This window comes from Wyeomyia smithii, chromosome 3 (assembly GCF_029784165.1).
Source record: "Wyeomyia smithii strain HCP4-BCI-WySm-NY-G18 chromosome 3, ASM2978416v1, whole genome shotgun sequence".
Lineage (NCBI taxonomy): Eukaryota > Metazoa > Arthropoda > Insecta > Diptera > Culicidae > Wyeomyia > Wyeomyia smithii.
Genome location: NC_073696.1, coordinates 163,147,227 through 163,219,315, shown reverse-complemented (window position 1 = coordinate 163,219,315; position 72,089 = coordinate 163,147,227). Strand labels below are relative to the sequence as shown.

The following is a 72,089-nucleotide window of genomic DNA, read 5'->3' as shown; positions in this document are numbered from 1 at the left end:
GCCCAGACGGTTAACAAGCTGAGCGCCCAATGCATAAGGAAACATTTTCTCCGACGATGTAAAAAGTTTGGCTTACACCCCACACACATACAAAACACCTTCCGCTGTATAAACGGATTATTGGAGGATGCCAGTCCATACAGAGGGAAGCTGGAGAAGGCGATGGACCGTTTCAAACGCACGATCCTGAACGTCGAAATCAGCGATAGTTTCCACAAAATCAAAACGCTAGAGAAAACGAAAGCTACCCTCACGAGCAAAATCACGCAAGTATCCCCCTCTAACACATACACACATTTCTTCGAGCGCCAGGAAACATTCTTTCAAAGAAAATGTCGATCGTTGCAGATTACGACAAGCCGCAAATTTCAACGTCTCTACAAAAGAGTTGAAATTGAAAAAGCAAACAAACTCAAAGTGAACGTTTCTTGGGATAAAAACATCACAGATGTTGTTATTTCCCAAGAAACGATGGTTCTTTTGGGCTATGGTCCCAAGTTCGCCTTGCGTTGGAAAATAATCAAGAAATTCCATATTTCAAGATTATCGCGGACTTGGAATCAATTCTACAGTCCGAACGAGATGAGAGTTTGCAAATGGTTTGTCGCAATCAGTACATCAACATAATTCAAAATCATATGAACAGGCTAACGAACGGTGGTCATACATCACCACCAGACACTATCAATCGTTTTATGATCGAAGCATTTCATGTCAGCAAAAAGTTCATCCGAGAAAATCCAGACTTATGTATTGTAACCGCGGATAAGGGTAATAAAACAGTTATAATGAAGAGAGAAGATTCGACCAAAAAATGATTGATCAACCCACCAAGAATCGGCTAACTACATACAACGCGACTTGCCCTAAAATTTATGGACTACCTAAGATTCATAAAGACGGCAATCCACTGAGGGTCATACTGTCATGCATAAACTGCCCAACATATGATCTCTCAAAATACCTTGCTAGCATTCTGCATCATTCGATAGACCACGAGAAATATAACGTACGCAACTCATATGAGTTCTGTCCCAGTAAGAATTGTCGGGCCGATGTCGGACCAATTCGCGTCCGATTCTCCGATAGATCGGTCCAACAACGGGTCGACATTTCGCTCAACATCGGTTCGATGTCGTGCTCAAATGCAACAAAAATGTCGGACCAGGGTTCATTCGCTCCTAGGGGTTCATTCGTCTTCGTGCGTCGCGGGCGAGAGGGAAGTTTAGTTGTGTTTGTTTTGAAGCAAGTCCGGTGCGGCTGGCATGCGGACTTGGTCAAAACAAACACAACCAAACTTCTCCTGCCGCAAAGAGATCACGATGGCGGGGTGTGCGATTCAATCTTCATTGTATACGACGCAGCAACGGCGATGTGCAGGTTGCTTTATTTTGATTATTTTGATAGCGCAGTGTTGGATTAGAGCGCTTCATTTATTTTAGGATGGTGCATGATTAATTATTTTAATCCACTATATAAAAATGGATTAACGTAACGCAGATTTTATTGATGTTATTTCCGCCGTTACCGAGGTGCACAATAAGCACCATCATTTTAAATCGTTTAAAATCAAGAAAGTAAGCGGTGACATGTTCGTTTTATTGCAAGAAAATATTCGTTGAGTTCAAAACAATATATTTGTGAAACATTTAGGGCTTCTAAATTATAAAAATTGTGATATCAGTCGCATAATGTAAAACGTGGTGGCGGGGCTGTGCAATTTATACCTAGTGGTATGCGACACAGCAGCGGCGGTGTACAGATTGCTTTGTTTTGATTATTTTGATAGCGCAGTATTGAATTAGAGGGCTTCATTCATACGATGCTTCATGATTAATCTACTATATTAAAATGGAATTACGTGATGCAGATCTTATTGATATCATTCCCGCCATTTTTGAGGTGCAATGGTAATGGTAATTATTTTAAATCGTTCTAAGTCATAAAAGTAAGCTGTGACGTGTACGTTCTATTGCAAGAAAATATTCGTAGAGTTCGAAACAATATATTTGTAAAACATTTAGGGTTTCTTAATAATAAAAATTGTTTTATTATTCACATAACGTAAAACGTGGTGACGGGGCTATGCGATTCAAACCTCGTTATGTGCGATGCAGCAACGGCGATGTAGCTTTGTTTGTTTTGATTATACAGGTTGCTTTGTTTTGATTATTTTGATAGCGCAATATTGGATTAGAGCGCTTCATTTATTGGATGGTGCATGATTAATTATTTTTATCCACTATATAAAAATGGATTTACGTAACGCAGATTTTATTGATATTATTCCCGCCGTTACTGAGGTGCACAATAAGCACCATCATTTTAATTTGTTTCAAATCAAAAAAAGTAAGCTGTTACATGTACGTTTTGTTACAAGAAAATATTCGTAGAGTTTGAAGAATATATTTGTGAAACATGTAGGGTTTCTTAAGAATGAAAACTGTGATATCATTCACATAATGTAAAACGTGGCGGCGGGGCTGCGCGAATTATACCTACTGGGGTGCGACGCAACAACGACGATGTGCAGGTTGTTTTGTTTCGATTATTTTGATAGCGCAGTATTGGATTAGAGCACTTCATTTATAGGATGGCGCATGATTAATTATTTTTATCTACTATATAAAAAAGAAATTTCGTAACGCCGAGCTTATTGATACTATTCCCGCCGTTTCTAAGGTACAAAATAAGCACCATGATTTTAAATCGTCCTTATCAAGAAAGTAAGCACTGGCATGTATGTCGAGGCAATATATTTGTGAAACAGTTACGGTTTTGTGATAATAAAAATTGTGATTTTTTTTCTTCATCTAAATGATAAAAATTGTGATATCATTCACATATCACAAACATGAATAAAACCTGACTTTTTTCCGTTCAACCTTCAACGTTCACCATATAATTCGAAATTCAAAGCGATGGCATGTGGTTGATATTCAGACGAGGCATTCGAGGAGAAATTATAGGTATTTGATTACTAAAGATATAATTCACAAGACTTCGAAAAACATGAAAAACCGTGACTTTTCATGCTTGATTTACCTCTAAATCAAAGTCTGAAGCGATGATTTGTGTTTTTTTTTTCTATAATAAAATGTTTGTTATTGTTTCGGATAGACATGTGTGGGAAAGTTATGGTTTTTTTTTACTAAAAACTGAGTTTATAATGCAAAATCATGTCTTTTTATGCTCCATTTTTTCTTTAAATCGTAGTTCTTTTTTTTCTACATTAAAATGTTCGGAAAAATATTTGAGGAGAAATATGTTTCACGCATATTTCAAGCAGTTTTGTGAATAATGACTTTTAATGCTCAAACTTCGTCTAAATCAAAATTAAAAGCGATGATATGTTTTTTTTTTCAAAAAAAATGTTTGATGATGTTTAGAAGAGACATTTGAGGAGAAACAACAGGTACCTGATAACTACAAATTGAGATATTATTCACTACATAAAACGTTCATAATGATGATATTTTTTGCGTGATTCGCCTCTAACTCGAATTTCAAAGCAATGACATAAAGTGATTTCTTACATTAAAATGTTCGGTAATGCTTAGCAATGAAATTTAAGGATATATGACAAATGAAGAAAATATGGAAATATATTGCAAATAACTCAATCTGATAAATAAAAATGAGATATTATTCATAAAATTACGAAGACATGTAAAATCATGAAAGTTAGTAGCCCCAAAATTGATAAATTTTAATCACATTAAATCGTTGATTCAAATGTGCACGCGAAGTGATGTTTTTGAATATCCATATTCTAAGCACCGATCTTATTTTTCCGCGTTTCGAACTTATGCGGTTTTTTACGCTAAACGGTGCACTAGATGCGACATTATGCGCATTGTGCATAAGCTAAAAAAATCTAATGTCGCACGCAAAACTTTTTTTTTAACTTTCTGCTGGAACGGTATAATATATGACAAATATATGTGTGCCGCCAATCTCAGACACGAAGCTATTTTCATCAAATACGTAACTACAAACATTGTAACAATCGTGATTGATCTTGCAGATTGTTAGACCTAAACTTAAAAATAAAAAAAAAACAACCCTAAATGGTCATCTTATATCAACTCCAGCTGCCATATTTAATTTTGTGATGGTAATTTCCGGTTTTTGGCGAACAGCCCAAGGTAGTCAAATACCATCCAATCTTAGTGTTTTCAGAAACAGGATGATGCCCAGAGGCCAGAAATTATTCACAACAGCCCAACAGATTTTGTATTTAAAATGACGATTGGAGTATCAGAGGTGAAACGTAATATTTCTGAAGTGAAGTGCGGCAGAGAAATATGAAAAAAAATGATTCGTATAACCGTTATGTGCTTGACGGAGTACCCGGGTACCTTTTAAAGTTTCATAAAACGGAATTTCATAGTTCACTGCAATCAAAGCTCATTAAAAGGGAACTTTTGATAACATTAATTTTTATGTAATAACAATATGCCTAACGGGGTACCCGCGTACCCATAGATTGTAATTCTTGTAACATTGACAATTATCTTCCGATTTCGACACTTTTAGCATCAAAAGATTCAGTTACTTCTCTGCATTGAAATCAGATTCAGCGGTGCCTCGGAAGAATTTTCTCATTGCCGAAAATCTGGGTTTTCGGAGATATGTTGCAAAACTGAAGAATTTAATGAATTTTCGAGCAGAATCTTACAACTATTGGTCCGAAGTTTATAAAACTACTTCCATAGGCCATTTTTATGGTGTTATAGTGATATGCCTTCGAAATGGCCCTTACGGAACAGATTCCACCGGGGCTTCTAGTGGACATACAAAACAATTGGATAACACAATGTCACATACTATCCATTATGAATATTTTCAAAACCGGTATTATATCTAGAGACTGTCAAACGAACCCCGACGCCATTTTGCATTCCAAAATGGCCACTTCCGCTATATGGAAGAGAAACAAATTGACCGAATACGATCGAATATAGATAATTCCGAAATCGGGATGGTGCCTATAGACCGGAAATCAACTCCAGACGCAATTTAGAAAACCGAGATGGTGACTTCCGGTTTCTGGAAAACAGCCATAATTGACTGAATACCACCCTATATGAGTACTTTCGGAATCGAAATGATGTCCGGAGACCTGAAAACGACCTCAGCGGCCATTTAGAGTATCAAAATGGCGACCTCCGGTTTCTGTAAAAGATTAAAAAATGGCCGAATGCCAGCCAAGATGGGTATATCCGGAACGTGAGGCATCAATTGTAATTATTCCAATAATATTATCAAATATTCATAAAAATCCTCAGTTTCAAAACATATTACCGAAAAAAAAACGGATTTCCGAGAATGAGAATTTCTTTTCGGAGCACCGCTGACACTGATTCCAATGGAGATGGTAGAGTTGCTGAATCTTTGAGTACTAAAACTATTGAAATCAGATGAAAATTGTGAAAGTTACAAGAGTTTCAATTTATGGATACCCGGGTACCCGTCGGGCATTTAGGGTGTTTTTTGTCGAGCACATAACGGTTAATTTCAAATCTATCCCGAGCATCGCCGGAAGGGTTCAACTAGTAAATAATATCGAATCAATTATTATATTTAATAAAAAGTGTGTATCAATATTACAACGTCGCAGGTGTTTGAGTTCATGAATAATTAGACTTGTGTAGGTCATTCGCATTTCCAGGTGCGACAGCCGAAGTGATGACGTGCCTCTAATTTTTAATACAGCGCTATTTCGATCTTGTTCACACCAAACCGCCGTGTAATGTCCGGGACAGTGTTATGTAGTCGCCGTGCGAATGAAAAATATCGTTGCCGACGATATTTTTTGCTTCCCGGAGAGTGCACGGCAGCAACTTGCGAAGTTTTTACTAGGGTAATCGCTCTTATATTAATCTCATCACGCCTTTCTGATCAATTTATCGTCAAATTTTACCATATTTTCAACGTAAAACTTTCAACCACTTGACAAAATCGAGAAGCAAATAGATTTACTTTCAAAATTTGCAGAAATTTGACGGGAAATTGAACAAATGAGAGAAATAAGATTAATATAGGTGCACCTAGGTGCTGAGATGAATAATGGAACGATTACCCTATGTGGCAGTGAAATATTTTCGTTTTTTTATTGCATTTGCACCACGGCTTGGACACTGCCCGGAAGCAGTGGGAATAGCGCTTAATTCGCATATAACTTTATATATACAACCCAGAAGTGGACAGGTATGACAAGAGTGGATAGATAGAGTGGCGCAGAGTCTGAAGCAAGAACAACCAAACGAACCGGTAAACGCTGAACCAAACGAGCAAAATAAATAAACTTTACTACTACGCTAGACTTGTCGGAAAGGGTATTGTAATCATTAAACAAAAGTTCACAATAAATTGAGTTTTTACTCTTTTTGTTTATTTTGATCATTTTCACATTTAAAATACCGTAAACAGATTAAATTGAATTAAATTAAGATTTATTCTTTTTGTTTATTTATTGGAATCATTTCCTGTTAACCACAAGACATGTGTATGTACGCAGCTTTTCAATTGTGTTGGCTTGTTTGCCCGATCGATGTCGCAATCGCTGAATCGTTCGTATCTAAGAAGTAAAATAAAGTAAAAACATAAGCAACTGTTCTCATAACGGGAACATTAAATTTTTACCTTGGCATTCCCGCAGAGGCAAATCTACCAATCCCTTTGGAGCTTTCTGAACTTTCCAGTTGATTGTTGGACCATGCTGTGATGTTGTTCCAAGAGTTTCCACGGAGCTGCTTAGAGGCAACAATTCATCGTCGGTACCAGTTCCAGCAACAGTCGCAATAGTCCCAGCAGCTGCAGTAGTCTCAACGTCTTTTGTCTACCATCGACAATAATTTTACTATGGAAGACATTGTCAGTGACTTCTAAATTTATGAAAAATGCCTAAAAAATTGCTGTTAAGATGCATAACAATGAATGAAAATGACAAACACAGTGTTTTTATTGTTCTGAACAATGATATTTAATGTAAAATTGATGTATTCACAATGAAAAACATAAACTATGTACAATTATAGCAACTTTTAAGTTTTTTTAATGTTATTTTTTTTTCGGGTGCCTTTGTGCTGGTTCGTTTCACTTAAGTTCGGCATTGGGAAGCTTGAAGCACACCAGTTATAGGTCTCAGCTTCCTGTTGGCTGCGGCCACATACAGATCCTGCTCGTAATTAATATAAAGCATCCGCTTAACAAAGCGGACTTTGTAGCCTTGCGGCTATGCAGCTCCCCACTTCGAACTACCGATGCTCGTGGTACGCATTTTTTATATTTCAGTCAAATAGCCTAAATATTTTCGATAAAGATTTTATTTTTATCAAACTTATTATTCAATTAGTATGCTGTGCAGTATTTTGTTGAGTCATTGATAGAATATTGCATTTTTACAAGAGTAAAAAATTGTTTGCTCGATTTGATCAGTGAACCAACTTCAGCGTGATTCGAACCAGGATCATTCTTTCTCTGTCATCAGAAGTAAATCCATTGAAATCTAGAAACACTGAGATCAATCAAAGTGTATCATGAAAAAAACTGAAACTGGTTCGAATCAGGTTTAAAAACCCTGCATTTATTCATCTGCTTTGCGCGTCGGCTATGTTCTAGAACTGATGCACTTTTTGTTGTTTTCAATAGAAACCCCTAAACAAGGATTTGAATTTAAAGTTCTTAAGAGTTTATATATACTTGTGTGCTCGCGACCAAAAGTATTTTTTCTTTCTTTAGAGTTGAAAAGTTAATGAGTTTTCTTTTAAATAATGAGATCTTACCTTTCTTTTTCAAAAGAAAATATTAATAACTGGACTCACTGGGGTTCATGTACCAAAATATAATTTTTTCGACATTCCTCGCAATGAGCATGATACAGAAAGAACTACTTGTCAGAAACACGAAAAATCCTGTACGCTATACCTGAACGAAGGATTTTGCATCATTAACTTTAAATCGGTTCTACTGCTCAGACATCCTTTAAATCGGTTCTACTGCTCCAGACACCTCCCAGATGGTCTCGAGGTACGATGCTGGCCTAACAAACCAGTCGTCGTGGGTTCGAGTCTCGACTCGGGTGAGACTGTTAGTGTCAGTAGGATCGTAGCGCTAGCCCCGCAATTGTCCCGTACACGAACAGTTGGCTGCGAAGTCTGTGTATAATAAACAGAAGGTCGAGTTCCGATTCGGAATGTAGCACCCAGGCTTTGCTTTTTTTACTGCTCAGACCATTCTGGTTTTTAAAGAAAAAATAATCTAGTCTAAAACATCAAATATTTTTAATTGCAATTTTTTGAAATTCCGTATCCTTTTAAATAAGAGAAATAAAAAATATATTTCGATTTTTTCTCCTTAACATGAGAGTAACCCCTTTTAGTATAGATTAATTTATTATTGTAAAAATGATGAACGCATACTTAACTTTCCCTGATAGGTGACTGTATTTTTTTGTAAAGAGCAATTCCACAAGAACGGGTCCCCAATTGATTCGACCCTTTTTAATTTGGCTGAAAATTTGCATAGTTGTTTCTATGGGCAAAAGATGTAATTTTGTGCTATTGGTTTAACTTCCTGAAGCACGTCTCATTTTTGGGGAGCTATTTAAAAATGCTATTTTGGAAAGGTATTGGTAATTACAAATATTTTTAGAGCCGCTTAAAAGGTTTTTTGATAGGTATGATGTCTTTGGCAAATATTGTCTTTCCAAAAATATAACTATAATATTTTTTGTTTGAAAAATAAAGGAAGAGAAAAACAAAAAAAAAATATTTAAAAAACTCATTTTTTTAATACCGATTTTTTTTAATAAAAATACAATAAAATACCTAAACACTGAAATTTGTTCAATCGTGGAGAAATAATAAACAAATTAAAATGTTTTGGATTTTTTTTTAATTATTATATTTGGGAGGACCAAATTGTTATCTGCAACTGTGCAGAAGACACTATGCCAATCAAAGAAAACGTTTTAGCTTTAAAAATTGTTCGAATCACCAATAGAGCAGTCTAATTAGTTTCTGTTTTTCTGCTAACTATTTTTTGAAAGAAAAATTTTTTTTTCAGGGTATTTTCTTCGGAAAAAAAATATTATCTACAACTTTGCCGAAGACGACACTACGATCACGAAACTGAGCAATTTTTATTGGCAGTGGTGTTTTTTATAACTCAATTGTAACCCTATTCATACGATTGAAATGATTTAATGTTGAAAATGTTACTAAAAAAATTTGTTCTGCTCGGTGCAATAAGTGAAGTAACCCATAATTGTAGTGATGTTACGTTTTGCGGTGCACAATGGTGGGTCAGTCCATATTTTGGCTATTTTTATTACTTTTGCATGAAAATGGATCACGACCCAATAAAATAACTTATTATCAAGCTTTTACAACAATAAAATATCTTTTGTGATGGATTTTGATGGTTTTATAAACAAAATGATCTTAAAGGCCAAAAGTGACCCATGATTGTGTCTTTTGCTATGCAAGTACTATTTTTCTTCTTAACCGATTTACACACACACACACACACACACACACACACACACACACACACACACACACACACACACACACACACACACACACACACACACACACCATATATATATATATATATATATATATATATATATATATATATATATATATATATATATATATATATATATATATATATATATATATATATATATATATATATATATATATATATATATATATATATATATATATATATATATATATATATATATACCTGTCTATGGAATTGCCTGATGCTAACTCAGCGATCGCACGGAGGTACGATCGCGCTATGGAACACTAAAAATGATTAATTAACAAAAAATGTGTCGCTGCTCGGTGCGCTTCGGTGCAGTGACGATTCCGACGGTAACTTATATATTGTTAATACACTCCCAATATAACATGTTTCACTAGCTTTTCAAAAATGAGTTGTTTCAAAAAATTAAACCAAGCACAAAATGACGTCTTTTGCCCATAGAAACGTCTATTGAAATTGATTCCCGTCGATTGTTAAAACGTTTTTTAAGAAGACCGTATTTAAAAACTTTAGTATCCTAGAGTCGCGAGAGTTTCCAAAAAACGCGGTAATTTCAAAATCCGCGAGTAAATTCTGAAATTCGCGTAGAAAAATGTTATTTCGTAAAAAATTTTAATCATATCTGCTTAATTCTTTCGAAAAAATTAAAAAGAAGTGCTATTTCAAATACGAATGAATATGAAAAAACCCTTAGAAACATATCTCGTAAAATAACGACTTTTTTGGGAAATTCGAGTAAAATACGCGTTAATTCCAAAATTCGTTGTTTACCCACTTTTGAAGTATTTAGAAAAGTTTTGGAATTAATGATGATTCCGGACTCACCATGTTTGTTCCACGTGTCGGGTATTACCCGCGTGAAAAGCGATTTAAACGCCACGGGCATTCCAAGTAAAGTAAAATAAAATAAAAGAAATATTTATTTTATATCCGTTAAACACAAATTTGAATATATTTTCTATGATTCGATTATCCGGAAAAATCGATAATCCAGAATGATTTTTTTCTATGTTCCTGATAATCGAGTCCGGCCTGTAACGATGAACCACGACAGTCGAAAAGTTAAGAAACTTTATAAAACGCCGACAATTAAAAAAAAACATCAAGCTCATACTGGCATGATATTACCTGTAGCCAATTTTAAACATCATTTAAACTTAGCATGCCCTGGGCCTGTTGACAATTGCAGTTTTCTACAAGTGCTATTCTGCCCATAATTCAAAAATTGGCTAATACGTCATAGGCATCAAATCGAGAAAAACGCATTTTGAAGTTTTTCGTCGGTACAACATATTTTGACTGTCGATGACAACATTTTATTCAGTATATCACCCTTCATATATGCTGGAACTTTGCCCTTGAGTTGAAACAGAGAAATCTGCAGGAAAATTCCATCCGCCACGTATTTTTAACGCAGTAGCCGTTTTTTCAATTATAAACGTAAGGACAGTCGACAAACCGGTGTGCAATTTGGCTAATATCCGTACGATGTGAATTATATCGTGCTCGTTGGTGATGAAAATTGTTTGTAATTTAGTAGAACAACACGGAAGCACCAGTGAGGGCGAAAAGGACGACGAGACAATTGTTTCGTGCAATAATATAACAATACATATAACTAAAAAATATTATTATTCATGATAATCTCACAATCCACTTTTCTATTTTTTCACATCAAATAAAAAATGAAATCTGAATTTTCTCTTCAATATTACTTCTAACCGAAGAGCTAAATAGCATTTTTGAGAATGTAAAGATTTATGACAGAAGGAAACAGTCACGCGTTTTGATCATTGGGTTTCGCAGCACCGCAAATAAATTCTTGTTGCATCAAATATGTTGTTCGTAAATAGTCAAATTTGATGCAAGGGCTTACGATCGCTTACCTGTCGCCAGTAACCACCAGGCTACAACACACTTTCGAAAGTTAGATGAAACAAAGTACAGTAATAATACACTGGTTCGTGAACATGCCACAGGTAGAAACATATTGGATATTAGCCAACTTCTGAATTATTTTGGATATTAGCCAAAATTGTTTCACCTCTGCTGCCTTCCCAAATGCAGTTTTTGACAATCGGCTTCCGTAGGGACCTTGTTTAGGGTGTTAGCCGTCTTGAGAAACTGTTTTCCCGATTTTGGTGATATATATATATATATATATATATATATATATATATATATATATATATATATATATATATATATATATATATATATATATATATATATATATATATATATATATATATATATATATATATATATATATATATATATATATATATATATATATATATATATATATATATATATACTAAAGTCGCTTTTTACGCGGGGGATACGTGCCGCATAAATTCCGAAATCCGCATAAAAAAACCGCGTAAATTCCGGAATCCGCGTAAAAAAAACCATCGTTAATTTTGCATTCCGAGTGAAGGGAAACCGAAAACCGGGCAAAAAAAGCAGAAATTTTTTTTTTTGATGCACGACTGTGAACTGTTACTGAAGGATGCGTGAAAACCTATTTCGAATTACCTATTAGTATTTTCAAACCTTTCTTATGCCCATTTAGAACAATTTTCGCATTGGTTTCTACACTTACTACAAACAGTTTTTTGAAGCATTTTATTCCCCATAAACAGTTGCTGTATTATTTAATTTCAATTTTAATACATCTCAAAAGTCACGTTATATCGTGTTACGTTATATCAAGGTTGCCTTATAGCGAGGTATGACTGTATATATATATATATATATATATATATATATATATATATATATATATATATATATATATATATATATATATATATATATATATATATATATATATATATATATATATATATATATATATATATATATATATATATATATATATATATATATATATATATATATATATATATATATATATATATATTTATATGTAAATGAAAATGAAAACTATCTCGCTTTGAAACATTATAGAGTGCGTCTACTAAAATCAGTGTGCACTTTGTAAAAATGAAATCTTGCAAAAATGGTTGTTACTTTGCCAAACTTCGTTGTAGAATGAAAAATATGTGATTAGTTGATTGAATCTGCTATTTTTTTGTTTCACGTAGTTGACGGGGACTACTGACTCTCAAAAGGGATGATTTCTCAATCCTTAAAGCTTCAAGAAACTTAGACTTGATCGACTGAACTGGAAACTTTTTTGTCCAGTTTTTTTTTTGTCAAATAAATTTATTTTCTGTAAAATAATGTAATGTAAAATACAATATGTTAATATTAGTTTAACACAATACTGCCCATAATTCAGAAAACGGCTGATATGCCATTTTCACCAAAATCGGGGAAAACAGTTTCTCAAGACGGTTAACACCCTAAACAAGGTCCGTACGTAAGCCGATTGTCAAAAAATGCATTTGGGAAGGCAGCAGAGGTGAAACAATTTTGGCTTATATCCAAAATAATTCAGAAGTTGGCTAGTATCCAATATGTTTCTACCAGTGGCATGTTCACGAACCAGTGTATTATTACTGTACTTTGTTTCATCTAACTTTCGAAAGTGTGTTGTAGCCTGGTGGTTACTGGCGACAGGTAAGCGATCGTAAGGCCCTTGCATCAAATTTGACTATTTACGAACAACATATTTGATGCAACAAGAATTTATTTGCGGTGCTGCGAAACCCAATGATCAAAACGCGTGACTGTTTCCTTCTGTCATAAATCTTTACATTCTTAAAAATGCTATTTAGCTCTTTGATTAGAAGTAATATTGAAGAGAAAATTCAGATTTCATTTTATATTTGATGTGAAAAAATAGGAAAGTGGATTGTGAAATTATCATGAATAATAATATTTTCGTTATATGTATTGTTATATTATTGCACGAAACAATTGTCTTGTCGTCCTTTTCGCCCTCACTTGTGCTTCCGTGTTGTTCTACTAAATTACAAACAATTTTCATCACCAACGAGCACGATATAATTCACATCGTACGGATATCAGCCAAATTGCACACCGGTTTGTCGACTGTCCTCTCGTTTATAATTGAAAAAACGGCTACTGCGTTAAAAATACGTAGCGGATGGAATTTTCCTGCAGATTTCTCTGTTTCAACTCAAGGGCAAAGTTCCAGCATATATGAAGGGTGATATACTCAATAAAATGTTGTCATCGACAGTCAAAATATGTTGTACCGACGAAAAACTTTAAAATGCGTTTTTCTCGATTTGATGCCTATGACGTATTAGCCAATTTTTGAATTATGGGCAGAATAGCACTTGTAGAAAACTGCAATTGTCAACAGGCCCAGGGCATGCTAAGTTTAAATGATGTTTAAAATTGGCTACAGGTAATATCATGCCAGTATGAGCTTGATGTTTTTTTTTAATTGTCGGCGTTTTATAAAGTTTCTTAACTTTTCGACTGTCGTGGTTCATCGTTACAGGCCGGACTCGATTATCAGGAACATAGAAAAAAATCATTCTGGATTATCGATTTTTCCGGATAATCGAATCATAGAAAATATATTCAAATTTGTGTTTAACGGATATAAAATAAATATTTCTTTTTTTTTATTTTACTTCACTTGGAATGCCCGATGCACTGGCGTTTAAATCGCTTTTCACGCGGGTAATACCAGACACGTGGAACAAACATGGTGAGTCCGGAATCATCATTAATTCCAAAACTTTTCTAAATACTTCAAAAGTGGGTAAACAACGAATTTTGGAATTAACGCGTATTTTACTCGAATTTCCCAAAAAAGTCGTTATTTTACGAGATATGTTTCTAAGGGTTTTTTCATATTCATTCCTATATGAAATAGCACTTCTTATTAATTTTTTCGAAAGAATTAAGCAGATATGATTAAAATTTTTTACGAAATAACATTTTTCTACGCGAATTTCAGAATTTACTCGCGGATTTTGAAATTAACGCGTTTTTTGGAAACTCTCGCGACTCTTTAAAAAAATCTTTAAATCTTTAAATGCGGTCTACTTAAAAAACGTTTTAACAATCGACGGGAATCAATTTCAATAGACGTTTCTATGGGAAAAAGACGTCATTTTGTGCTTGGTTTAATTTTTTGAAACAACTAATTTTTGAAAAGCTAGTGAAACATGTTATATTGAGAGTGTATTAACAATATATAAGTTATCGTCGGAATCGTCACTGCACCGAAGCGCACCGAGCAGCGACACATTTTTTGTTAATTAATCATTTTTAGTGTTCATGTTTAGTGTAAATAATGGACTGACCCACCATTGTGCACCGCAAAACGTAACATCACTACAATTATGGGTTACTTCACTTATTGCACCGAGCAGAATAAATGTTTTTAGTAACATTTTCAACATTAAATCATTTCAATCGTATGAATAGGGTTACAATTGAGTTATAAAAAACATCACTGCCAATAAAAATTGCTCAGTTTCGTGATCGTAGTGTCGTCTTCGGCAAAGTTGTAGATAATATTTTTTTTCCGAAGAAAATACCCTGAAAAAAAAATTTTTCTTTCAAAAAATAGTTACCAGAAAAATTGAAAATAATCAGACTGCTCTATTGGTGATTCGAACAATTTTTAAAGCTAAAACGTTTTCTTTGATTGGCATAGTGTCTTCTGCACAGTTGCAGATAACAATTTGGTCCTTCCAAATATAATAATTAAAAAAAAAACCCAAAACATCTTAATTTGTTTTTTATTTCTCCACGATTGAACCAATTTCAGTGTTTAGGTATTTTATTGTATTTTTATAAAAAAAATCGGTATTAAAAAAATGAGTTTTTAAAATATTTTTTTTTGTTTTTCTCTTCCTTTTTTTTCAAACAAAAAATATTATAGTTATATTTTCGGAAAGACAATATTTGCCAAAGACATCATACCTATCAAAAAACCTTTTAAGCGGCTCTAAAAATATTTGTAATTACCAATACCTTTCCAAAATTGCATTTTTAAATAGCTCCCCAAAAATGAGACGTGCTTCAGGAAGTTAAACCAATAGCACAAAATTACATCTTTTGCCCATAGAAACAACTATGCAAATTTTCAGCCAAATTAAAAAGGGTCGAATCAATTGGGGACCCGTTCTTGTGGAATTGCTCTTTACAAAAAAATACAGTCACCTATCAGGGAAAGTTAAGTATGCGTTCATCATTTTTACAATAATAAATTAATCTATACTAAAAGGGGTTACTCTCATGTTAAGGAGAAAAAATCGAAATATATTTTTTATTTCTCTTATTTAAAAGGATACGGAATTTCAAAAAATTGCAATTAAAAAAAATTGATGTTTTAGACTAGATTATTTTTCCTTTAAAAATCAGAATGGTCTGAGCAGTAAAAAAAGCAAAGCCTTGGTGCTACATTCCGATTCGGAACTCGACCTTCTGTTTATTATACACAGACTTCGCAGCCAACTGTTTCGTGTACGGGACAATTGCGGGGCTAGCGCTACGATCCTACTGACACTAACAGTCTCACCCGAGTCGAGACTCGAACCTACGACGACTGGTTTGTTAGGCCAGCATCGTTCCTCGAGACCATCTGGGAGGTGTCTGGAGCAGTAGAACCGATTTAAAGGATGTCTGAGCAGTAGAACCGATTTAAAGTTAATGATGCAAAATCCTTCGTTCAGGTATAGCGTACAGGATTTTTCGTGTTTCCGACAAGTAGTTCTTTCTGTATCATGCTCATTGCGAGGAATGTCGAAAAAATTATATTTTGGTACATGAACTCCAGTGAGTCCAGTTATTAATATTTTCTTTTGAAAAAGAAAGGTAAGATCTCATTATTTAAAAGAAAACTCATTAACTTTTCAACTCTCAAGAAAGATAAAATACTTTTGATCGCGAGCACACAAGTATATATAAACTCTTAAGAACTTTAAATTCAAATCCTTGTTTAGGCGTTTCTATTGAAAACAACAAAAAATGCATCAGTTCTAGAACATAGCCGAGGCGCAAAGCAGATGAATAAATGCAGGGTTTTTAAACCTGATTCGAACCAGTTTCAGTTTTTTTCATGATACACTTTGATTGATCTCATTGATGACAGAGAAAGAATGATCCTGGTTCGAATCACGCTGAAGTTGGTTCACTGATCAAATCGAGCAAACCATTTTTTTACTCTTGTAAAAATGCAATATTCTATCAATGACTCAACAAAATACTGCATAGCATACTAATTGAATAATAAGTTTGATAAAAATAAATTCTTTATCGAAAATATTTAGGCTATTTGACTGAAATATAAAAAATGCGTACCACGAGCATCGGTAGTTCGAAGTGAGGAGCTGCATAGCCGCAAGACTACAAAGTCCGCTTTGTTAAGCGGATGCTTTATATTAATTACGAGCAGGATCTGTATGTGGCCGCAGTCAACAGGAAGCTGAGACCTATATCTGGTGTGCTTCAAGCTTCCCAATGCCGAACTTAAGTGAAACGAACCAGCACAAGGGCACCCGAAAAAAAAAATAACATAAAAAAACTTAAAAGTTGCTATAATTGTACATAGTTTATGTTTTTCATTGTGAATACATCAATTTTACATTAAATATCATTGTTCAGAACAATAAAAACACTGTGTTTGTCATTTTCATTCATTGTTATGCATCTTAACAGCAATTTTTCAGGCATTTTTTATAAATTTAGAAGTCACTGACAATGTCTTCCATAGTAAAATTATTGTCGATGGTAGACAAAAGACGTTGAGACTACTGCAGCTGCTAGGACTATTGCGACTGTTGCTGGAACTGGTACCGACGATGAATTGTTGCCTCTAAGCAGCTCCGTGGAAACTCTTGGAACAACATTACAGCATGGTTCAACAATCAACTGGAAAGTTCAGAAAGCTCCAAAGGGATTGGTAGATTTGCCTCTGCGGGAATGCCAAGGTAAAAATTTAATGTTCCCGTTATGAGAACAGTTGCTTATGTTTTTACTTTATTTTACTTCTTAGATACGAACGATTCAGCGATTGCGACATCGATCGGGCAAACAAGCCAACACAATTGAAAAGCTGCGTACATACACATGTCTTGTGGTTAACAGGAAATGATTCCAATAAATGAACAAAAAGAAGAAATCTTAATTTAATTCAATTTAATCTGTTTACGGTATGTTAGATGTGAAAATGATCAAAATGAACAAAAAGAGTAAAAACTCAATTTATTGTGAACTTTTGTTTAATGATTCCAATACCCTTTCCGACAAGTCTAGCGTAGTAGTAAAGTTTATTTATTTTGCTCGTTTGGTTCAGCGTTTACCGGTTCGTTCGGTTGTTCTTGCTTCAGACTCTGCGCCACTCTTGTCATACCTGTCCACTTCTGGGTTGTATATATAAAGTTATATGCGAATTAAGCGCTATTCCCACTGCTTCCGGGCAGTGTCCAAGCCGTGGTGCAAATGCAATAAAAGAACGAAAATATTTCACTGCCACATAGGGTAATCGTTCCATTATTCATCTCAGCACCTAGGTGCACCTATATTAATCTTATTTCTCTCATTTGTTAAATTTCCCGTCAAATTTCTGCAAATTTTGAAAGTAAATCTATTTGCTTCTCGATTTTGTCAAGTGGTTGAAAGTTTTACGTTGAAAATATGGTAAAATTTGACGATAAATTGATCAGAAAGGCGTGATGAGATTAATATAAGAGCGATTACCCTAGTAAAAACATCGCAAGTTGCTGCCGTGCACTCTCCGGGAAGCAAAAAATATCGTCGGCAACGATATTTTTCATTCGCACGGCGACAACATAACACTGTCCCGGACATTACACGGCGGTTTGGTGTGAACAAGATCGAAATAGCGCTGTATTAAAAATTAGAGGCACGTCATCACTTCGGCTGTCGCACCTGGAAATGCGAATGACCTACACAAGTCTAATTATTCATGAACTCAAACACCTGCGACGTTGTAATATTGATACACACTTTTTATTAAATATAATAATTGATTCGATATTATTTACTAGTTGAACCCTTCCGGCGATGCTCGGGATAGATTTGAAATTAACCGTTATGTGCTCGACAAAAAACACCCTAAATGCCCGACGGGTACCCGGGTATCCATAAATTGAAACTCTTGTAACTTTCACAATTTTCATCTGATTTCAATAGTTTTAGTACTCAAAGATTCAGCAACTCTACCATCTCCATTGGAATCAGTGTCAGCGGTGCTCCGAAAAGAAATTCTCATTCTCGGAAATCCGTTTTTTTTTCGGTAATATGTTTTGAAACTGAGGATTTTTATGAATATTTGATAATATTATTGGAATAATTACAATTGATGCCTCACGTTCCGGATATACCCATCTTGGCTGGCATTCGGCCATTTTTTAATCTTTTACAGAAACCGGAGGTCGCCATTTTGATACTCTAAATGGCCGCTGAGGTCGTTTTCAGGTCTCCGGACATCATTTCGATTCCGAAAGTACTCATATAGGGTGCTATTTAGTCAATTATGGCTGTTTTCCAGAAACCGGAAGTCACCATCTCGGTTTTCTAAATTGCGTCTGGAGTTGATTTCCGGTCTATAGGCACCATCCCGATTTCGGAATTATCTATATTCGATCGTATTCGGTCAATTTGTTTCTCTTCCAGATAGCGGAAGTGGTCATTTTGGAATGCAAAATGTCGTCGGGGTTCGTTTGACAGTCTCTAGATATAATACCGGTTTTGAAAATATTCATAATGGATAGTATGTGACATTGTGTTATCCAATTGTTTTGTATGTCCACTAGAAGCCCCGGTGGAATCTGTTCCGTAAGGGCCATTTCGAAGGAATATCACTATAACACCATAAAAATGGCCTATGGAAGTAGTTTTATAAGATTCTGCTCGAAAATTCATGAAATTCTTCAGTTTTGCAACATATCTCCGAAAACCCAGATTTTCGGCAATGAGAAAATTCTTTCGAGGCACCGCTGAATCTGATTTCAATGCAGAGAAGTAACTGAATCTTTTGATGCTAAAAGTGTCGAAATCGGAAGATAATTGTCAATGTTACAAGAATTACAATCTTTGGGTACGCGGGTACCCCGTTAGGCATATTGTTATTACATAAAAATTAATGTTATCAAAAGTTCCCTTTCAATGAGCTTTGATTGCAGTGAACTATGAAATTCCGTTTTATGAAACTTTAAAAGGTACCCGGGTACTCCGTCAAGCACATAACGGTTATACGAATCATTTTTTTTTTATATTTCTCTGCCGCACTTCACTTCAGAAATATTACGTTTCACCTCTGATACTCCAATCGTCATTTTAAATACAAAATCTATTGGGCTGTTGTGAATAATTTCTGGCCTCTGGGCATCATCCTGTTTCTGAAAACACTAAAATTGGATGGTATTTGACTACCTTGGGCTGTTCGCCAAAAACCGGAAATTACCATCACAAAATTAAATATGGCAGCTGGAGCTGATATAAGATGACCATTTAGGGTTGTTTTTTTTTTATTTTTAAGTTTAGGTCTAACAATCTGCAAGATAAATCACGATTGTTACAATGTTTGTAGTTACGTATTTGATGAAAATAGCTTCGTGTCTGAGATTGGCGGCACACATATATTTGTCATATATTATACCGTTCCAGCAGAAAATTAAAAAAAAATGTTTTGCGTGCGACATTAGATTTTTTTAGCTTATGCACAGTGCGCATAATGTCGCATCTAGTGCACCGTTTAGCGTAAAAAACCACATAAGTTCGAAACGCGGAAAAATAAGATCGGTGCTTAGAATATGGATATTCAAAACCATCACTTCGCGTGCACATTTGAATCAACGATTTAATGTGATTAAAATTTATCAATTTTTGGGCTACTAACTTTCATGATTTTACATGTCTTCGTAATTTTATGAATAATATCTCATTTTTATTTATCAGATTGAGTTATTTGCAATATATTTCCATATTCTCTTCATTTGTCATATATCCTTAAATTTCATTGCTAAGCATTACCGAACATTTCAATGTAAGAAATCACTTTATGTCATTGCTTTGAAATTCGAGTTAGATGCAAATCACGCAATAAATATCATCATTATGAATGTTTTATGTGGTGAATAATATCTCAATTTTTAGTTATCAGGTACCTGTTGTTTCTCCTCAAATGTCTCTTCTAAACATCATCAAACATTTTTTTTGAAAAAAAAAACATATCATCGCTTTTAATGTTGATTTAGATGAAGTTTGAGCATTAAAAGTCATTATTCACAAAACTGCTTGAAATATGCGTGAAACATATTTCTCCTCAAATATTTTTCCGAACATTTTAATGTAGAAAAAAAAGAACTACGATTTAAAGAAAAAATGGAGCATAAAAAGACATGATTTTGCATTATAAACTCAGTTTTTAGTAAAAAAAAAACCATAACTTTCCCACACATGTCTATCCGAAACAATAACAAACATTTTATTATAGAAAAAAAAAACACAAATCATCGCTTCAGACTTTGATTTAGAGGTAAATCAAGCATGAAAAGTCACGGTTTTTCATGTTTTTCGAAGTCTTGTGAATTATATCTTTAGTAATCAAATACCTATAATTTCTCCTCGAATGCCTCGTCTGAATATCAACCACATGCCATCGCTTTGAATTTCGAATTATATGGTGAACGTTGAAGGTTGAACGAAAAAAAGTCAGGTTTTATTCATGTTAAATGTTATGTGAATGATATCACAATTTTTATCATTTAGATGAAGAAAAAAAATCACAATTTTTATTATCACAAAACCGTAACTGTTTCACAAATATATTGCCTCGACCTCTACCAATATTTCCTTGCGATAAAACATACATGCCACTGCTTACTTTCTTGATAAGGACGATTTAAAATCATGGTGCTTATTGTGTACCTTAGAAACGGCGGGAATAGTATCAATAAGCTCGGCGTTACAAAATTTCATTTTTATATAGTAGATAAAAATAATTAATCATGCGCCATCCTATAAATGAAGTGCTCTAATCCAATACTGCGCTATCAAAATAATCAAAACAAAGCAACCTGCACATCGTCGTTGTTGCGTCGCACCCCAGTCGGTATAATTCGCACAGCCCCGCCGCCACGTTTTACATTATGTGAATGATATCACAGTTTTCATTCTCAAGAAACCCTACATGATTCACAAATATATTCTTCAAACTCTACGAATATTTTCTTGTAACAAAACGTACATGTAACAGCTTACTTTTTTTGATTTGAAACAATTTAAAATGATGGTGCTTATTGTGCACCTCAGTAACGGCGGGAATAATATCAATAAAATCTGCGTTACGTAAATCCATTTTTATATAGTGGATAAAAATAATTAATCATGCACCATCCTATAAATGAAGCGCTCTAATCCAATACTGCGCTATCGAAATAATCAAAATAAAGCAACCTGCACATCGCCGTTGTTGCATCGCACACAATGAGGTTTGAATCGCACAGCCCCGCCACCACGTTTTACGTTATGTGAATGATATCACAATTTTTATTATTAAGAAAACCCTAAATGTTTCACAAATATATTGCTTCGAACTCTACGAATATTTTCTTGTAATCAAATGTACATGTCACCGCTTACTTTCATGATTTAAAACGATTTAAAATGATGGTGCTTATTGTGCACCTCAGTGACGGCGGGAATAATATCAAACAATCAAAATTACTTTCAGTGTGCTAATCCGATTGGTTCCATTTTTTTTAATTAGCAAAATCTTAAAATATATATTTATTTTTGGATGATCAAGGGATTTTTTCAATTTGTTTCTTGAAATCTTTGAAATTATTTACTCGATCATCGGTTATTTTTGTATGCGAAAGTTGCTTGAAATTGAGAATTGAAATTGTTGTCTAACAACTTGTTTCAAGAAAATCATTTTTACGTTTCAGTCGCTTTTTACACGGCGGATACGCGGCGCGTAGAACAAAATGGGAAATCTTTTCTTCTAAACATTCCAAAAGTGGGCAAGCAACAAACGCGTTTTTCACTTGAATTTCCCAGAAAAATTTAAATGGTTTTCGGTAATTTTCTCTGATATTCGAGTTCATTCGCAGAATGAAATAACACTGCTTTTTAATTTTCAAACATGATTAAAAACTTTTTACAAGTAAATTTTTTTTACGTGGATTTCAGAATTCACTCGGTATTTTTACGTGGATTTTAAACTTAACGCGTTTTTTGGAAGCTAGCCTTTCATGGCAAACGACTTTAGGATATTAGAATTTTTAAGAGCGGTTTTCTTGAAACAGCATTTTTACAGTCGACTGGAATATTGATTCCAGTTTTTGTTTTTTAGGGCTATTACATACCAAAAACGCGTATGTGGGACTTTTGCCAAATTTTTCAAAAAACAAATTAAATGTTCGTTGTTTTTTAAAAACAAAAACGGAAGTGTTTAGGAAACTCTGTCGTAAAAGCGTAGAATACTCTTTTAGAAAAAAAATGTTCTTGGCCCAGGTGAGCTCAGGTTATGTTGTTCGCTGTTTGACTCGTCATTTTTAAACAATAGTTAGTTAATCTAAAGAGTTCTTAATCTAAGAGACTTCCACAAAAAATGTCCCAGTTTCAAACTTTGCATAGATGTTTCTATGGGCAAAAGACGCATTGGTTTAATTTTTTGAAACACGACTCTTATTTGAGAAGCTATTGAAAAATGCTATATTGAAAAAGTATTGATGGTTATGAATACAGTGATCACCCGATTATATCTCACCCTGTTGATTTTTGGCGTGATAAAATAGGGAAAGTGATAAAATCGGGAAATTTTTAAAATTTATTTCTTTTATTGAAGGTGTTAAATCAATAACTAAATACGTGAAATCAGCGATTATAATTTTTTTTGGAAAATTTATCTGTACAAACATATGAAAAAAGCTACAGTTGTTTTTTCATAAATCGATATATCTGAATAATGACTAAAGATAGAGAAAAGTTATCAAGGGATGAATTTGAGAAAACTGTTTAAGCTTTAAAAAAAAATATTTTAAAAATTCAATTTGAGATCCTGTACTGGAAAAAAAATTTCAAAAACAAAAAGTGACAATAAAAAATCGATCATCACAATTTTTTTTAAACATTTTTTAGATAGATAATTCAGTTGCCTGAAACTTTTCTGAACAAACCTTAAAAAATAAAAAACCTAAAAAAAACGATGTAGAGGTGCAAATATATTACAATTAAGTTTTTTTATTGTTCATGTTTCTGTTTGAATTGGTAAAATCAATTGCTTGCTTTTTTGTAGCGCAGTACCATAAGCAAAATATTAGATGTTCTCACAACACTAAGCTTTGCCGAAGACAGCATGCTGATATCTCTCACATATTGCAACCAGAAAAATCTTAAAATGTAAATAACGATTTTCAATGCCTTCTCATAGAAAACTTTATGTTGCTTGCAATTTGTAAGAGATAGAAAAATGATGTCTTCCGTAAAGTTTCTTGTTTTGAGATCACCTAATACTTTGCCTAAGACACCAAGCGTCTATCTTTATCTAATGAAAAAGTAAATATTCTATCTCACTTTTAGGAGGATTGATCTTCCAGCTTTCTACATCAAAAGATGCGTTTTCAAATATTTTGAAACTTCTTCGAACATATTATACGGTTAAAATAAACATTTGTATCACTATTCAATTATTCGCACGATAACAGCAAAATGTAACATTGTGCATTGGTTGAATTTTTAATGTAAACTGCATCCAGAATGATACACAGAATTAAGGCTGTGCGAGATTTCGAATGATTTCGTATAATTTCGTAAAACTCGAAATTTCCCGAAATTTCGCGAAATTTCGGTTTCGCGAAATTGCCGAAAAATTTCGTTGAATTTCGCTAAATTCCACCTAAAATTTCGCGAAATTAAACTTCCAATTTCGACGATTACGAAATTTCGGACCAAATTTCCGATGCACATTATTATATTATTTTGGTTTGTGCTCATTGCGACTATAAATTAAATTGAATATATCTCAACAGATATCTGGTATACTAAGTCAGACATAGAAGAATAAACTCTCAGCCGGTAATTTTTGTTTTTAAAGACAAAACCGTAACATCATGCGGGAGATATTTTTTATTCACGCAGAGCATAAAATTCATGTCATCACTGAAGTCATATTCGAGGAATATGAAGCCGTCCAAATGCACTACAAGGTATCTAGTAATTTGTTTGTAGGAATAAATTTTACGCATCTTTTACGTACATCAAAATGTGGTTATATTTGCAGCCCACAAGGTTAAAGAGGTCACTTTTAGTCTTTCGTTTAGAAGGGCATAGCAGTTTCTGTCAAAACTAAAGCTCTGAAGCTCTATCTTACAGGCCAAATGTTCTATGCTACTCGACTTGTAAAAATTTTTAAGCGTTTTTTCGGATTTCTCTGTGTTAGAGGACTCCTCTTCGCACACCGTAGTGTATTTAAATGTGTTTTTTCAGATAGTTCATTGCTATCACTAGGCTGACGGGATATCATGCCTTATAGTGTGCAGACTTAGTGATCGATGTGTCAAGCAGAAAAAGTTGTAATTGCCTGAATTTTTAGTACTGTTTCAAAACACTCTGACTTCAAAGTCACCATAGGTTTCAAAATTGCCAGGTACCTTATCAAAAATAATTTAAACGTGTTACCAAAAAAGTATACTTTATCAATGAATGAATATAAAGTACATGGTTCGCTCTCGTTGAACACATAACTTAGAAATGTTACTCTTGTTTTAGGGGACACAAATTTTACAATGTCAAAAACAAGTTCAGATTATAGCATAAAAGTGATTCTGACTTTGCACTTGACGAATATACAAGGTAGAAGAAAAGAAAGGTTAGAAAGAACGAGAAATAAGAGAACCAAGATGATTACGAATAACTTAATTGAGTAAAGAGAAAACTATTTGTTTGTTGCATTACAACATTCCATTCTAACTGTTGATTGGTTGAAAGAAAAATAATTTAAGGTTTGTTCCAAAGAGGCCGTTCCCAAACCACGTAGTCATATATAGGGAGACGGGGAGGTTATCAAAAGACCACGAAAAATCACGTGGGGGGTGTGGGGGTTAACGAATAGACCACGTAGTCTTTTTTCTGACTTATAATTTTGTATTGCCACTAAGTCAAGACGAAGCTTTCGCAATTTTTTAATTAATAAATTTATTTGACACGACTAATTAATAGAGTTGTCAGCAATTAACTGTAATCAAATTTTTGAAACATATTTCAAATTTATCCGAACGAAGAATTTTTTTTTTTTTTTTGTTTTAAACAGGCTTTGCCTTATATGGCATTTTCTTCTTTAGAATAATAGTTCTATTTTGCAATGCGTCGGGATTTGTGTTAATTTTCCTGGAAGTATATTTCAATACTCAACGACCGGTAAAACAAATCAACGTTTTGGTCTTAAAAACAATATATAAGACCTGGATGTTCGTGAACTGAAGGAAGAAAAAAAGATGTTTATATTTTGTTCGACATTCAAAAACTTTGTAATTTATTAAAAAAAAACCTAAGTTACAAATCCGATATCTAAAAACCACTAAAAGTAAGGTTTTACTTATTATCAACTAAATATTTTTCTAGATGATTTCTAGATGAGTATACAATTTACCGTAACTATAAGCGAAAAATTTATCGTAGATGATCAAACTACTTAAACAATTTTTTTTTATTTTGATAATCAACAACAAATTAAAAATCATTTTGAATTTTCAACAGAAAAACATATTTTAAATTACTTTCAGGTAAGGAAATTATTATATTTGTTAAAGACAATGAAATATTATTAAAAATTTAACAACCATTATCTATTTGTTATTTTGGTTGTGAGAAAATGATATTACTGAAAATTCTATTTACAATTTGCGCAATAACTAATAATCAGTTTTCTTGAACCTTAATTTTTTTTATAAATTTTTCATACTTTATTGTACATATATTTGCAGAATAAGATCACAAAACAAAAGACCACGAAAAACCACGGGGGAGTAGGGGGGTATAAAAGGGATCAAAATATGACCACGTAGTTTAGGAATGGTCCCAAATGCATTTTATTATTTTTGGTCTCGCAGAAACTCACAGGGCATATTTTTTTAGGACAAAATTATTTTCTACAACCTTACCAGAGACACTAGTTATGCCAGTCAAACAAACCTATTTAGCTGGAAAAATAATTTTAATCTCCAATTGGACACTCTGTGGGTAATTAAAATATTTTTATAATCGAAACAGTTGGTTTGATTGGCATAGTGGCTTTGGCAAAGTTGTAGATAATAATATTGCCCTTCCAAAAATAAACATGTTGTAATTTTTTTTTTAAATATAACTTTTTTTTTGACTCCTTCATCGCTCCGATAATTTTTTTGTAATTTTTATACAAAAAAAAAAGATTTTTGCAAAATAAGCTTTAATTTTAATGTTTCTTTTACAATGTAAAAAAATTAATTTTTTAGAGTTTTTTTTTATCGGAAAGATAAAATTACTGTCTAAAACTTTTCCAGAGACGTCACACTGATCAAAAAACTTTTGGCTCTGAAAATATTTATAATCACAATAACCCTCCCAAAATAGCATTTTAAATAGCTTCTCAGCCTATAGAAACGTTTATGCAAAGTTTAGGCCAAATCTAAAATGACAAAAAATATTGAAACTGGGATATTTTTTGTGGAACTGCTCAGTTAAGAAGTAATTTTAAGTTATATTAAAAAATGTGCAAAAATATTGAAAACTTAAAAGTTTACAGAATAGTTAACTTAAATTTTGTTTTCCTCGAATTGATAAAAATGTCACTTAGTCTAGTCTGACTAAACGGTGTTAAAAAAAATCAATAACACTGGTCGACAAAAGCGACAATAAAGTTGCCCTCCAAAGGTTTTACAGCTTTTTAACCATTCCTGTGAATTTTGCTGCTTTTAGAGAATGCAGAAATGCATCAGAAGGCCGCCGAGGAATTGCTTATCGGATTCGTCGCTTCGAGCTCAAGGACAACACTTGGATTTTGAATGATGAAAGTGCTATGAAAGAAGGATTACTATTTTAAACATAGTTGCATTCAAACCAAAAGAATCAGTTCAGAAGTTTATTAAATTATTATTTACAAAGACATTTCGAGTTTGACCTTTATATCATTTGTATCTATCGAGGTACTATTACCTGCAATATAATCTGTATAAATGAATGCATCAAGATTTCAGTTTTTAACATTTTTGATTTTCTCGTCATTATCGGTTTATCGATATCGTTACTCTTCGTACTTCGTTAGCGTACGCTCCAACGTTACAAATCATTGTAATGCTATGTTTCAGAAACATTTATTTTATTTTTCGAAATTTCGCGAAATTTCGCGAAATTTAGAGCCCAATTTCGTTTCGTATCGAGAACTCGAAATCCACCTTGATTTCGTTTCGACTAATTTGGCGAAACCGAAATTAAGGGTTAATTTCGTTTCGTTTCGTTTCGACACCAGAAAAGCCAGTTTCGCACACCCCTACACAGAATTATGAAAAATATCTTAAATATTGAAGCGTGATAGAAAATCAGTTCACCCTGACATTTTTTTAAAGAAATGTTTTATGATGATAAAATCGGGTGAAAAATGTGATAAAATCGGGGGTAGATAAAATCGGTGGCAGCTAAAATCGGGTACAGATATAATCGGGTGATTACTGTATTTTAGAGACAAAATGGTTTGTTTGATTGGTGTGACGTCTTCGGCATACTTGTTGATAATAATTTTGTCTTTCAAAAAAAATATACTCTGGAATTTAAACATTAAAAGAACAATTCAAAATTAATTATGTGAAAAATTTTTTTTTAATAAAAAATAAAAAAGATTCCCTAAACATTGCGGACTGTCCGATCATGGAGGAATCAAGAGAAAAAAGTTGTACTGTTAAAAAAAAAACAATTTATTTTGTATTTTTTTTAAAGTTGCGTCCTTGAAAGATAGTCTGCGTCATTTTGACTGCTCGCTTTCTGCAATGTTGTCCATTTTTTTTGCTAACAGTGCGTTGGTCTTTTCTCATTATTTCTAAAACAATAAAGAAATATTAAAACTTGAATTCTGGGGTGACATTGCGCATTTCGTTTCGAGCAACTCGAATAAAACTAAATGATCGCTGGGGGCGTAATGTTTCGTTTTTCGTATTTTTCCGACTTTGCGGGTTAGATGGGCCGCAGGACAAATGACAATGACAGCTTATTTTAAGCTTAAAGCATAACTGGCAGTATGCGACCTACTCGAAAATAGCGAAAATCGTTCGAATCGAGCTGCGCAATGCCACCCCTGGTTTCTGTTATTTATCGGTGAGGTGACACTGTAATGACCATTCAATGATAATTTAAAGAAAAAAAACCTATTCAATTATTTAGAATTCAGGAGTCATTTCGACGTATGATTATCCTTTTTTTAAAAGTTAAATGAATGTATCAAAGATTATCCTTTTACGCATATCAAAATATGTTAATAAAATCCAGTAAAAATGATGAACACGAAATAGAGAAAAAACTAGAGTATCGGTAAGGAATTGCATCACATCGACAGAGGTCGCTCTTCGGCAGGTTTTGAATTAGAATGCTGAAAAAAACCGCTGCTGAAGTGTGAAAATCGGGAATTCGCCATGTGATGGAATGTTTACCTTTAAAAAAAAAGTCTAATAGTTTGCAGATAACAATTTTAAACTTGAAAAAAATCGTAATCATAATTGTTTTCGATACGTTTGGCATGTCCAAGTTCTGATCGACACCATTTTCAGGCTCTTGGTACCGCAGTGCCAATTCGTTGAATTAACCCCAATAGTAAGCTCGTTTTGCATCGTTTCAAAATTAATTTGAAATCTTTCAAAAGAGTGTCTGAAAACTGTGCTTCAAAACTTTTTGCTTTGTACTTTTTGTCGTTAGTAAACCGGTGATACACCAATGTTACATAATACCTATTCGAAATTGCTGGGTGCATCGAAGTAACTTGCACTTGGGCAACCTGAAATGATTATTTGAATTACCGCTTTTTGCATTTTTTAAAATAGATACAGGCCAATATCAGTGGAAGTAAAGTATGCGCTCACTATACATATGGCTTTTTACGGTACTAAATACATCTGCATTTATACACTTGTGTTATTTAAAAAAATCGAAAAACTTTTTATTGCATTTTATGAAAGGATATGTACCTTCAGATAAAGCAATAAATATATTCGGATTTTTTCGACTAGAGTATCTTTTCTCAAAATATCATAAACCTCTGAGCAGTAGCACCGATTTGGCTGCTGCGCGCCACACGCCACGAACGATTATCTCGATACTATTTTTTCCAATGTGGCTGTGATAAGCCTGAATTTTAGACAGGCTTGTTTTTAACATTAATAGCGTGCTCGGAACGAAGGAATTTCAATTTAAGGCCACATTTTTTTCCTACCGAAAATTTTTACTAAAATAACGAAACTTTTAAGAAAAACAATCACCATTTTTGTGAAAAAAATAAAGCATGCAAAATCCTCCATTCATGTACATCCAGGGGCGGATTAAGACGAAAGCGAAGCAGGCGGTCGCCTCCTCGTCAATCATATGAGGGCGCTTAATGTGGGAGCGAAAAGATTAAAAAAATCTAAATTCAAACCACAATAATAATTTGAATGTTCGGAAAGTTTAGTTGGTTGGGTGGTTTTCCAGGCTTGCTCATCAAGTCAATAAAAATATGAATTTGTACATTTGATTTTTTATTTTGAAACATCGATTATAAATCAAATTAAAATTCTAGTTTTTTGGAATACTTAAGAAATGGAAACATGCAAAAACCGTTGTATATTTGCTAAACTTGTTCCGTTTTAGAATAAACACCATGTCAATAGTAATGCTGTTTTTACTCTCACGTAGTTGACGGGGAGTCGTGATATTTAAAATGGATGATCTCCTGATCATGAGGGCTTCACGAAACTTAGACTTAATCGACTGAACTGGAAACTATGTTATAAAGTTTCTTTGTGTCAACTGAATTTGTTCATAATTCAAATATATAAATTTTTTTCATTATTTTTAACTGCTGAACTGATCTAGAAAGTAAAGAGTGGTTGGAGATTTTTTATATAAGTTTTACAAATAGCACTTGGGCAAAGCGACAATTGTCAACAGGACATACTAAGTTTTACTCAAGTTCAAAATTTATTACTGTTATTATCATGTTGGCATAAGCTTGTCGGTGTTCCAAGAACATTCCCAAAATTTTAGACTGTCGTGATTCATCATTATTGGATTTCTGTTTTGCTTGCTTATAAAGACTTGGTTTTTTTTTAAACAAATATTACATATTTTATATTTCCAGCCACAATATAATTGACAAAGTTAGAAAGACTTATTTAAAAAAGAAATTTACTGTGTTAATGCTAATATAAGTTATGAGGACTTATACAGTCAGGTTTTTTTACGCGGTGTTTTTATACGCGAATTTTTTTACCAGTTTTTTTACGCAGGTTTTTGAATTAACGCGGTTTTTTAGCCGGATTTTTTAATTAACGCGGTTTTTTTACGCGGATTTTCGAATTAACGCGGTTTTACTTACGCGGTTTTTTTACGAGGTTCGTATCTTTCGCGTAAAAAATTCTGACTGCATAAATTATATAAATTAAAGGACAAAAGATATATTGATAAAAGTTTTATTTATTAGCTTTCTAAACTGTAGCAAAGCTAAAAAATGGGGAAAAATCTATGTTTTGTTTTTCTTTCCCATGAAATTTATTGGATATCAGCTACCGAATTTATTCTGACGGTTTCTTTCACAATTGCAAACGTTCATAAAAATTAAAAAGAGTTTAAAATTAGAAAAATTTAAATCTACTTTGGTTACATATTTATTTTGGTTGAATGAATAAATGTTAATTTGTTTTGGACATCTTTGAAACTTTTTACTTGACCATCACTCATTTTTGTATGAAAATGTTTTTTTTTTTGCTTGGAATTGAGAATTAGTTTTGTTGTCTAACATATTGTGTTTGGAGATCTTATTTTTTCTAGTTCAAAACCACTTTTTGCGCGAGGGATACGTGGCGCATGGAACAAACATGAAAACTCCAGAATCAATGTTAATGTTAATTTCGAAACTGTTCTAAGTACTTGAAAAAGCAACTAAATAGCAGAGTCAATTTCACCTGTGAAATGAACGAAACGAAACAAAATTTAGGACAAAAAAGGTCAAATAAAATAAGTTATTTTCCAGAAATTTAATTTGGGAAATTTCGCCGACGTTCTCATCATCAAAACAATTTTTGGAATGGCCGACTTATTAAGAATTTGTTGTAGAAAAAATCACGCAAAAATTTGCGTAAAAAGCAATTTCAGTGTATTTCTGAACGAAAAACCAAGACAGTTTCAAACGGATTTTGTAAATATGAGCTCCTATTTTAAAACAGTTTATTAAATTGTTTAATGAATAGATAAAGGAAGAAAAATTAAATTGGACATATATATTTTTTTTTTTGAAATTTATGACAAAACAAAATTTCATTGTTCAAAAATTTCCCTACATTTACAAACTTTAATAAAAGCGGATGCCAAATAAAACAAAAATCATTTAACACTTCTGAATTCTTTAGAGAGAATACTACCGTTTCAATTTCAAAAACTCGATTGTTCTAGGACTAGGTGAGGTTAGGTTAAGATGCCCCGTCGATTTCAATCGTTATTTTTAAAACATCAACTTTGACACCATCTAAAGATAAACCACTTGCAAATAATCCTCAAAGGATGCATTTAACTGAATGACAATATAACTTGAGTACCGGTAGAAAATTGCATTACGTCAGCAGCGGTCGCTCTCCAGCAGGTTTTGCATTCGAATGCTGTTGAAAAGGAGCCGAAGAAAACCGCTGCTGAAGTATTCCAAAACCCTACATATTTTTTTACATTTTCGCAAAGAGCTGAATGTGACGTTTAAACTAACAGAGTTGTGATTGTTTATATTACAGCAGAAATTATTTTGGTTCAGAATAAAAGCATAGAAAAACAAACACATTTTTAGGAATGTTTGATACATGGATCGAAATTATTCACATTCATAGAAATGCAAATGTATAAACCTGCAAATCTGCTGCTTGTGATTTAAATCAAGTTGAATTTGATCGCTTTTCGAAATTTTTTGGATCGCGAAAGTTCAGATAGCTATGTTCTCTCTTCGGACCACACCCTTTGGAATCCAGGTCCGATGTCAAATACAACTATTGATATAAATTGAAAAATGAAGGGAGGTTCAGAAAATCTGAATCTGATGAAGGGAGGCGTTAAAAACAGTTTTCGCCTGCAGCTCAAATCACTCTTCGTCCGCCTCTGTGTACAGCGTAAAGGTACAACCTACAGGGTTTGTTTGTTTGTTTTTTTTTTTATTTTATGTTTTGTTTTTGTGTTTCTGATAAGTAGTTCTTTCTGTAACATGCTCACCGCGAGAGACGTTGGAATCATGTTTTTGGTACAATGACTGCTGTGACTAGTTTTTTTTTCGAAAGTTTTTGATCAAATGATATGCGTAAATAAATATGCATTTACTTTTCTAAAATATAATGTTTGTCTACACCAACAGAAATAATTTTTATCTATCGCGAGAACAAGTGCATAACCTTCTGAGACAGGAGCTGCGTGGCCGCAAGGTTTTAGAGTCTGCTTTGTCAAGCTTTGTCGGTCGATATCAAAAATGAATAAACATGGGTTTATTCTCAGGTTCCCCCATCACTTACTTTTTCTTTACGTTCAATTCTATAATACCTTTGTGTGAATTTCCCTTAACAAAAATATAACTTGATTTTAGTTGAAAAGTATTGCAGTTTTAGAAATATCTTGCATTCATTCCTAGGGTCCAATGAAAAACAATAAGAAAGGTGAGTACGATCAGCCAATCTACTTGTTTCGGGAAAAAACACGTTTAAAAGTACGTGGTCCCATAAGCTTTTTTACTGGTTATTGGAACAAAATGCTTTATGAGATGATAGTTTACGACATCAAATGTTCAAAATTTTGAGTTGTGTCATTAACCGACGATATAGTGGTATATTCACTTCTTCACAATGCACTTCGTTTGGAGATAAACACTCTGGCGATACGCTACAGTTTTCAAGGAATCATTTGAATTCTTGGAAAGCTGTGAATTGACTTTTACTCTTATCCAGCAAACAATTTTACTACCGGAAACACCCGACTTTGCAGTGTAAGTAAATAAGAAAATAATTGCAAGTGATGAATAAAATTTATTTTTTTGTCGTTATGAATAGCTTCATGTTAATTACGAGCGAGATCTGTACGCGGCCGTAGTCACAGGAAGCTGAGGTCTATACCGGGTGCGCTTGAAGCTTCCAATGCCGAACTTGAGTGAAACATACCAGCACGAGAGCATGAAAGAGGTTTGTTTTACTTTTTGTGTGTGTGTGTGTTTTTTTTTTGTTTTTTTTTTTTGACCAGAGTAAATCCTAATCCAGAGACTGCTGCTGCTGGACTACTGCTGCTGTTGGGACCACTGTTGCTGCTGGGACTATTGCTACTGATGCTGGGACTATTGCTACTGCTGCTGGGACTGCTGCCGAATTGTTGCCTCCAAGCAGTTCTGTGGAAACTCTAGGTACAACTATTACTACATGGTCCAACGATCAACTGTAAAGCTCAGAAATATTCAAAGGGATCGGTAAACTTGCTTCAGCGGGAGAACCTGGGTAAAAATTCAATGTTTCCGTTATGAGAACAATTGCTTATTTTTTCCCTTTATTCTACTTCTTAGACTGATTCGAAAAATTAAGCGATTGCGACATCGATCGGGCAAGCAAGCCTACACAATCGGAACGCTGCGTTCATACACATATCCTGTTGTTACCAGGAAATGATTTATTTAAAGAACAAACAAAATAAAATTCAATGTAATCTAATGTACGCTTTTCCAAATGATAGAATGATCAAAATAAACAAAAAGAATAAAAACTCAAATTATTGTAAACTTTTTTTTTAAATGATTACAATACCCTTGCTAACAAGTCTAGCGTAGTAGTCAAGTTTATTCACTTTGCTCGTGTACCGTCAGTGTTTGACGGTAGGTTTGGTTTCTCTTGCTCCAGTCATATATATAAAGTTTATGTACGAATTAGAATAACAGAGTTCAGCTATTCTCACTGCTTTCGGGCAGTGTCCAAGCTGTGACGCGAATGCAAAAAAAAAACGAAAATATTTCAATGCCACATAGTCACATCTTCGCAAGTTGCTGCCATGCACTCTCCGGAAAGCACAAAATATCGTCGGCAACGATATTTTTCATTCGCACGGCGACAACACGGCACTGTCCCGGACATTGCACAGCGGCTTGGTGTGAATTCGTTCGAAATAGCACTGTATTAATAATTAGAGCAGGGGCGACTCGTCCATAGGTGCAACCTGTGCATTGCACATGGGAACGCCTTGCAAAAAATATATCTAAATCGCAAATTTATATTAATATTTTATTGGTTTTTAGTTTCACTTTCAAATAGTAACAAATAGAATGACTTGCGTAATTATGCGAACATGATTGTGATTACTTCCTCAAACTGCGATTTTCAAAATTTGTAGTTGAACAGGTAGGTTCAAAAGCCATGAGTCGCCCCTGAATTAGAGACACCTCACCACTTCGGCTGTCGCACCTGAATATTAGACTGGGACATGGTAATATGGGAAAAAAGCGATGGTGTTATTTTTTCGCTCCCATGCACTTTTCGTGTTCCTTATGGGTCCTACAATAACTGTGTAACTTTTCAGATCGATCGGTGAAACGCCCGATTTGCGCCGGATTTTCAAAGCTTCCATACGATTTTATATGGGAAAAACCACTTTTTCAAAACTTTTTCTATAGAGATGTCCACTTGGCTCCTAAAAATACATCAATACATGATATTTATAGGAAATTTTCCTGGGGGGGAATTTTCCTGGGAAAAACTCTTCTGAAGACCGCAAAGCGCTACCTTGCTTGTGAAAAAAGATATTCACCCCCGACTAATTGAATATCTGACGGACGGCTCTCCATTGAATTTTACTAGCAATACTGCTGCAGCATGCTGCTGTTGCAAATTTAACCATGTGCTGAGAAATGATATCGCTTAAATTTATCATGGAGGCTTCCCCGAAGATACTATGAGCAAAAATCACACTTTAAAAATAATTTCCACGCAAAATTATTTCTCATACTTAAGCGAGTTTGCAATAGCAGCATGCTGTAGCAGTGTTGCTGGAATATTTCAAAGGTGAGCCGTCCGTCAGACATTCAATCAGTTTGGGGTGAATAGCTGTTTCTACAAGCATCGTAGCGCCTTACGGTCTTCAGAAGAGTTTTTTCCAGGAAAATTTCCTACAAATATCATGCATTGATATTTTTTTGAGAGCCAACTTTACATCTCTAGAGAATAAGTAAAAAGTGGATTTTCCCATATAAAATCGTAGGGAAACTTTAAAAATCGGACGCAAATCGGGCGTTTCACCGATCGATCTGAAAAGTTACACAGTTGTTATGGGACCCATTAGGAACACGAAAAGTGCATGGGAGCTAACAATTATTTTTCGCCCCACCCTACTGGATATGCGAATGACCTACGCAATTGAAACAAAGCGGAATTTTTTTTATAATACATAAATTGGAACTATGCTGTGATACACCCGAAACACGCGACCCAGTGAATCGTTGTAGGCTTTGCAGACAAAACAGTTAAGATTAAATGTGTGAAGATTTTCTTAGCTTTAAAATTTCAAATTTATTTAAAATATGAACATAAAACTATAAAATGTCTGTGCCGTTTTAAGAAAATTGCACACCCTGATTAGCTGAAGAATGAATAAATAATGAAAATAATGTTGTTTCTCCTTGTTCATGAGCTCAAAAACCTGCAACTTTGTGATATTGATACACTCTTTTTAATTATTCTAAAATAAAAAAATGGCAAACAATGTCAATTGATCAAACCTTCCGAACAATCAATTACTTCTTATACACTGGCGGTAGTTTAAACCCGATTCATTTAATAAAATCAATTATATCAAAATCAATCAATATTTCTCTGTCGCATTAACACAACTCACTTGAGAAATACTCATATTCAATTTTATTTTGCGATTAGGGCTGCTCTACAGAAACTGCTTTTGACAGTATTGAAATTATTGGCCAAATACCACTTTAGGCTATATTCCTGATACCGGAGTCGTCATTTTGGAGTTCGAAATTGCTGTTGGGAATGATTTCTGGCCTCTGGGCATAATCTTGTTTCTGAAAATACTAAGATTGGATTGTATTTGACCACCATGGGATGTTCGCCAGAAGCCGGAAAATACCGTCACATAATTAAATATGGCAGCTGGAGTTGATATGGGATGACCAGTTAGGGTTGTTTTTTATCATTCTTAAGTTTAGGTCTAATAATCTGCAAGATCAATCACGATTGCTACAATGTTTGTAGTTACGTATTTGATGGACATAGCATCATGTGTCTGAGATGTGAGGCACACATTTATTTGTCATATGTTATACCGTTCTAGCTGAAAATCAAAAACAATGACTTGCGACGTTAGATTTTTTTTACCTTATGCACAATGCGCATAATGTCGTATATAATGCACCGTTAAGCGTAAAAAGCGTGTAAAAACTGCATTTATTCAAAAATCCGCGTGAAAAAAATCGTGAAAAATGCGAAAAAAAACTGACTAGTGTGTAAAATATGGATATTTAAAAACATCACATTTGAATCAAACAATTTGATGTGATTAATATTTATCAATTTTGGGGCTACTAATTTTACATGTCTACGTAGTTTTATGAACAATTTCTCATTTTCTATTCATCAGAATAAATTATTTGCAATATATTTCCATATTTTCATCATTTGTCAGATATCCTCAAATTCCATTCCCAAGCATTACCGAACCTCTTAATTCAAAAAAGCACTTATCATCGCTTTGAATTTCATGTTTGAGCCGAATTACGCATTAAATATCATGATTATGAATGTTATATGTAGTGAATAATATCTAAGTTTTAGTAATCAGCTACCTGTTGTTTCTTCTCAAATGTCTTTTCTAAACAAGCACAATCATGTTTCACGTAGTTTTGTAAATAATATCTCAAGTTTTAATAGTCAGATACCTACTATTTCTCTTCAAGAATCTTTCAGAACATTTTAATGTAGAAAAAATCACATGTCATTGTGAATTATATCTTTAGTAAACAGATACCTATTATTTCTCCTCAAATGTCTCGTCTGAATATCGATATACAAAAACACATCCCATTGCTTTGAATTCCGAATTATAGCTGAAAGCTAAAGGTTGAATGAAAAAAAGTCAGGTTTTATGTATGTTTTACGTTATGTGAATGATATCACAATTTTTATTATTAGAAAACCCTAACTGTTTCATAAATTTATTGCTTCGACCTCTACGAATATTGCTTGCGATGAAACTTACATGTCATCGCTTACTTTTTTGATTTAGAACGATGTAAAATCTTGGTACTTATTGTGTACCTTAGAAACGGCGGGAACAGTATGAATAAGATCTGCGTTGCGTAATTCTATTTTTATATAGTAGATAAAAATAATTAATCATGGACCATCCTAAAAATGAAGCTCTCTAGTTCAATACTGCGCTATCAAAATAATCAAACCAAAGCAACCTGCACATCGCCGTTGCTGCGTCGCACACAATGAGGGTTGAATCGCACAGCCCCGCCTCCACGTTTTACGTTATGTGAATAATATCCCCATTTTTATTATTAAGAAACCCTGAATGTTTCACGAATATATTGCTTTAAACACTACGAATATTTTCTTGCAATAAAACGTACATGTAACCGCTTACTTTCTTTATTTAAAATGTTGGTTCTTATTGTGCACCTTAGTAACGGCGGGGATAATATCAATAAAATCTGCGTTACGTACATCCATTTTTATACAGTGGATAAAAATAATTAATCATGAACCATCCAATAAATGAAGCGCTCTAATCCAATACTACGCTATCAAAATAATCAAAACAAAGCAACTTGCACATCGTTGTTGCTGCATCGCACACAATGATGTTTGAATCGCACAGCCCCGCCACCACGTTTTACGTTATGTGAATGATATTAGTATTTTTATTATTAGGAAACCCTATATGTTTTACAAATATATTGCTTCGAACTCTACGAACATTTTTTGCAATAAAACGTACATGTCACAGCTTACTTTTATGGTTTAGAACGATTGCACCTCAGAAATGGCGGGAATGATATCAATGAGATCTGCGTTACGGAATTCTATTTCAACATAGTAGATAAAAATAATTAATCATGAATCATCGTATGAATGAAGCCCTCTAATTCAATACTGCGCTATCAAAATAATCAAAACAAAGCAATGTGTATACACCGCCCCTGCTGTTTCGCACACTACGCCACGTTTTACATTATGTGAGTGATATCAGAATTTTTATTGTTTAGAAACCCTAAATGTTTCAAAAATATATTGCTTAGAACTCTATGAATATTTACTTGCAATAAAACGTACATGTCACCGCTTACTTTCTTGATTTAGAACGATTTAAAACGACGGTGCTTATTGTGCACCTCTGAAACGGCGAAAATAACATCAATAAAATCTGCGTTACGTAAATCTATTTCTATATAGTGGATAAAAATAATTTATCATGAACCATCCTATAAATGAAGCGCTCTAATCCAATACTGCGCTATCAAAATAATCAAAATACAGCAACCTGTACATCGCCGTTGTTGCACACAATGAGGTTTGAATCGCACAGCCCCGCCACCACGTTTTACGTTATGAAAATGATATCACAATTTTCATTATTAAGAAACCCTAAATGTTTTGCAAATACATTGTTTCGAACTCTACGAATATTTTCTTGCAATAGAACGTACATGTCACAGCTTACTTTTATGATTTAGAACGATTTAAAATAATTACCATTACCATTGCACCTCAAAAATGGCGGGAATGATATCAGTAAGATCTGCGTTACGTAATTCCATTTTAATCTAGTAGATAAAAAAAATTAATAATGAATCATCGTATGAATGAAGCCCTCTAATTCAATAGTGCGCTATCAAAATAATCAAAACAAAGCAACCTGTACAAGTGTATACCGCCGCTGCTGCGTCGCACCCAACTAGGCATAAATTGCACAGCCCCGTCTCCACGTTTTACGTTATTTGAATGATATCACAATTTTAAGTATTTAAAAGCCCTAACTGTTTCACAAATATATTGCTTCGAACTCTACGAATATTTTCTTGTAATAAAATGTACATGTCACCGCTTACTTTCTTGATTTAAAACGATTTAAAATGATGGTGCTTATTGTGCACTTCAGTGACGGCGAGAATAATATCAATAAAATCTTCGTTACGTAAATCCATTTTTATATAGTGGATAAAAATAATTAATCATGCACCATCCTATAAATGAAGCGCTCTAATCCAATACTGCGCTATCGAAATAATCAAAATAAAGCAACCTGCACATCGCCGTTGTTGCATCGCACACAATGAGGTTTGAATCGCACAGCCCCGCCACCACGTTTTACGTTATGTGAATGATATCAGAATTTTTATTATTAAGAAAACCCCAAATGTTTCACAAATATATTGCTTCGAACTCTACGAATATTTTCTTGCAATAAAATGTACAAGTCACCGCTTACTTTCTTGATTTAAAACGATTTAAAATGATGGTGCTTATTGTGCACCTCAGTAACGGCGGGAATAATATCAATGAAATCTGCGTTACGTAAATCCATTTTTATATAGTGGATAAAAATAATTAATCATGCACCATCCTTAAATAAATGAAGCGCTCTAGTCCAATACCGCGCTATCAAAATAATCAAAACAGAACAACCTGCACACCGCCGCTGCTGCGTCGCATACAATGAGGTTTGAATCGCACACCCCGCCATCGTGATCTCGTTGCGGCAGGAGAAGTTTGGCCGATGTCGGACCAATTCGCGTCCGATTCTCCGATAGATCGGTCCAACAACGGGTCGACATTTAGCTCAACATCGGTCCGATGTCGTGCTCAAATGCAACAAAAATGTCGGACCAGGGTTCATTCGCTCCTAGGGGTTCATTCGTCTTCGTGCGTCGCGGGCGAGAGGGAAGTTTAGTTGTGTTTGTTTTGAAGCAAGTCCGGTGCGGCTGGCATGCGGACTTGGTCAAAACAAACACAACCAAACTTCTCCTGCCGCAACGAGATCACGATGGCGGGGTGTGCGATTCAAACCTCATTGTATGCGACGCAGCAACGGCGGTGTGCAGGTTGTTTTGTTTTGATTATTTTGATAGCGCGGTTTAGGATTAGAGCGCTTAATTTATAGGATGGTGCATGATCAATTATTTTAATCCACTATAAAAAAATGGATTTACGTAACGCAGATTTTATTGATATTATTCCCGCCGTTACTGAGGTGCACAATAAGCACCATCATTTTAAATCAAGAAAGTAAGCGGTGTCATGTACGTTTTATTGCAAGAAAATATTCGTAGAGTTCGAAGCAATATATTTTTGAAACATTTAGGGTTTCTTAATAATAAAAATTCTGATATCACTCACATAATGTAAAACGTGGCGGCGGAGCTGTGCAATTTATATCTAGTAGTGTGCGAAACAGCAGCGGCGGTGTACATATTGCTTTGTTTTGATTATTTTGATAGCGCAGTATTGAATTAGAGGGCTTCATTCATACGATGATTCATGATTAATTATTTTTATCTCCTATGTTGAAATGGAATTCCGAAACGCAGATCTTATTGATATCATTCCCGCCATTTCTGAGGTGCAATGGTAATGGTAATTATTTTAAATCGTTCTAAACCATAAAAGTAAGCGGTTACATGTACGTTTTATTGCAGAAAATATTCGTAGAGTTCGAAGCAATATATTTGTAAAACATTTAGAGTTTCTTAATAATAAAAATGGAAATATCATTCACATAACGTAAAACGTGGTGGCGGGGCTGTGCGATTCAAACTTCATTGTGTGCGATGCAACAACGGCGATGTGCAGTTTGTTTTCTTTTGATTATTTTGATAGCGCAGTATTAGATTAGAGCGCTTCATTTATAGGATGGTGCATGATTAATTATTTTTATCCACTATATAAAAATAGATTTACGTAACGCAGATTTTATTGATATTATTACCGCTGTTACTGAGGTGCACAATAAGCACCATAATTTTAAATCGTTTTAAATCAAGAAAGTAAGCGGTTACATGTACGTTTTATTGCAATAAAATATTCGTAGAGTTCGAAGCAATATGTTTGTGAAACATTTAGGGTTTCTTAATAATGAAAACTGTGAGATCCTTCACATAATGTAAAACATAAATGAAACCTGACTTTTTTTCGTTCAATCTTTAATATTCACCCTATAATTCGAAATTCAAAGCGATGGCATGTGTTTTTTTTTCATATTGATATTCAAACGAGACATTTGAGGAGAAATAATAGGGATTTCATTACTGAAGATATAATTCACAAGACTTCGAAAAACATGAAAAATCATGACTTTTCATGCTTGATTTACCTCTAAATCAAAATCTGAAGCGATGATATGTGTTTTATTTTTCTATAACAAAATGTTTGTTATTGTTTCGGATAGACATGTGTGGGAAAGTTATGGTATTTTCTTTTTTTTACTGAGCTTATCATGCAAAATCATGTCTTTTTATGCTCAATTTTCCTTACAATCAAAGTTCATAGAGATAAAGATGATATGTGTTTTTTTCTACATTAAAATGTTCGGAGGGATATTTGAGGAGAAATATGTTTCACGCATGTTTCACGTAGTCTTGTGATAAATGACTTTTAATGCTCGATCTACCTCTAAATCAAAATTCAAAGCGATGATATGTGATTTTTTTCAATAAGTGTCTGTTGATGTTTAGAAAAGACATTTGAAGAGAAACAACAGGTACCTGATTACTAAAAATTGAAATATTAGTCACTACATGAAACATTTATAATGATGAAATTCAATGCGTAATTTGCCTCTAACGCAAAATTCAAGGCGATGACTTTTGCTTTGAATTTCGCGTGCTTTTTTACATTAAAATGTTCGATTATGCTTAGGAATGGAATTTGAGGATATCTGGCAAATGAAGAAAATATGGAAATATGTTGCAAATATTGAATAAAGATTGAATAAATAAATAAAATATGAGTTTTTTTTCTTAAAACTGCGTAGACATGTAAAATCATGAATGTTAGTAGCCCCAAAATTGATAAATTTTAATCACATCAATACGTTTGATTCAAATGTGCGCGCGAAGTGATGTTTTTATGTTAATATATACGCACCGATCAGGTTTTTTTTCGCGATTCTTCACGAATTTTTTCACGCGGATTTTCGAATTCATGTGTTTTTTTTATAAGGTAAAAAAATCTAATGTCGCAAGTCATTGTTTTTGATTTTCAGCTGGATAATATGTGACAAATAAATGTGTGCCGCCAATGTCAGACACATGAAGCTAGTTTCATCAAATGCGTAACTACAAACATTGTAGCAATCGTGATTCATCTTACAGATTATTAGACCTAAACTTAAAAATACAACCCCAAATGGTCATCCCATATCAACTCCAGCTGCCATATTTAATTTTGTGATGGTAATTTCCGGATTCTGGCGAACATCCCAAGGTGGTCAAATACAATCCAATCTTAGGGTTTTCAGGAACAGGATTATGCCCAGAGGCCAGAAATCATTCCTAATAGTAATTTTGAACTCCAAGATGACGACTCCGGTGTCAAGAATATAGCCTAAAGTGGTATTTGACCAATAATTTCAATACCTTCAAAAGTGGAACCCCAGACGTCTTTTTGAAGTCCAAAATGGCGACTTCCAGTTTCAGTAGAACAGCCCTTATCGCAAAATAAAACTGAATATGAGTATTTCAGCTCTGTGCGTTTTAATAATGTGATAATAATGAAAATAGTGAAATGATGTTACATTTAAAATGACGATGGAACTATCAGAGGTGAAATGTGACGTAATATTTCTGACGTGAGTTGTGCTAATGGGACAGAGAAATATAAAAAGGTGATTCTTGTTTTTGAATCTATCCCGAGCATCGCCGGGAATGGTCAACTAATTATTAATGTTGATGTAATTGATTTTTTTTAATAAATCGGTTTTGAACTGATTATAACGCGTGTGTATTAGAAACAATTGATTGTTCTGAAAGTTCTTTTCATTCTAGAATAATTAAAAAGTGTGTATCAATATCACAAAGTTGCAGGTATTTGAGTTCATGAATAAGGAGAATAAAATGATTTTAATTTTTTATTCATTCTTCAGGTAATCAGGGCGTACAAGTTTTGTCATATCGGAGCCGAAATGATAAGGTTTAATGCTCAAATTTTAAATAAGTCAGTCGAGATCAAACAAATCAGGATTAAACAAGGAGGAACTGCGTAGCCGCAAGGTAGACCGGATGTCCGTGGGCTCGAATCTTATCTCAGATCTTGAATCTCAGGATCCACTACTTACCCTCCCCTTATGCTGGAATCTATGAAACCTTTGCGTGATTTCTTCTTAAAATAAATAAGTACCACTTATTAATAAAACTGGCCAGAAGGACGCACGACGAAACTTCTCCAGGGCAATTATAATTGGTGTTATCTGGCAGGTGGAACGAGGCTCGATATAGTAGAACAGTAAGCGTGTAACAGGAAGGATAAAATCACATAGGTTCACACAAGCACTGATAAAATAATAATGAGCATGCCAGTTCTCAGTAGCGGTATTGCTTATAATGTAAGTGCGGGATACAGTAGACAGCCGAGCATATCTCACAATAGACCAATGGTTCTGATCGCAGTTAGAAAGTCCATACAGGAAAAATAAAAAAAATTAACAAGAGCTAAAATAATCATGACAAATTGAACCTTGATTGTTTTGTCTGCAAAGTCTACAGCGAATCGCTGGACCTGCGATTTTCGGATGTATAGCAGCATAGTTCCAGTTCATAATTCATAAAAAAATTCCGCTCTTTTATAATTGTGTAGGTCATTCGCATACACAGGCGCGACCACCGAAGTGGTAAGGTGTCTCTAATTAATAATAAAGCTCTATTTCGAACGTATTTATACCAAAGCGCCGTGCAATGTCCGGGTAGTGCCATGTTGCCGCCGTGCGAATAAAAAATATCGTTGCCGACGATATTTTGTACTTCCCGGGGAGTGCACGGCAGAAACTTAGATGTTACTCTCAGGATGTGAATGTGTGTGAAATATTTTTGTTTGTTTTTTTTTTTTTGCATTCTCGCCATGGACCGGAAGCAGTGGAAGTAGCGCTTGACAGTATTATTGTTATTCGCATAATCTTGGAAAGATATAAATAACCGAAAGAGCAGTTTTAAAAATAGGCCTGAACCAGAGTGAATAGAGTGGCGCAGAGTCTGAAAAACGAAACGAACCGTCAAACGCTGAACCAAACGAGCAAAGTACATAAGCACTACTGTTGGCTAGAATTTTTGAAAATGGTTTTGTAATCATTAAAAAAAAAAGTTTACAATAAATTGAGCTTTTATTCATTTTTTTTTATTTTGATCTTTTTATCATGTACAAAATTACAAAATTGGACAATGTTTGTTTTGTATGGACTAGTAATATTTTCGAAATTTACTTCCCAAATTTCTAGTAGAGTTTAATGGAAACATATAATTATTTTTTTCTGATTTCTTTTAAATTACTTAATTGAATTGTTCCTGGTAAAGACAAAACACGTATACGAACGCAGCGTTTAAGTTGTGTAGGCTTGCTTGTCCGATCAATGTCGCAACTGCTGAACTATTGGTATCTGTCTAAGAAGTAAAATAAAGCAAAAACATAAGCATTTATTCTCATAACGAAAACATTTACCTTGGCTTTCCCTCTGAAGCAAGTCTACCGATCCCTTTGAACCTTTCTGAACCTGTAATAGTTTCCACGGAAATGCTTGGAGGAAACAATTTATGGTCGGCAGCAATGTCAGCAGCAGTATCGAAAGTGCCACCAACAACAGTAATCCCAGGAGCAACAGTAATCCCAGCAGCAGTTGTAGTCCAGAAGCAGCAGCAATGACAACGTCAGAAGCAGTCTCTGGATAAGGATTTACTCAATGTAACATACAAAAACACACAAGAAAAGACAAAAATAAGACAAACCTCTTCCATGCTGGTTTGTTTCACTTAAGTTCGGCATAGGAAACCTTGAGGTGCACCAGGTATAGGTCTCAGCTTCCCGTTTGCTGCGGCCAAGTACAAATCCAGCTCGTAATTCACATGAAGCTATTCAAAATAAAATAAAATCATTTTATCCATCACTCGCAATCATTTTCTAATTTACTTACACTGCAAAATCGGGTGTTTCCGGTAATAGAATAGTATGCCTGAAAACAGCAAAAGTCCATCCACAGTTTCCCCACAATCGGATTCTTTGGAAACCGCATCGTAACGCAAGAGGGTTTGAGCGACGTACACAAATTAAGTAACGCTAAAAAACCAGACTTTCGACCCCCCCCCCCCCCCTATGTAACGACAAGTAACGTTCAATATGACTTCTCCCCGCCCCAAAAATTACGTAACGCTAAATCCCCAAAAATTTTCGATTACGAAGGCAAATCACAGTCACGTAACTGTATCAACAACCCCCACTCCTACATACGTAACAATAAGTAACGCAAACTCAACCTCCTTTCCTCCCCTTCTTGCGTTACGTTATTTGTGTACGACGCCTTATCTCCAGAAAAGTGCATTCTGACCGAGTGTATATACCTCTATATCGTCCGATACAGAAACCTGAAAAGGTAGTTTAGAGTTGTGCCAGCATTTCCTTCAGCCGACGATACGTACCTTTCACCAAAATACTTGTGTAACCGTCAGAGCTATTCAGAAAATAATTTTTCTACTTCAAACGCCAATTTCTAATGCATAAAACTGCATCAAGTAAAGCACCCGTTAAGGAGCTCCGTAGCTGCAAAGATACAGAGTCCGCATTGACAAGCGGGTGGTCGTTGGTTCGAATCTTAGTAGAATAATGCCATTCGGTTGTCAAAGAATCTTAACTTGGGTTTATTTTAGGGCTCTCCACCACATACCCTTCCTTTAAACTGAATGTCTACAATCCCCTTCTGGCTTTCCTTTTAACAAAAATAAGTCTTTCTTCCAATAAAACTGAACTGATTTAACGTAGGATTGTTCTCTTCAGGAAATTGTATTTAGGCGATATTGGTATGATGAAGAGGCTCGGTATAGAGCATTGAGCTTGAAAAGGAAAGGTAAAACTCACACACAAGCACGGAAATAAATGATAAGCGTATCCCTTATTTCAATATGATACTGCGAATAATATTAAATACGAAGTACAGAAAACACCTAGGCATTACCACAATAAATCATATGTCTCTGGTCGCAGTGATAAGTCCACACAGGAAAAATAAAGAAGGCGTTCGTGTGTCAAATACAACCTTCCAATTTTTTTACCTTTTTTTGTACCACTGCGCCCAGTAGTTTTTTTAACTTTTGTCGCATTGTCCGAACGATTTATCTTTTTGCAGTGTTACGTATTACGTATTGAGAAGCGTGTCAGAGTTAGTAACCTACTTCCTTCGTAATCGACTTTACCATATCTTCCTGGAAGCTATCAGTCTAACAGCGTATAACGAGCTATAGTCTATGATATCGAAGCTTTAGACCAGTGATTATTAAGTCTGGAGAGAAGTCTGAGAATAAACCGATACTCAAAAGTACTTTTGCCAACGAGTGACTTGGTTTCACTAAGATTCGAACTTATCACCACTCGCTTGTCAAATCGGACCCTGTAACCTTGCGGCTACGAAGCTTTACTTTACCCTTTAATTGATCACCTAGGTGACCGGTGATCTCCAAACCGAAATAATTCGGCAACTCATCAATTTCAGTACTGCTGGAATCAGAAGACGGATTCGTAATAGGTTTTTACACATGTGCTCGCGATAAACATAAATTTTAATTTTTTTTTTTTGAGTAGCTACACATTATACTCTAAATAAGTAAACGCATATTTATTTATACAAGTTACAACGGAGACCTGCACACGCACCGAAATAATGTCGCGACCCAGTGCAGAAGGCATGTTTTCTGCAGCAGTCAGCGCATCAGCCAGGTACTAGGGTATCGCTAGGTTGGCATATTTTAGGTGCGATCGTGGGATCGCTAAACTTAATGTGAATCAATAAAGTCAGTTCCATTTTATAACTCTAATTACGCAGTTCATTTTTTTTTAATGTATCGCCGTCCGCGCGTATACAACTTACATAACATGAGATCATGAGATGTAGGTTATATCGCAGACTAGTGTTGGACATCGGAACGAAAACGTTGGGTCCGTGTTCCGGTCCGGTCCGGTCTGGAAAATAATCGGACTTTGAAGGTTCCGGTCCGATCGGACTTTGGACCGGACTGGACCGGACCTTACTTGGTCCGATGTCGAACACTACCGCAGACAAACGTTCAAGCTGAGTTCCAAACTTGTGTAAAGTTTTTAGTACTAGCAATACGTAACCAAAGAGCGCTACCAGTGACGCCAGCCTCGTACACCTGCAAAAAAATATACATTGCAGTAATTAGGTCACTACGCGGCGCTAGTGTACAAGTGATTTATAACGCATTCCGCTTTGAAAATTCACCCGAGATTTTCGATTATTGTTGTTCTTTCTTGAATGTTTGTGTGTGGTTATACCTTAACGTTTCACGTGAACGAATAATTTTGCAAAATTAGCTTTTTTTTCGCAAAAATGCTGATCGTTTGTCTAAAATTTTTCGTCAAAAGTCTTGCAGCAAGAGAAAAAATTGGCTTGAAATTTAAATTTCTTCGTTTCCGAGCAGGCTAGCAAAGCGTTGAGTGCTACATTCCGATTCGGAACTTGAACTTTTGTTTATTACAAACAGACTTCGCAGTCAACTGTTTAGTGTACAGGATAATTACGGGGCTAGCGTTACGATCCTACCGACACTTAACGGTTTTCCGAGGCCCTGAGCAGACTATAATTGTTATAAACATGCCTGCAAAAATTCGGCCTGATCGAGTTAACGGTTCTTTAGAAACTATACTCACCATAAGCACACTTCTATGAAAAAATAGTTTCGAGATAATCGCTCGTGAAGTGCGACTAGCGTGTAGCGCACAATAGCAGATTACACGCTTACAAAAATTTAGAAATGCAAAATCACAATTACTGCAAAAACCTAAGGTATAAAAGTGCTCCAAAGTGCCGAATGTCATATATCACTCGACTCTTCGACGAGCTGAGCATTTTCTGTATGTGTGTGTATGTGTGTGTGTGTGTGTATGTGCAGATTTTTATTCTTACTCACCTTTCTCAGAGATGGCTACACCGATTTTCATGAAATCAATTGCAAATGAAAGGTCTTGTTGTGTCATAAGACCCTATTAAATTTTATTGTAATCGGATTTATAGTTTAGAGGTTATGTATCAAAATGTAAAAATCATGAAACATCATTTTCCCAAAAACTACACAATCGATTTTAACAAAATTCAAATGAAACGGGCTACCTAAAAAACCCTTAATTTTGGATTTTTATAAAAATTGAAGTTGTGGTTCAAAAGTTATGACAAGAAACGTGTTCTGAAGACTGTTTAATCTCACTATGTTTCTCAGAGATAGCTGGACCGATTTTCTTAAAATCAGTGTCAAATGGAAGGTCTAGTTGCCTCATAAGACCCTATTGATTTGTTTTGCAATCGGACTATTACTTTGCCTGTTATGTTTAAAAATGTGAAATCCAGCTATGAAAAGGAGCATATTCCGAAGACTACTTGGACTCACTCACTTTTCTCAGACCCGGTTCCTGACTGACCCGATTTCCACAAAATTAGTGTCAATTAATAAGTCTAGCTGCCTACACCCTACTGAATTTTACTGTAATCGAACTGTAACTTCGTCTGTAATGTACCGAAATGTGAAAATCACGAAACTTCATTATCTCAGAAACTACACAACCGATTTGATCAATATTATTATCAGATGAGCGGGTGTGACGTCACACCCAGCGAAGAACCCAATGCTCCGTCACGAGCCTTATAATTAAAGTTAAATGTTGTTCCTAGGAGGGCATAGCCTTCTGCTATGCTTTAGTCAGGCGAAACATTTGGTTCCCTTGACAGAGGACCGCGAACGGCTCTGTCAACACTCTATGTATCAACAGATTATGCCACAGGTGGCAAAGAACTTCGCGCAGCCTTCTGCTGTGCCACCGGCAAACAAACTCAACCAAAATAAAGTTTTGTGTTGTAAACAAAACGCCGCCCGTACTTTAGCAGTACTAGATTAGGTTAAGAGATTAGTAAGGTAAACAGAGAGTGGAGAAAGTCTCTCTCTCTGAGTTACCGGTAGGGTATATTTAAGTAGTGATGTACGAAAATAAAGTCAGTTAGTCCACGTTAATCTTGTGTATTAATTCCGCGCCAATTGCGCGTACAGGGTTTTCTGGAGAAAGTCCTGGTAGGTTATACCCAGGATACAGGTATACCTACACATGTGGTGACAGCGCGTGGTCTTTTCTGCGCCATTGAATCTTTTCTTTAATCTTCGGACGTATCTCGGGAGTCAGACGCGGTCGTAAACTCGGTCGTAGTAATCACGCTAAGGAAGCAAAAAGAAAAAGTAGTGGTTTAAGTATCTGTGGTTCAGTGAAAAATGAAATAGTTTTTCGGAGTTTTAATCCAAGTAGTGCTCGCGGAGGAAAAAGAGTGTGTTATTTAAAAAAAAAAGGAAAAAAAGAGAACTGAAGAAAAAGTATTTAACGATTTAACGAGGTCAGCAGCTTGGAAAGTAGTGCTGCTAGGGAAACAGGAAAAAAAACAGCAAAAAAATAGTGAGGAAGAACATTGGTTACAAACTTTTATAGTGTTAAAAACAGATTTGGTTCGCGCTTGAAAGAAAAAAAATGTAAAAGTGGTTCATAGTGATAAAGAAGCAACACAAAACAAGAGGAAGAAAAATAATATGATCAAGTAAACAATTGTACAATAATAATACGAGTAAAGACGAAGTGAAAAATTATTAAAAATTGACAAGAACACAAGTGCGGAGCTGTTGTTGTGTATGATAAGGATTTTCTTTACCAGTGTGTAAAAAGTGTAAAAAAGTGTTGGAAGAAACCTAACATTACGCGAACTCGATTTATTTTTTTTTTTTCAGACGAATCTGTCGCAACAGGAAGATAAATTTTAACCGGTAAGTTCTTGATTTTCTTCCCTATAACAAGAAAGGTTCATTCATTTCGCCCAAAAATAATGTGACTCCGTACCAGCGAAATAAACTAGTTGACATTTGCACGACCTGACTAATTAAATAGCAGTGCCTGCGGCAACACCGATGGCAAGACGAATTGTAGAACGCAAACAGACAGAGTTACGCACATGGAACTCACCTTAATTGTTCTGAAAAAGAGTTTTAGCTCACTGGTACCCATACAGCAAGTATTTAAATTGGGAGCTACGCTATCGTTAGCGATATAAAAAGAGCGTGAGAGCCTCTGCGATCGCGTCTTCACTTATACAGTATAGTTGCATATGCTAGAATGCTTGTCGTCCCGTTCTTATGCCACCAGGTTGAATAGGTGACGTATTTTACAGTGTTTTTGCGATCAGCTGTGCCAGGCACGGTCAAGGTCGCGGTTTGTATGCAGTAATTTTAATGGCCATTGGTAGATCGTGCTGCTGGCATAAGCAAAACGATTCAGTAGCGGTGAAATGTTTAGTAGGTCAAAGAAAAAAGTAAATCAATAAGCGCAACGCGCGCGGCGATACAATTAAATGGTTCGAAACTTGGTGTTCAGATTTTTTGATGGCGCGACGAAGAAATTAGAGTCGGTCACGCTACGTTATCACATCTGGTCAACAGAATCGTTAGTGATACCTAGGAAAAAGAGGAAGAAGGCTACATAAGCCTTTTATTGTAGTAGTATTTATTCTGCCCTTATAGTATTTATTCCGCAGTACCTTTTATTATTATTATTTTTTTTTGAAGAAAATATATATAAAATTTTATATTCATAATGGAGTACACGTTTCCAAAAGCAGATGCCATGCAGTGCATCCCAGAATTTGATGGATCGCTAGACGGACTAGAAGCGTTCGTTTATCATATCGAGCATTTTGCTCGGGAGATACCAGAAGGAGTATCACACGCTCCACTGGTTTATATTATTCTATTGAAACTAAAAGGCAGAGCTGCTGCCGCAATACATAGAATTAACGCAAATGCTTGGCCACAGGTTAAGCAGAATTTATTAAAGGAATTTGGGGATATTATACGCATCGAGGCAGTTATAAATCAAGTAGAAACATTGAAACAGGAGGCGAATGAGACCTTTCCTGATTATAAAAAGAGGATATTGAAAATTAAGGAGCAAAGCGACTCCTACGAAACTAATTGTACGAAGTCATGCATGATAGTTAGTCTTCGATTACATTTTATGGCGGGTTTGTGTGACACCGCATTGAAAGAAGCTGCTCAGGGTAAACGAGCATTGAAGTTAGAAGAGCTGCTAGACGACTTAGAGGATTACTACCATGAGCGTTATCACATCGCGGAAATAGAAAACAGAATACAGGGCCTAGAATGGGTCGAAAGACAGCGCGTTGCGCTTAGACACTTTGATAGTAGCAGAAATATTTTCACAATTAATTACGAAGACGCCAATTGTAGCAACAGCCGCCTGGGAAGAAATGAATATTATAATCACAAAAATAGGGATAGAATAATCTACAAGCAAAACAATTATGACAATATATGTAGATCTAGCGACGGTAATCGATACAATTACAGTTATCGCACCGCACGTTCATATCGGCGGAGTCAAAGGGGCTACGCCACTGGTTAGAAATATAATTATTACGGTCAAAATGGACCAACTGATAGGAGGTACAGGAATTCGTATACCCGGATGCCTCAGAAAATGCTTATGGTAGCCAACATTAATGAAAGAAGTAGTAATTCGCAAAAAGAAGGTATTTTGGATCCTGTTACACAGGAATATTTTAACGAGGATTTAGCAGAAATTTGCGAAGATGTTGACTGGCGGAGATGTACCGATGAGCCCAGCAATATAGAAATAGCCGATTGGAGGACCGCATGCATTCACATAAGAGACAACAGTGCTTGTGTGGCTAAGCGAGTATATTACGATGTCAGAGGGCACTTAATGTTAACCCTACTGGCTAAGCAGAATGTCAAATTTACGTTGAACTTGATCTTAGATACAGGTGCATGTGCGAATATAATTAATGCACGCATTGTGAATCTTTTGAATGTACCGGTAAATACACAGGACGTAACCACTTTTGGAGGTATCGGCCAAGACATTGTGCGTACCTCAGGTACAATTATGTTGGATTTAATAGTCGGAGACTTTTTGATCCCGACGCAATTTCATATATTAGAAAATTTGCCAAGCGACGGATTAATCGGCGCAGAATTCTTAAGGAAGCATACGCTTCAAATAGGAAATAATTTTGATTACATAGTGTTCAAGAAACACGGAAACAGAAGTCCGGACGACTTGAGTCCGTGGAGTATGCCCAAAGACGAAGTCCTTCGTCAACATGTTTATGTGGCAGCCAGAAATAGAGTTATGGTGCAGAACGAGTTGCGAGATACTAGCAACACAGCCCGCAATGAGGCTGACGTAGACAAAAACGAAATAAATAGAGAGCACCAAACATATCGAAATGAAGAGCCGAAGAACAATTTTCTTGACTCGAGGAATACTATAATGCCCGAGTTGGACCTAGACTCGAGGCTTGACTATGACCTGTTGGAGCACAAGCTGACACCAGAGTCAAAAGGAAATGCAAGAATTGAAAAACTACGGCAAGTGCTGAATTTGGCGCACTTGCCTGATAGAGAATTCAGGACAGTGAAGAATATGGTCGAAAGCTATGCGGATATATTCTTTTTCGAGGGCGACAAGTTAACTACTACTGACGCCGCCGTACACACGATAGAAACTTCATCGGAGGTGCCTATTAATAAACGACAATATAGATTTCCGGAGGCCACGAAACGACAAATTAATAAAGAAATAGAGGAAATGAGGGTGCAGGGAATTATTAGGCCCAGCACTAGTCCCTGGAATGCACCGGTGTTATGTGTACCAAAAAAAACGGATGCTGACGGTAATAAAAGATACAGAATTGTGGTAGACTTTAGATCATTGAACGAAGTTACCAAGCCGTTTGTATACCCAATACCTCTTATAAATGAGATATTGGATAATGTTGGAGGGGCAAAATATTTCTCCTCAATTGATTTAAAATCGGGGTTCTATCAAGTCTCGATAGACCGCCGAGATGCAGCTAAGACGGCGTTTTCCACTCCCAAAGGCCACTTCGAATTTACACGGATGCCGATGGGGTTGAAGAACAGCCCCTCAACATTCCAAAAACTTATGAATACTGTTCTCTTTGAGATAGGGGACGTGAAAGCTTTTGTCTACCTCGATGATATTATAGTTTTCGGTGACACTATCACCGACCATAATGATAACTTGCGAAAAGTATTACAAGCTTTGCGCAAACATAACTTAAAAATAGAACCATCTGAGTGTCAGTTTTTGAAAAAGGAACTGGAGTATTTGGGTCATGTCGTTAATGAAGAAGGCATAAAACCCACCAATGCAAATATTAAGGCCATTCAAAGCCTTAAACCACCCACAAACGTAAAAGGTATAAGGTCATTTCTGGGAACAGTAAATTTTTACGGGAAGTTTATCCCCAACAGCGCGGAGAAGCGCAAGCCGCTGAATGATTTGTTGAAGAAAGACGCTAAATTTGTGTGGGGAAAAGAATGTCAGGAAGCGTTCGAATTCCTTAGAAACGCGCTGATTACAGAGCCAGTTAGTCCACGTTAATCTGTGTGTATTAATTCCGCGCCAATTGCGCGTACAGGGTTTTCTGGAGAAAGTCCTGGTAGGTTATACCCAGGATACAGGTATACCTACACATGTATACCTACAGAGCCAGTTTTAGTCCGGCCAGATTATCAAGACACTTTTGTTATTACGACAGACGCTAGCAATTATGCTATTGGAGCCGTCCTGTCGAATGAAAAATCCATGCACCGGCCGATCGCGTTCGCGAGTCGTGCACTTGTAGGTGCAGAGACCAGATATCATATCATAGAAAAGGAACTATTGGCGATTGTATGGGCCATAGAATATTTCAAACATTACATTTTTGGTCAAAAGTTTATCGTTCACACGGACCACAGACCACTTATAGCTATTTGGAGGCTCAAAGAGACATCTCCAACGCTGACAAGATTGAGACTAAAGTTGCAGGGTTTGGAATGCAGCATTAGGTATAAACAAGGTAGCGAAAATATAGTCGCCGATTTTTTGTCACGTTTATCAGATGGGACGTGTCAGGGGCAAGAAAGTTCACCCCACAGGCAGATAGCCATGATTACGCGCCAGCAGAAACGCCTGCTAGAGCAGCAGAAGAACGCTTCGGATGATTTGAACGGCACAATACAAGATTTGAGTGCAATAGACATTGCGGACATCGCTGAGGACGAGGATGAGCAACAACTCGTCAACATTTCATATGATGACTTTTCACAGGCATTATCAAATGACCTGATACCAAGTGAGACGGTGGAAGTCTCGAAGAGAATATTGGACGAGAGGAATATCGAAGCTCGTCTTGTCATTTTGAACAGTCGGACGGCGTACAGAGAACTTCAGACACTGTATCAGCTGTCACAAGGACTGAAGGACTACGTAGAGGATGGTGTACTCAAATTTAAAGACAAGAAGGTAGGCGGTTTCATAGTAGACGGCAGCGAAAGTTCATTAATCGATTGCCGGAAATTTTTTTCCCAATTTTTAGATAGCTTCAATAAGAGCCCCACGGCAGTAAAGGCAGCCGGGGTCATTCACCTAATATCATTCAGAAAAATCAAGCAACAGGAAGTTCTGCAAATGATTCAGTTCCTAGCGGGTAAGCTAGAAAAACAAATAGTATTATATAATGCCAATAGCGAGCGTACAGTAATTGCGCCAGATCAAGTGGAAACAATTTTAAAGGAATTTCACGATGCACCCTTAGGAGGGCACGTAGGAGCGCGACGAATGCGCCAAAGAATTGGCACACTTTTTACGTGGGCTACGATGAAACGGGATATCGAGAACTACGTTCGGCAGTGTGATTCCTGCCAAAAGAACAAAATTGGAAGATCAAACAAGATACCGATGCAGATCACCACAACCGCATCGGAGCCATTCGAGAAATTATACATGGATATAGTAGTGTTACCCGAATCCGACTTAGGAAATCGTTATGGTCTGGTCATGCAGGACGACCTAACTAGATATTTAACTGTCGCACCTATGGAAAACCAAGAAAGCCAGACGGTAGCGAGGACTTTTGTAGAGAATTATATTTGCAAATTCGGCGTACCGTTGGAGTTAGTTACAGATAACGGTGCGAATTTTGTAAGCACACTCATGAAAGATGTGTGCAAGCGTGACAAGCAAATTTGGTGGAAAGATCTAATCGGGAGTTAAAAACTTACCTAAGGCAATTTATTGGCGGAAAACCGCACACATGGGATAACTTACTCCCATTTTTTACGTTTCAGTATAATACTTCAGTAAACTCATCAACGGGGTACACCCCTTTCGAATTGTTGTATGGACGTACAGCACGCATTCCCAACTCCATTTACAAGCGGAATGGAGTGGACAATTTGACATATGAAACATATACACAAGAGATGAAAAAAATATTTTTTGACCTCCACGCGAACGCGAAGGCCAACCTAAAGGATTCAAAAGAAAAGCGCAAGCAAGTTTATGACAGAAAGGCAAATGAATGGCAGCCCATGTATGGCGATTTAGTTTTAGTGAAATCAATCCCGACAAGATCAGGTCAAAAGCTCCAGAATATGTGGAGAGGACCTTATGAAGTAGTGGAATTCCCAAGTGAAATGACCACAGTAATCAAAAACGGAAACCGTTTAGAAAAAGTTAATAATAACCGGCTTAAGCGTTATTATGACTGAATATATGAACTTAAACTATGCTTTCAAGGTTAACGGACAGAATATATTTAATGAAATACGATATTGGATGGCATGAGTTATAATAGCAAGCACCTAAAACTGTATGAAAAAGTAAGGTGGAAGTAAAATATAGGCGTGAAGAAATACGAAAAGTCGCCGAAAAATATGAATGATTTTATTGACGGGAATTAATAGGCAGAACCAAACGGAAGAAAGCATACTGAAGTAAAGGCGTGAAGAAATGGAAGAAGTCGCCGAAAATGATATACAGCCTTTGATGATGTTAGTCAAATGGCATGACACAGTTGAAAAAATTCAAATACGAATGAAGGCGTGAGGGACGAGGAACCCCGCCGATGAAGGTTAAATAAACAAAAAACTTGGGGAATTCAAATTACTAGAATGATCTGGATGGTTGTAATGGATAAAAAAAGTTGAAAGAATTTAGAACAGCATTTATTTTCTTTTGTGAAATGCAAATGTTAACATGGGAAAGAAATTATATAGTGAATATGAGAACGGGGTTTGATTAATTAAAAATGGCTAATGGCCCAATGAGAGAAGAAAACCGATTAATGAAGTATTGGAGATGACCTAAATAACGAACGACAATAAAACTAGGAGAGACTTTGGACAAGAAGGCTAAACCTTCCAGACGAGGGGACTACTGGCGTTAAAAGATTCCACCTATCTATTGTAAGTTAAGATTGGGCGAGTGGAAACAACGGGAGTGACTACCCGGAACGATTGAGATGAATGCGTATCAGGTGAACGGACAAGGGAGTAGTCAACCCAGTATGAATGGAAGTGCGAAATTTTTTCTTTTATTTCCTAACCTTCTTATCTTTCAGGAATCACTAGCAACAGGTAGACGCACCTTCGAAGGGTAGGGGGAGAGGTATTATGCAGACTACTGCATATCAGGCGAAGTGTAAGTAGAACGTAAGTATGACGGACTGAGACACCAGTATCATAATTAAAGTGGCCTACAGAGTTTTTGTAAATCGGATAAAAGAATTGTAAATACGATAAAAGAAAATAAAAAGTTGCTATGAGAAAGAGAAATGTTTTAATGAAAAGAAAAAGAGCCACGACGGGCAACAGAGGTTGACAAAAAAAAAACACACCTAATGAAAAGAAAAAGAGCCACGACGGGCAACAGAGGTTGACAAAGAAAAAAAAACGCACAAGAATTAGAAAAAGATTTTTTTTTTTTTTGTAAATCGGATTGAGTTCAAGTGAAAAAAAAATAATTGTGAAGTAAAAATTCGTTGAGAATGAATAATGTAGACGTTGATTAACCAATAGCATATTGTACACTTTAGTAGGAAAAGAAAAATTATGTTAACCGAAGAAAAAGAAAAACGGGCATAGTGTTTAAGTAGAAGATTAGAAGATATAATAGAACATAAGAGCCCGTACGCGTGTGAAATTAATTTTAAACAGCAAGTGGAAGAAAGTAACGAAACCAAAAAAGAATTGATAAAATAATGGCAAAAAAATAATGCACCACTTGCTAAGTAGGGCAGCTACCTGCTTAAGAATTGACAACGAGACGATCATCGAAGACGACTGAGGTTAATACAACGGCTGCTGAGATGGGGCATACCATGATGCCCTGTACAGCGCGAAAAGGAAAGCAGACGGTTGCGTGGGGAGTCGAACGGCGGGTGTCTATGGTGAAAGATGGAGTGAACAATCCAACCAGCCGTAGCTACGATTTGGCAGGCTTCGTACCTGTTCGCATCCTGAACAATAACAGTACACACAAGAGCGTTTCACTGTTGGGGCATTTTGTAAGCCTATCGCGTGACGATTACGCGATCATTGTGTTGGAAAAGACGGCCTTCACTGAGGGGCAGCTGAAAAATCATAAGCGTCATCAAACGAGCACGGTGACGAAAGCTAATTCTGACGACGTCACGACGAACTTGTCGGAAGAACAGTGAAAGTGTGCAAAGTAGTGCAACTGGTGTTATAGCAGCCGTCGAAAGAAGTTTTTCCTCATCCACGTCCCAACTGAGGACGGAATTTGTTAATGATACCTACGGAAATTTTTTGTGCGTTCCTGATCCTGAAGTAAATCAAATCAAGGTGACAATCATATATCCCGCTACTGAGAGGCATATTGTGAAATTTTCCACCCAAAAAAAGATATTTGGTGGAAGAAACTGCCCAAGATTATGAAACCGTGACATTGCCTCATATACAAAAGGAGCAGCTAAGCATAGATGGGCTTTACAATATACTAGAGCATCGGAAAGAGAAGGATCGCATAGTTTTTGAGGATCCGTCAGAGGAAATTGGCTCCATATTGTTTCCGGATCTAGAATGGGATGGTAAAACATTGGAACAACTTTATCTACTCGCTTTACTGCGCCAGCGAGGTATCAAGTCATTGCGGGATCTAAACGCTACTCATTTACCATTGCTGAAAAATATTCAAACACGTGGCATTGAAGCAATTAAAACACGTTACGGAATTATCAACTACGAATCTACATTCACTATCAACCCACATTTTACCACCCACACGTGCATTTCACATATCTGAAGCACGACCCACCGGGTATTTATTGCGAGAAAAGTCACCTTCTAACATCGGTTATTGGGAATGTCGAACTGCTACCAGACCATTACCGGAAAGTGACACTCTCTTGCGTTTTAAGTGAAACTGATAAATTGAACGTTAAATTTGAGGCAGCAAAGAGCGAACTGAATGAACTAGATGACACCACAACCAACCGATGAGAACCTCTACTGCCAGACGCACCCTACCGTTTCAAACCCCCTGCAACGCGGCGCTTGAACACGACAGCTGAACAGCTGATATCTTCACGACGCAGCGCATCAGGCGAGCAAGCAATTGTTAATTCTAAATAAGGAAAATGTCATGTATGATAATGTAAACTCAAAACGGTGCTACAGTTTTGAATAACAGAATTTCATTTGCCAGAGAGAAAAAAACATATTATAAAAAAACAACGGTGTATATAGTTGCATAAAAACGCGAGAATAATTGTAATAAAAAAGAGAAAAACACACCTATCGGCCGTCAGGACGGACCGTGTGACCATTGTCTCTTCTAGATAATGGCCAACTAGGCGGGGTGGCAGATGTGACGTCACACCCAGCGAAGAACCCAATGCTCCGTCACGAGCCTTATAATTAAAGTTAAATGTTGTTCCTAGGAGGGCATAGCCTTCTGCTATGCTTTAGTCAGGCGAAACATTTGGTTCCCTTGACAGAGGACCGCGAACGGCTCTGTCAACACTCTATGTATCAACAGATTATGCCACAGGTGGCAAAGAACTTCGCGCAGCCTTCTGCTGTGCCACCGGCAAACAAACTCAACCAAAATAAAGTTTTGTGTTGTAAACAAAACGCCGCCCGTACTTTAGCAGTACTAGATTAGGTTAAGAGATTAGTAAGGTAAACAGAGAGTGGAGAAAGTCTCTCTCTCTGAGTTACCGGTAGGGTATATTTAAGTAGTGATGTACGAAAATAAAGTCAGTTAGTCCACGTTAATCTTGTGTATTAATTCCGCGCCAATTGCGCGTACAGGGTTTTCTGGAGAAAGTCCTGGTAGGTTATACCCAGGATACAGGTATACCTACACACGGGCTAGTCTGATGAATTATGATGAAATATTATAGTCGAACTTAGGCAACCGTTATGTATTAAATTGTTAATAAAACAACGAAAGTCTATTATCTCAAAGATTACATGTCTTTTTTGAACATAACTAGTGTCATACGAACGAGTCATTTCTCAAACTTACAAATAACAAACTTCATAACAATTTGATATGTGGCTCAAAAGTTATGGAAAAAAAGAAATTCAAAGACTATTCAAAACTATACCCACTTTGATCGATATATGTGGCCTCAACATAATTTAAATGTGGTATCGTACTATTTAAACGTTCCAAATTCATTGATTCTTTGCGATGTGTTCAATGTCTGCAAATGCACGACGGATCGATCATAGGATATGATCAAAGTCAAAAGACAAATCGTTTAAAATGTTTGGTTTTATCGAAATAACAACATCCTTGACTTTTGGCTTCAGTACATCACCCTAATTCTGAATAAATTCATATTGGGTGGTATTCGGTCATTTTCAGCAGATTTTCTGGCATCAATCTGACACCGGAAATACCCATATTGGGAGGTATTTAGTTATTTTGGTGTCCAGGGTCAATGTTTGGTTTCTATGCATCATCTCGATTACGGAAATATCCATATTGAGTATTACTCGGTCATTTTCGAGTGTTTCCTAGAAGTTGCCATTTAGCAATTCAAAATGGTGCCTGAGGTCAATTTTTAGCTCATTGCATCATTCTGGTTCCAGAGATGCTCATATTGGATGGTATTTAGTTATTTTAGGCTATTTTTCACAAACCGGAAGTCGCCATATTGGATTTCACAATGGTATTTAAGATAACTTCTGGCCTCTGAGCGTCATTCTGCTTGAATGTTTTTAGAGGTAACAAATTTGTCCATAATGGTTCGACGTCCCTTCTTCTTTTGGAAGCACATGCTCTTGGGAAACAGCCGAAAATGATCGAATAACAGCTAATAACGGAAGTCGCCATCTTAGAATTCAAAATGGTATCTGTGGTCGGTTTTTTGCTCCTGTGTATCATTCTTGATCCGGATATTTTTATATTGGGTGGAAATCGGCCATTTTTGGCTGTTTTCCAGAAACCGGAAGTTGCCATCTTACAATCCAAAATGTTGCCTGAGGTCGGTTATGGAACTTATTTGTTACCTCTAGAAACATTCACCTGCCAAATTTGGTTCCATTTAGTTGGTTAGCTCTCGAGATGTGCAGAAATTTGTGTTTCATTTGTATGGAACCCCTCCTTTCCAGAAAAGGGGGGGGGGGCGTTCAACTTTATGGACATATTTGTTACCTCATAAAACATCCACATGCCAAATTCGGTTCAATTTGCTTGGTTTGTTCTTGAGTTGTGCAGAAATTTGTGTTTCATTTGTGTGGGACCCCTCCTTTCCAAACTATCATAGGAATATTTTTATATGTATAGATTGCAACATCAATATTTTAAAACCTTAAGAGTGAATATACATTTATTGGATTGAAGAGTTCATGTAAATCTATTTTAACAAATTAACCCTCAAGTGCCCAGTACCGCCTTTAGGCGGTCTTCAGTTGAACCTCTAAAAAGCTTCAATAAGAACTTAAAAAATGTTTATGAAGCTTCATAGTGATTTTTTCGAAGTCCGTCTAAAAATTAATTTGGGCACTAGAGGGTTAAAGTTTGAATGAGAAAGGCTGGGTTTGACCGCTAGGTGGATTAATTTAGATTTTTATCTTATCAACAACTAAACAAATAATAAGTTCGAAAGAGAAAGGTTGAGTCTCACCTCTAGGTGGATTAATTTGGGGTTTTCTCTGCTTTAGACCGATACAAATTTTATTTTCACTTCACGTTTACTTCACGTCGATTGGGAAAATTTTATTTCAAGAATACCACTATTGAACAAATTTAGTACCATAAAGTCATACATACGACAAACGTGAAAAAACTACTTTCCTGGGAAGTTCACGCAAAATACGCGTAAATTTTTAAATTCGCTGTTTACCTACTTTTGGAAATATTTAAAAGAGTTTCGGAATTACCGTTGATTCCGCAACTTCCATGTTTGTTCCACGCGCCACATATTCCCCGCGTAAAAGGGACTTTAAAATAGAAAAAAAAACAAGTTTTTCGAAAACAAGATGTTGGCCAGCAAAATAAATTCTCGATTTCAAGCAATAAATGTAATATTTATGCAAAACTTTATGCATTCAAAATGACCGATTATCAAGTAAATAGTTTCAAAAATTTCAAGAAACAAAATCACATTCCACTTGATAATCATAAAAATGCTTTCAATGTTTTTAGGATTTTTAGCTAATCAAAAATATAAAGGTAACCAATTGTATTGAATGATGCCAATTTTGGCATTGCCTGTTGACAATTGCCATTTTGTGTAAAGTTCATATTACAAAAATTCAAACACTTGCTACTCGCTAGATAAAAAAAAAATGTTCTGAATCGTCTTTCTCCACGTCTATGAAATGCAGAAATACAAATATATGTTACAAAAATATGTTACAAAAAGTAAAAAAAAAATAGCAGATTCGATAATTTAATGACAAATGTTTTATTCCACAACGAAGCATGTTTGGCAATTTATTTTGTAAATTTTCATTTCTCACAAAGTGCACTGATTTTAAATAATGCACTCTTTAATGTTTCAAAGCGAATAAACTTTTGTTTTCTTACAGCTTATCATTAATTATGCAATGTTATTTGTTTTTTTTTTTTGCTGTAAATATTATATAAAAAAACGAATTACCGATTGATTTTTAATCATTACCTGGCAAGTGCAATTGCACTAATTAATGATGCAGAAATCGAAAAATTCCGTTCTCGATGGAGATTTTTTCCCCGGCGCTAACTGGTGATATTCCTGTTCTTCCAGAAACGAATTCGCCTAACTAGCAGGACGATTTTTTCCACCAAAGTCCCAGCGAGCCACAATACTATGCATAGACAACCGAATTAGGATATCTAGCAACCACTTCTTCTTGCAAATCACCTCACCAAAACAACACACTCGCCAACTAGCATACTTATCTTATCTTGTTCGGATCAAATCCGTTTAAAATTGGCTGGATTTTTCACACCACTCACGAATGTTACCCGCAGTTCACCTTTATAAGTTTTACGGTTACATTCACAAAAAAAAATATTTCCACATTGCTGCATTTCAGCAAATTTATCACCGAATAAAACACGCACTATTGGCCCGCAGCCGGGCAATCACTCTCGACACTTTTGAAACCGCCGCGACACTCTTTTTGTTTTTAAAACACGCAAAACTATTATTTTACCGCGCGCGAAATAATGTAAGTTTTAATCACAACTTGATGTAAATTAAAAACTGTTTGCGCTACTACCGATGAGAATAAAAAGGGTTCAACACACACACCAATGCAATAAATCGTGCATCTTCTGCGCAACGTTTGCTATCGGTGAGAATAAGGTCTGCGCCAAAGCGAGAAAGACAGAAAAAAATCCGAAAGAATATGCCCGGCGCCAAAAGAGAAAGACGAAAAACAGAAATAGAGCGTCCAGCGCACACACCAATGCGAGAGAACGTGTATTTCGAGCGAATCCGCATGAATTTTGAGAGAGATGGGTCCGATGGTCCGATTCGCGTTCCAGGGAATTCTGACTGGGTACAAACAGTATAGAGATTCTAGCACTGAGAGGGAGGGAAGGGAAGATGAGTTTAAAAAACGGCGTTGATGAAGCATGCGATAGAAGAGAATCACAGTTTCAATATAGCCAACACTAGAATTTTAACTTCGGATGACAGGATTCAAGCATTACAGGTGTTAGAAATGTGTTACATCGCATGTGACAGATCCGCAATAAATTATAGAACGGACACGAACAACTTAAGCATCGCTTACTCCGGCACGCTGCGATCTCTCACATGTTGATGCAGACTACTACAGTCTCTAGCACTCTCTATCTCTGTCTTGCAACATTATTTCTCTCCGTTTTAACGCAACATTTCCCGACGGCTTTAATCGTGTGTGATGTGTGTTGGAAGATACTGTGAAGTGTAGCTCATCCGTTTGCGTTTTTTAAATTTTGAAAAGTCACAAACCAATTAATATTTTGTATATTTTATATCCATATTGTAGTGCAGTTAATCTAAAGCAATTTTACACCAATGCACCATATTTTGACGAGAACTTGTTTGTTTTGTTTGTAAGTTGTGTATGTAATAACTTAATTCGTGTGACTAATTTATGTAAATTGTAAACTGTTAATCGTAGTTGCCCTGAGGACGAGGAAATATATCCTTGAACGTCGGCTTTGACATAATAAAACGTGTTTTAAAGAAACCCGTGACCGAAATTGCCATCATTGAACCCATTAACTATTTATTGGTCAAACACCGCTTAACAATAGTGATAGGTGAATTTTGAAGAAAATTAACCAAGGAATCCAGAAAAAATATTATTTTTGACCGGAAGTGTTGCCAGATAGATTATTTTTGTATTTTAAAACTAAATTTGCATTTTTCGGCAAATGCAGCTAATTTTATTGCAAATTTGATGGTTTCATCGCATTTCTTGAAAATTTTAGGTAAGAAAACCCTATCACCCCGTGGTAATATGAGCCAATCTCGAGATATAGCATTTTTACGAAAATTAATTATGAAAATTAAAATTAATTAATATTACCTCGGGATGATAGTTGTTTCGTATGTTAAATTTTCCAAGGAACACGATGAAATTATCAAATTTAAAATAAAAATGGCTGCATTTGCCAAAAAATGTAAATTAATTTTCAAATACAAAAATGATTTATCTGGCAACACTTCCGGTCAAAGCTTATATTTTTTCTGGATTCCTTGGTTTATTTTCTTCAAAAATCATATACCAGTATTTTTCTTACATCTTACGTCTATGAATTGTAAGAAAAAGAAAAAAGGGATTTTTAACAAAAATTGCGCGATTTTGTAATAACTTATATTATATATAACTTAAGTTTGCATGAAGTTGCGTTTTTAAAAAATTAAAACTAGAACTGAATTGTTTGAAAGTCTAACTGCGAATGAATTTATTTCGAATTTATTTCGAATATACAATTGCCCTGGCTTTGTCCCTAAAACTGCTGATCTCGCACTAGCTATCGATGAGCCGTTGGTGACGTTGTCCGCGCCGATTCCGATGATCGATGTTGCTGTACGTCCGTTGCTACCTAGCACCGGTATTGCTGACTTCGATGTTTCCGTGCAGGTGCCTATGCGTTGAACTGGGACGGGCCTGTTGTCAACTGTTGGAGTTTCGGTGGTTTCGAACTTAACTCGTCCCCCCTTAAGTATTGGTCGTCTCGAGCAATTCCTTGTCTTTTATTTTTTTATGATTACGAAAGCTAGAAGTTTTGTTTTTTGGTATTAGGCCTTTCGTATTCTACGATCGGACGAATTTTGTCAGGATTGACACTAAGACCGTTAACACTCAGGAGATAACAGACACCCCGAACTTGGATTTCTCCAGGTTTATGCTCTAACGGTTCTTTCGTTGATCTTACGCGCATCAAGGCATTTGCACGGTAATTATTCGCTGCGCTGGACGGTTTCATATTATTGCGATACACCAACTGTCCTTCAGCGAACGATTTCGCAAACCGGCGGCTACGTAAATTGTACCGAAACTGAGATGATGCGTGTGCCTTATCAAGATTTTTCCGTGCGGTCTCGAAGATGCGATTAAACATTTTCTCACGACGTTCGTGCAGTTGCTCGGGAGTTAATTTTAGTGCGTTCTAGTTTGTGGTCGATTCCCGCTTCGAAAAATTCGTGCCCGTGTGTTATAAAAAACGGAGTGAAACTTGTCGAAGTATGCACACTAGTGTTTAGTGCCATCTCAATTTCGGAGACTCGCGTGTCCCACAGACGTTGGTCTTCTTTCACATAGGTGCGAATAGCTGCGTTAATTGTACGGTTTACGCGCTCCACAGGGTTGGCCTGGGAGTGATACCGTGTGTTCAACCAAAGCGTGATTTGGAACCGATCTAACAAATTTTTGAACTCCTTGGACACAAAGCTACTACCGTTGTCCGGGATTATAATTTCCGGGACGGAATTACGAAGGAACCACTGGTCTCTTAAGACCGTGCACATCGGTGCACTGCTGACATTTTCAGTGGGGTGGATCATCACCCACTTGGAAAAATAATCGCAAACAACAAACAAGTGTTGATTACCGCGGCGACTGCGAGGTAAAGGACCGACAAAATCCACCGAAATTATCTGCCAGGGTCGAGTAGCAATTTTCATCTTTCCCATTTCTGGCACTACGGGGACAGAAGTGGCCTTAACTTCCTTGCATATACTGCACCGTTGGACGTATTTGCGTACTTCATTAGCCATTTTTGGCCAATAATACCGCTGTCGGATCCGCGCTACAGTTTTTTCGTAACCTGGGTGGAAAACATCGTCATGGCATCTTTTCAAAACCGACTCGATTTCTGATGGAGGATGGAGGAATGTGCTTCCACTCGAACCGTGAATCATGAATTTCGGGTATAGAGATGAACTTGAACAATTTATCATCGTCCACTTTAAAATCTACGAAGTCATCGGGTCGGTTGGACTCTTTATCGAGCATGTTAGTGTACCACGGAGAGTCGCTAATCACAGCAATACTCCGAGAGAGTGCATCGGGCACTATGTTTTCTTTACCTTTGCGAAACCGTACAGTCATGTCGAACTGTTGCAAATTTAACGCCCACCGACTGCACCTTGAACCAACCTTCCCCTTTGTGGTCAAAATATGTGTTAGTGCGGAGGAGTCTGTTATAAGGGTGAAATTATATCCCTCGACGTACCCTCTAAAAGCATCAATGGAAAGGATTGCTGCCAACGCTTCCTTTTCTGCGGCATGATTGTTTTTTTGTGGTGTCGTTAATTTATGAGAATAGTAGGAAATCACGCGTTCTACTCCCTCGTGTTCTTCTGTAAGCACTCCCGCAACTGCAACGTCGCTCGCGTCCATTTGGATTGTAAACTCCCGACTAAAATCCGGGCTGCCCAGGACGGGTGACGAGATCAGTAGTTCTTTGATCATGCGAAATGATTCCTCAGCAGCATTATTCCACTGAATGTTTTTAGTCTTGCTCTGTAGGAGATCCGTCAGAGTAGCGGTCACACCGCCGAACCCGGGAATGAACCGTCGGTAGAAATTGGCCATTCCTAGGAATCTCCTTAGTTTTGTTATGGTATTAGGCCTTTCGTATTCTACGATCGGACGAATTTTGTCAGGATTGACACTAAAACCGTTAACACTCAGGAGATAAAAGACACCCCGAACTTGGATTTCTCCAGGTTTATGCTCTAACGGTCCTTTCGTTGATCTTACGCGCATCAAGGCATAATCTAACTTTATTCGGTTTGATCACCGGTACACAGTTCAATGACCAATCCGAAGAGCTTTGTTCAATGATACAGATCAAGCAGACGGTTAAGTTCCACCGCGACAAGTTCATGCGTCCTGGGGGACATTACATAAGGGAATTGTCGCACGGGTGGTTTGTTTTTCCACTCTTCTCCTAAAACTATCTTATGTTCTGCCCCCTTAGCCAGAGTTAACTCTCCCTCTGTAGCAGGGCAGAACATTTTTTTAACGTTTTCGATATCAGCGATTTCTGTCTCGTTCAAAATTGAAGCGGACGCCTGGTTTGATGTCTCGTCAATCGTAGTCAGTAGTGTTTCATTTAATTCGTTTTGTATAATCGGTTGAATTTTGAAACGGTTCCAAAAATCCATTCCACAAATACAATTGATGGAAAGGTTTTTGATCACTAAGGTAGGTATCATTTTAATGTTCCCTTCAAAATTAAACGGAAGTTGAGCTTGCCTTAGGATGTTAAGTTCATCTCCACTAGAAGATCGTAGAGTTACATTTTTGAACGGTTGCTGTAAATTTTTGTTACGAAGCTTTGAATAAACGGTTTCACTAATCAGGTTATAGCTATCCAGAACTAATCAGGTTACCGCTATCCAGAAGCGCGTGTAACGAATATTCATAAATTTTTATGCTAACGTACGGTCGGTTGTCATCTGCTACTGGATAAGAAATGTGGAAAGTTTCTGAAGTGTCAAGATGCGAAGCATCGTTCGCGGGTATCCAGAACGGTGGTGGATTACTCGCTTCAAGGTAAGTATGGTTTACGCGTCTGTACTTCGCGAACCGCGATTTTGGGTCGCGCGCGGACCGTTTTTTAAACAGTAGGGGCAATAATTTGTTGGGAAACCGCGAAGCCCACACAGACTACAAAAGATATTGCGTTGCTGCCGGCACATAGCCATATGATGTCCGGCTCGGCCGCAATTAAAGCAGGTGTTACTAGCTGGCGGTACGTGTGCCTTCACCAGGTCTTCTAGGTTGAACTGTTTTTGGAGTCCTGAAGGTCCCGCAATGGGTTCAGGCCTAGAGGAACTATTCGAGGAATTCGGTTTTTCTTGTGAGTTTACTGTTTGCTGATTATTTTTGGAAGACTGATTAAATCGGGAGTTACCTTGCGCCGGTGACGTTGGATACTGCTTGCTGTGGCCGGGCTGCGAACTAACTGCCGCCTGCGCGATACTTTTCTGAGACTGTGATTGTTGTTTGTCTTTCTTTTTAGATTTGGAACCCGTATCTTCGTCAATTTGCACGGTCCTTCCGTTCCCTAGAAATTTATGGTAAGATGAAAAGTTGATCGAATCTAACTTTTGAGCAGCAGAAACCAGCGAGAATAAGTCTACGATCGGAGTAAACGCTAGGGCACGTTTGTAGTCCGGTCGTATAATAAAAAGTAGTAAAATTTGTAGTTTTTCGTATTCGGGGATTTGTACAATCATTGTGCGGAACAGTTTTTCGACTTTAAAGTAGAATTCGTGAAAGGATTCATTTCTCTGCTGAAGCCGGTGTAAATTTTCTTCTTTATCCAGGCGTCGAGCTCTGGATGCATGAATGTGCGTTTGAGTTCGAATACTAAATGCTGCCAATTAAGCAGTCTGCCGGTTGTTCGCTGTATCATATACCACTTAAGGGCAGAATTAGCGAATAAATGAATCGCCGATTCGAAAAGTTCGGTTTTGGAAACATGTTCGGCTTGCGCAAGTGCGTGAACTAGTTCTAAGAACTCGTTCAGGTTCCAGCCTTGATCCTCGCCACCAAACTTGGCTACGTTCCATTTTGAGACAGGTAAAGTGTGTCGATTTGGCATCGAGGGTAAGTTGGGATTAGGATGAGGTAAGTTGGGAGGCATAGCGGAGGAATAGTGCAAAGGATTTGGAATGCTTGGTGCGACAGGATAATTTGGAATATTTAAATAATTTGGATAGGCAGAGACACTAAAAGAATAAGGATTCTTGAGATGATAGTGAGATTGATGTAGAGAACTTTGAAGAAAGTTGGGGTAATCGGGAACTGTTTGTCTCACGGTGGGATTTGAATTTTGATTGGGAATTGTGTAGTCAGGGATATTGGAAACTGGATGGTGATTTCGGGAGAAAGGAAAAGGATTTATAATATGTGAATCGGGACGTAAACCGTCCTCAATTTCCCCTTCGTCATTTACAGTTTGTGTAACTGCGTTTTTGGTGACTTTAACTCGTGCCAATTCGGTCTCTAACTCCGTAATTCTAGCTTGTAATGCATAAAACCGTGCCCAATCATCTTTATTAAATTCAATCGGACGCGAATCTATTCGATCATCATCGGTGAGGTCGGGACTATCAGTAGAACCTAAATTCTCATCAGTCGGAACGGGATCATTAGGAATCGTCTGCGATACCATATTGTTACCAAAGACAGTCTCTAAATTCTCAGCTAGTTCCACAAGCGTATTTTGTATTTGCCCATGTAGATTAGGTGAACCCAATGAGTCGGTTACAGCTTTTAACATGCGAATGCACAAGTGCAACATCCGTGTATATAAAATTCTATTGTCCTCTTCACTCGTATTTATCTCTAAGTTAGTTTTTAAATCAGTAAGCTTGGCCATACATTGCTTCAGCTCTTGATTTGGATCGCCCAAGATCCGTAAACATTTATCACTACTTCCCTCTTTTTCCTTCTTTAGTTGCTCTTTTAACCATTTCCGTTTACGTGGTTTGTCGAGACTCGGAGAAATATTAACTGCGCGGGAGATTAGTTCATGGTCTAACTCCTCATCGGTCAAAAAATCTACTCTCATAGCATAATACCACCCAAACAACAACTCACTGATCAAATGTCAGACGTGCAACAGCCATATCCAAATGCTTAATTTAAGCCTACGAAATTCTTTAAAGCACTGCAATTTTTCACCCTATTTCGAAATATTAAACCCTATGAGATTTATCAAACTTTTGCTTGAAGAGTATAGAAAAACCAAATTCAATTTAATTTTCTACGAAAAATGCTACCAGCATATGATCAAACGGCGTTTGACATTTCTATCGAAGCGATATAAACGATAACTATACCTGATACTTCTACTCAACCTGACGCGATTCTGACGGCACTTGACACAACGGATTTATCATCACTCGCAACGATTCTGATTTTTTCATAAACCACTTTTTCTGATTAATTTTCGAATTTTTATATCAATGACAATGATGACAATGAATAAAACGATAGTTTAATGAATTTTCCCCAGGAGACCATCTGAAAAGGGATATACTTCTGGTCTAGGAAGTAAATCACTTTTTATCAAATTTTGCGTTGGGCGCCAATTGTTACGTTTTAGTAACTTCTACTATAATTTCTCGTTCACTTTCGTGACTCAAATACTTGCCCGCTCTGGGTCGTCACTTTTGGTCTCCTGATGGATAATTCACTGGGCGGACTTTCAACCCACCTATGGTCACTGAGCGAAAATTTAAAAATTATTTTAAGCGGAAACAAGCAAAAAACTTACAAAAAACAGTTAAATATTGTTACTAGACCAGACATGATTTATTTTTAAACTATTTGTTTTAAACACTATTGTTAGTAAGTGGGGTAAATTTTACTTGCGCATATTGACGTAAAATAGTTGTTTCTGCACACCGCATGCTGTTGGCTGCTGGGCTGATTGGTCGACTGAGGGATGCGAGGGGACTCCGGAACGATGATCGGTGCTCCGCGTGTAAGTTGTCTTCGTGCAGCGGCCTCTTGCTTCAGATACAGGAAATCTCGATTTTTCAGCCAGTCTTGGCCTGATGACGAACGTCCAATGATAGCTGGATTCAGTAGCGAATATTGGCCTAATAACGAGCAGCCAATTCACCCGGATGCGTTGCGGGCCCGACAAACTTCTTCCCACCGGTTGGTTGCACCGGCTTGATGTCCAAAATTGCGCAAAGCTGCCGCCAGCGAACGAAATGGCGTTTTCAAGTCACTCTTAGCACACACGACACTACGTTGTCGAATCACTTGCCTTGGTTGGCCACACACAACTTACACCTCCGGGTGGAATATTATCAAGAGCGCGAAAACCTGTTGTCCACCCCCTTTTATCCCTTAACAGTCCGCTTTCCATCGTAGACCCTCCCTGCCTCGCATCACACCGCCCTGTCTTTCTCGCCGTATCAGAGTTTGAGGGTTTACATTTTTTTTACATTTTTTTTGGGTTGGTACCAGGGTTGAATATAGAATTATATTTTAATTTTAGAACACATGCATTTTTTTTTTGTAAGCTAACGCTTGTTTCGTCTTACCAAAATATAGTGTTTTATTTTAAATTTGGTTGCATGAAAATTTATTTAATTGATTTTCAACATCATATTTTTTTTAGATAAATGACGAGAAACGCAAATATAAATATATATGATATTAATTAGAGAAATTGACGTTTGACCAAGTGAATCGAATATTTACAAACCTTAACTCTAATGACTCCACCCGTGGCTATTAAGCAAAA

General features: G+C 36.1%; 2 protein-coding genes and 2 long non-coding RNA genes across 4 annotated transcripts in view; 3 read left to right on the top strand and 1 right to left on the bottom strand.

The window, feature by feature from the left end:
• Positions 1-818, top strand: part of LOC129728802 (uncharacterized) — a 625,151-nt gene extending 624,333 nt beyond the window's left edge. Inside the window, exons 6-7 of the mRNA XM_055687263.1 lie at positions 1-270; positions 543-818. The exon at positions 1-270 is cut by the window's left edge and continues 45 nt beyond it. Of these exons, the coding sequence (XP_055543238.1) occupies positions 1-270; positions 543-818 (546 nt within the window). The remainder of the gene's footprint in view (positions 271-542) is intronic.
• A 32,985-nt stretch (positions 819-33,803) lies between these two features.
• On the top strand, positions 33,804-34,406 carry LOC129728073 (uncharacterized). Its single transcript, XR_008728620.1, has 3 exons — positions 33,804-33,911; positions 33,987-34,217; positions 34,283-34,406. It is a non-coding gene; the product is annotated as an uncharacterized LOC129728073 (long non-coding RNA).
• A 10,767-nt stretch (positions 34,407-45,173) lies between these two features.
• Positions 45,174-45,988, bottom strand: LOC129728075 (uncharacterized). Its single transcript, XR_008728622.1, has 3 exons — positions 45,713-45,988; positions 45,429-45,647; positions 45,174-45,366 (listed from the first exon to the last, which is right to left on the bottom strand). It is a non-coding gene; the product is annotated as an uncharacterized LOC129728075 (long non-coding RNA).
• A 12,242-nt stretch (positions 45,989-58,230) lies between these two features.
• LOC129728801 (m7GpppX diphosphatase-like) lies at positions 58,231-59,171 on the top strand. The gene is made up of 2 exons (XM_055687262.1): positions 58,231-58,562; positions 58,772-59,171. The coding sequence occupies exons 1-2, from the start codon at positions 58,231-58,233 to the stop codon at positions 59,169-59,171; spliced, it is 732 nt and encodes a 243-aa protein (XP_055543237.1).
• Positions 59,172-72,089: the final 12,918 nt, after the last annotated feature.

Coding starts and splice junctions, on each gene's coding strand:
- LOC129728801 (XM_055687262.1), top strand. CDS start 58,231: ATGCCCTGTACAGCGCGAAAAGGAAAGCAGACGGTTGCGTGGGGAGTC. Junction 58,563..58,771: donor ACGAACTTGTCGGAAGAACA/GTGAAAGTGTGC, acceptor ACCCAAAAAAAG/ATATTTGGTGGAAGAAACTG.